The following is a 72089-nucleotide window of genomic DNA, read 5'->3' as shown; positions in this document are numbered from 1 at the left end:
GATGGGAACTTTGAGTGTGAGGCCTTTGGGGGTAATGCCAAATGTCAGACAAGCCTGAGAAAATAAAATATGCGAGCGTAATCTGGCTAGGGCGAAGGCATGTTTGCGGAGGGAATGTAAATAAAACTTAATGGGGTCTATCAACTATCACCTGCCACCCTACCTAAAACCTCTTTCCTCATCACCTTAGCCAGCTTCATCCTGACCCACAACTTCTTCACTTTTGAGGGCCAGACATACCAACAATTAAAGGGAACAGCCATGGGCACCAGGATGGCCCCCTCGTACGCCAACCTATTCATGGGTCGCTTAGAGGAAGCCTTCTTGGTTACCCAAGTCTGCCAACCCAAAGTTTGGTACAGATTTATTGATGACATCTTCATGATCTGGACTCACAGTGAAGAAGAACTCCAGAATTTCCTCTCCAACCTCAACTCCTTTGGTTCCATCAGTTTCACCTGGTCCTACTCCAAATCCCATGCCACTTTCCTTGACGTTGACCTCCACCTGTCCAATGGCCAACTTCACACGTCCGTCCACATCAAACCCACCAACAAGCAACAGTACCTCCATTATGACAGCTGCCACCCATTCCACATCAAACGGTCCCTTCCCTACAGCCTCGGTCTTCGTGGCAAACGAATCTGCTCCAGTCCGGAATCCCTGAATCATTACACCAACAACCTGAAAACAGCTTTCGCATCCCGCAACTACCCTCCCGACCTGGTACAAAAGCAAATAACCAGAGCCACTTCCTCGTCTCCTCAAACCCAGAATCCCCCACAGAAGAACCACAAAAGTGCCCCACTTGTGACAGGATACTTTCCGGGACTGGACCAGACTCCGAATGTGGCTCTCCAGCAGGGATACGACTTCCTCAAATCCTGCCCTGAAATGAGATCCATCCTTCATGAAATCCTCCCCACTCCGCCAAGAGTGTCTTTCCGCCGTCCACCTAACCTTCGTAACCTGTTAGTTCATCCCTATGAAATCCCCAAACCACCTTCCCTACCCTCTGGCTCCTATCCTTGTAACCGCCCCCGATGCAAAACCTGTCCCATGCACCCTCCCACCACCACCTACTCCAGTCCTGTAACCCGGAAGGTGTACACGATCAGAGGCAGAGCCACGTGTGAAAGCACCCACGTGATTTACCAACTGACCTGCCTACACTGTGATGCATTCTATGTGGGAATGACCAGCAACAAACTGTCCATTCGCATGAATGGACACAGGCAGACAGTGTTTGTTGGTAATGAGGATCACCCTGTGGCTAAACATGCCTTGGTGCACAGCCAGCACATCTTGGCACAGTGTTACACCGTCCGGGTTATCTGGATACTTCCCACCAACACCAACCTATCCGAACTCCGGAGATGGGAACTTGCCCTTCAGTATATCCTCTCTTCTCGTCATCCGCCAGGCCTCAATCTCCGCTAATTTCAAGTTGCCGCCACTCATACCTCACCTGTCTTTCAACAACTTCTTTGCCTCTACACTTCTGCCTCGACTGACATCTCTGCCCAAACTCTTTGTCTTTAAATATGTCTGCTTGTGTCTGTATGTGTGGATGGATATGTGCGTGTGTGCGAGTGTATACCTGTCCTTTTTTCCCCCTAAGGTAAGTCTTTCCGCTCCCGGGATTGGAATGACTCCTTACCCTCTCCCTTAAAACCCACTTCCTTTCGTCTTCCCCTCTCCTTCCCTCTTTCCTGATGAGGCAACAGTTTGTTGCGAAAGCTTGAATTTTGTGTGTATGTTTGTGTTTGTTTGTGTGTCTATCGACCTGCCAGCACTTTTGTTCGGTAAGTCACCTCATCTTTGTTTTTATATATTATTTTATATTTTAACACATTTAAACAATCAAAGCTTGGCCACTTTCATGTTCTAAATAAAATAACAATAATATCCATTACATAATAAATGTTAATTTTTTTTTACATAAAACCAATACAATTTCCTTCTTAATTTTGAATGTCACCGCCAGTAGCCTTACATCAATGTGCTTTCTGATAAATAAATGAAGATCAAATGTAACTATTATGCACTAAACTTTACAACAAACATTCTGTTACCTAATGATTCAATAAGGTGTCATGCTGTCATCATTCAGTGTGTTTTGTGTGGAGGAAATGATGGACTGATACTTAACTGAAAATACTGATAATTTAAATTTACTATATCTTTTAAACAAATAAAGTTACAGATTTGTTATTTACAACATTTAACATTTTAATGATGCGCTTTTATATGAAATGTCGATCATTAAGGCCGCCGAAAGCTTTCAGATTTTAGCATTCAGGTCTTTGTTACAAAACTTGTTAATTTCACTTTAACACTAAATACTAAACTATTATAAATATGATCAATATTCAAGTTTTATTGGGATCCACCATGAAAATGTAAGGAAGATGGTAGAGTAAAATTACTGTAGCTTCATTCCCTGAATTACTACAGACTTAAATAATGTCCATAAATGTTTTCGTTTTTGGCTGATCTTAGTTCCTCCATATTTAACACTGTTATGCTTCTCTGGTCACATACAGGTCCTACAGGGTTTCCCTATGACGCAGGTTCTCGTCTGTCTCACTCGCACACTGCTGCGCTTGGGCCTGATCAGCGTGGCCTCATTCAGCATAACAGACACCTGTGGACTTTCCCCATCTCGTGGCGAATCTGCGCTCTTTGTGGCACACAGTCATGGACGACAGGATTCGTTTCACAATTCCTGGAAGGCTGTCTCTTTTGGCCATATAATTAAGTGAGAGCGAAATGCTCGGTAACTCACAGAGCCCACGAGTGTGACCTTTGAAAAGTTGAAACAGGCCTATGGGGAACTTTGCTTATCAAGAGCACAACTTTTTCGCTGGCACAAATCATTTTTGGAAGGCCAAGAACACTTTTAAGATGAAACTCACTCGTGGAGACATTCAGCTTTAAAAACAACAGAAACATTAAATGTGTGCATGATCTTCTGAGCTCAGGCAGATGTTTAAGAATAAGGAGAGTGGGTGACCTGTTAAACTTAAACAGTTTCATCCTACATCAGATTTAGACTGAAGTTTTGCATATGCAGATGGTTTGTACCAAAATGATGCTGAAAAACCTCAAAACAGACAAGAAGGACAATGAAAGAAATGTGTGTTAATCTTCTTGAGAGGATTGCCAGTGACCGCGAATGGTTCAGTTGTGTGATTACTGTTCATGAATCCTGGATTTTTGAATACTATCCCTAAACAAAGTGGATAATTGAGGAGTGGCGCACTGAGACATCTCCAAGATTGAAAAAAGTTCAAATGAGCAAATCAAAGATCAAAACAATACAAATTTGCTTTTTTGACAGAAGGGGTGTTGTGCATAAAGAATTTGTTCCTCCAGGACAAACTGGCAGCCAGGTATACTGCAAAGATGTCCTTGAAAGGCTCAGGAAAAGGATGACTCGAGTGAGACTGGACGTTGCAGACAAATGGATGCTGCATCATGACAACGCCCTGTGTCACACCACCACTTCCATCTTGGAATTTTTTACCTCAAGAAGAATTCCTGTTGTTCCACAGCCCCCATAGTCACCTAATCTGAGTCCTTGGCTTTTTTTACCAAAATATGAAAATATTTTAAAATGACGTCATTTTGGGACTCTGGGGAACATTAAAAAAAAATGTGACTGACATGTTAAAGGCCCCATCAGTTGAAGCCTTTCAGCACTGCTACCAAAAATGGGAACATCTCTGCCAGTGTATAGCTGTCAAAGGGAACTTCTTTGAAGGGTACAGTATTTGTGTTGTTCCACAGCCCCCATAGTCACCTAATCTGAGCCCTTGGCTTTTTTTACCAAAATATGAAAATATTTTAAAATGACGTCATTTTGGGACTCTGGGGAACATTAAAAAAAAAATGTGACTGACATGTTAAAGGCCCCATCAGTTGAAGCCTTTCAGCACTGCTACCAAAAATGGGAACATCTCTGCCAGTGTATAGCTGTCAAAGGGAACTTCTTTGAAGGGTACAGTATTTGTGTTTGAAAAAAATAAAAGCTTAAAAATCAGTGTCATTATTTTTCTCACACACCTTGTATAATTTCACTATCAAGAGTTTGTGATTCAAACATTGATCTATAAGAGATATGTATGTGGTTGTAATGCTTTTCAGTGTACAGGACTCAGATTCAGTAAATTTAAGTTAAATATGTAGGATTACAATATTAAATCTTTAAATATGGTCTGAGTGCATTGCTTGTTATGTCCACGTTCAGCAAAAGATGGTAGTGTCTGCCTAGAACAAAGAAGTGCTGTTTGATGGAGGCAGCTTAAGAAAAAAAGCACTAAATGTATGAACAAATTAGGATATCTGTTTTACACAACATATATAGTAGTTTTGGTTGCCTATGCTTTCTACATTTTCACCTTTGTTCCTGTTGTATTTCTTTTTGTTGTGGGCTTTATTTAATCAGTCAAGAGGTTGACTCTACAAACCAGAAGTAAATATATTGGGAATATATGGTAGGTGACTGAGTATGAAAACTAAATGTGGTGTCACCGCCAGACACCACACTTGCTTGGTGGTAGCCTTTAAATCGGCCGCGGTCCGTTAGTATACGTCGGACCCGCGTGTCGCCACTATCAGTGATTGCAGACCAAGCGCCGCCACACAGCAGGTCTAGAGACACTTCCTAGCACTCGCCCCAGTTGTACAGCCGACTTTGCTAGCGATGGTTCACTGACAAATTACGCTCTCATTTGCCGAGACGATAGTTGGCATAGCCTTCAGCTACGTCATTTGCTACGACCTAGCAAGGCGCCATTACCAGTTACTATTGATGCTGTAAAACACGTACCGTCAAGAGTGATGTTCACCAATTATGGATTAAAGTTAAGTATTCCAGCAGCTACGTACGTTTTTTTGTTAGTCTCATTTCCTTGATCTGTTCCAGACCTCACGCCAGCCTGCGTGAACTAAAACGCGTGCCTTTCGGCTTCCTCCTCTCATACGGGTTGGCTCTTCTGCCAATCCTCATCACTAAATATGCTCTCCAACATCATGTTGATATTCATTTGTGAAATGTAGCAGAGCTGTTAAAAGTTACAGTCAAATTTTCATCAATGTATTACAGACTTCAGTGAAAGTGAAGTGTCCTGTTTGTCATCAAAGTGAAACATGCAACTAAACTTCAAAATTCGAATGGTCAGTTTGCAGACTGGTGGATACAACTGAGATGTGCGAGGTTTCCCAGAGGTTGCCCGCTAACAACTGTTCCACAACAGCCAGCATCTCATCAGCATGCAGCACATCTTGAGATTGAAGGGTTTTTATAGAGATTTTTGCCATCCTTATGATCCAGGTAGTCAAGCAAAGATTCTCGTTCCCTGTGGCATACAAGATTCCATCGTTGCGCTGTATAGTAGTTACTGAAGTGTGCCCAGAATTTACGGTGACAGAGGACTTGTGGCGATTACTCTCCCCAGCTCAGGAATCCAAAGTCACCAAGTCTGTACCGAGCAAATGAATGCTGAACCCATGAGGACTCCTCAGTTTTGCTATACAGCTACTGTTTATTTGCTGTTAGCAGAAAAATATTTTCTAGGTGACAATGGTATTTTTCCAAAGACAATATTTTGTTGGATTTTTAAATACTAAGCCCTGTTTACAGTACATTTCTAATTTTATTCAGATTCAAAAGCTGCTGTTTCAGAGCCTTTTCCATTTCCTTTATAAAATTAGGTTGCCCTTTGCATTAAATTCTGATTTGAAAATACGGCTGTCCCCCTAGTGTTTATAATAAAAATTTGCAGAACAAACTGCTCAGGAGAAGGCCAGGGATATTTACTACTTGTATTTGATCCTTTCCTATCAAGTGCTCCATTATGCAGTGAAATTAACATTTAGGTCAGAAGCGAGTGTTACTTATAATTCTTTTAATTTGTTAGGGATTTAACATATGATACACTATCTTAAATGACAAAGAGCTGGTTTTTCATTGCTTACTACTGACACTACTAGTCATTTCATATGAACCAATAATCTTGGAAAATGTTCTATCTAAGTTCACCTTGATGCCTTATACCTGCGTCAAAAGCTGACATTTTGAGTCAAATGTGATGAGTGATGCTTGCTAAAACAGAAAACTGGAAATGCACTAGCAGGTGAGGTAGTTGTGGGAGATGAAAATTAGGGTGAACAACTCCTTTCAGACAACAGTGCTGTCTAGTGTATCAGCAGTTAACACAATCTGTCAGGAGAGAGCACTATTTGCATCAGAAATGCTGTTCATCCAGTAAAGTACTAGAAGATACAGGCTGCATCATGATGCTAAATAAAATATCATCAAATACTCATTAGACCATTACTGCTGCCAGTACTACTGTGCTGGATCTTGCCTGGAAACACACTGTTATTAGTACCCATGTTGCTACTGGCACCCATGTACACTTTCTCGATGTCTGTGGAAGCGAATCTTTGCACACAGTGTGTTGAACTGGTGATACTGATGAAACATGGAAGCAAACTATCCCACGTCTACAGTAAATGCAGTAATGCACACACACAAAAGTGATTTTCTGGTTTATTGACACCATATCCTTCACTTTCATCTGGAACACTGTTTCCACATGTGACTTGACTCAAGGCACTAATGGCTTGTACAAGTAGGTACACGGGGCTCTGTCTAGGTGGACTTTTATTTCCCTAGCTGCTTGTGGGACTGTGCTTGTTAGTGCACTTGTCAAACTGTTATTGTTTCAAAGCCTATAGCCCCCCCCCCTTCTCCTCCAAGAACTTCAGATAAAGCCACAGTTGTTCCCATGTGGCAGAGCTTCCAGTGCCTCTAAAGGCAGATTCTGGTAAAAAATCTAGCACTGCCTCTACTGCTCGTGTGGTAGTTCCTACAAATCCGTCCTAGGCCAAAGAGCAAAAGGGAAGCTTCCACCACAGGTAAAAATACGTGGTAGAAAGTCAGACCATGTTAATGTCATTCAACATGATGGTTCTGCTACTTCTGCTCCAGAGTCAATGGAATGTGGTGTCAGGCCAGGGAAACCATCTTGCCCCAATGCTGAACATCCACCCACTGCAGGCTCCTCACCCGGGTGAAAGCACAACCTCCAAGTTAAATGGCTCCTATTCTAGAGTGGAACATGAATGGGCTCAGCACTCTTGTGGAGGAACTGAAACTCCTGGCACCAGCACAACCTCTGTCCTTGGGTTTACAGGAAACACTTTTCAAAGCCATTGATGGCACTGTCCTACTGGTCTATACCCTTCACCAAAAGGAAAAAGAGCCTAGAGATGGGTGCTGTGTTTGTCGATAACACACACCACTCCCTTGCTCTCTCCTTAGTTACTGATCTACAAACAATAGGTGGTGCAGTTCATGTGGGTCAGAAGATTGCTATCTGTTCCCTGTACTTGTTGTTGTTGTTGTGGTCTTCAGTCCTGAGACTGGTTTGATGCAGCTCTCCATGCTACACTATCCTGTGGAAGCTTCTTCATCTCCCAGTACTTACTGCAACCTACATCCTTCTGAATCTGCTTAGTGTATTCATCTCTTGGTCTCCCTCTACGATTTTTACCCTCCACACTGCCCTCCAACGCTAAATTTGTGATCCCTTGATGCCTCAGAACATGTCCTACCAACTGGTCCCTTCTTCTTGTCAAGTTGTGCCACAAACTTCACTTCTCCCCAATTCTATTCAATACCTCCTCATTAGTAATGTGATCTACCCATCTAATCTTCAGCATTCTTCTGTAGCACCACATTTCGAAAGCTTCTATTCTCTTCTTGTCCAAACTATTTGTCATCCGTGTTTCACTTCCATACATGGCTACACTCCATACAAATACTTTCAGAAACGACTTCCTGACACTTAAATCTATACTCAATGTTAACAAATTTCTCTTCTTCAGAAATGCTTTCCTTGCCATTGTCAGTCTACATTTTATATCCTCTCTACTTTGACCATCATCAGTTATTTTGCTCCCCAAATAGCAAAACTCCTTTACTACTTCAAGTGTCTCATTTCCTAATCTAATCCCTCAGCATCACCCGACTTAATTCGACTACATTCCATTATTCTCGTTTTGCTTTTGCTTTTTTCAAGACACTGTCCATTCCGTTCAACTGCTCTTCCAAGTCCTTTGCTGTCTCTGACAGAACTACAATGTCATCGGTGAACCTCAAAGTTTTTATTTCTTCTCTGTGGATTTTAATGCCTACTGCGAACTTCTATTTGGTTTCCTTTACTGCTTGCTCAATATATAGATTGAATAACATCAGGGAGAGGCTACAACCCTGTCAAACTCCCTTCCCAACCACTGCTTCCCTTTCATGCCCCTCGACTCTTATAACTGCCATCTGGTTTCTGTACAAATTGTAAACAGCCTTTTGCTCCCTGTATTTCACCCCTGCCACCTTTAGAATTTGGAAGAGAGTATTCCAGTCAACAGTGTCAAAAGCTTTCTCTAAGTTTACAAATGCTAGAAATGTAGGTTTGCCTTTCCTTAATCTTTCTTCTAAGATAAGTCGTAAGGTCAGTATTGCCTCACGTGTTCCTATATTTTTTACAGAATCCAAACTGATCTTCCCTGAGGTCGGCTTCTACCAGTTTTTCCATTTGTCTGTAAAGAATGCACATTAGTATTTTGCAGCTGTGACTTATTAAACTGATAGTTTGGTAATTTTTGCATCTGTCAACACCTGCTTTCTTTGGGATTGGAATTATTATATTCTTCTTCAAGTCTGAGGGTATTTCACCTGTCTCATACATCTTGCTCACCAGATGGTAGAGTTTTGTCAGGACTGGCTCTCCCAAGGCCATCAGTAGTTCTAATGGAATGTTGTCTACTCCCGGGGCCTTATTTCGACTCAGGTCTTTCAGTGCTCTGTCAAGCTCTTCACACAGTATCGTATCTCCCATTTCATCTTCATCTACATCCTCTTCCATTTCGATAATATTGTCCTCAAGTACATCGCCCTTGTATAGACCCTCTATATACTCCTTCCACCTTTCTGCTTTCCCTTCTTTGCTTAAAACTGGGTTTCCATCTGAGCTCTTGATATTCATACAAGTGGCTCTCTTTTCTCCAAAGGTCTCTTTAATTTTCCTGTAGGCAGTATCTATCTTGCCCCTAGTGAGGTAAGCCTCTACATCCATACATTTATCCTCTGGCCATCCCTGCTTAGCCATTTTGCACTTCCTATTGACCTCATTTTTGAGACGTTTGTATTCCTCTTTGCCTGTTTCATTTACTGCATTTTTATATTTTCTCCTTTCATCAATTAAATTCAATACTTCTTCTGTTACCCAAGGATTTCTATTAGCCCTCATCTTTTTACCTACTTGATCCTCTGCTGCCTTCACTACTTCATCCGTCAGAGCTACCCATTCTTCTTCTACTGTATTTCTTTCCCCCATTCCTGTCAATTGTTCCCTTATGCTCTCCCTGAAACTCTGTAAAACCTCTGGTTTAGTCAGTTTATCCAGGTCCCATCTCCTTAAATTCCCACCTTTTTGTAGTTTCTTCAGTTTTAATCTACAGTTCATAACCAATAGATTGTGGTCAGAGTCCACATCTGCCCCTGGAAATGTCTTACAATTTAAAACCTGGTTCCTAAATCTCTCTCATACCATTATATAATCTACCTGATACCTACTAGTATCTCCAGGATTCTTCCATGTATACAACCTTCTTTTATGATTCTTGAACCAAGTGTTAGCTATGATTAAGTTATGCTCCCCGTACTTAACCCCACAGAATGCAATAGACTCTGAGGCTCTCTCAGGTCTTGTTGAACAACTCCCCCCATCCATTTTACGTACTGGGTGAGTTCAATGCCCATAATGTATTATGAGGCTTGAACTATAGTTGCCTCAGAGGACAAGTCTTGGAGAACATCATGATGTCTCAAGAGCCATGCATCCTCAACACAGGTGGCCCACTCATTATTTCTCAGTAGCACACGTGTTGTCCTCAGCTATTGACCTCTCTTTGCTTTCTTTAGCCATTGCAAACTCAACACAGTGGAAGCAACTGATGATCTTCATTCCAGTGACCAATTTGCACTGTGGATCCACCTAATGGATGAAGTACTACGTGAACAGAAGCCACCAAAATGGGTGGTCAGCAGGTCTAACTGGGTGCTGTTCAGCCAGCTGGCTGTTTGAAGACTGTGACAGCATCTAGGAATGGGTTTACCACATCACATGAGCGATGATGCATCATAGCACTGACTTATCTGTGCCAAAGTCATCAGGTCAGCTTAGGAGGCAATCTGTTTGGTAGACCAATGAATACTGCTCAGTAAATGACACGTGTGATGCACTTTGACGTTTTAAATACTGCCCAACAGCAAACAAGCTCACAGCATTTTGAGTCGTGAGAGACAAGGTTCAGCAAGCCATGAAGGAGAGCAAGAAAAGTTCATGTCAACTATTTCATTTGTTCTACAAAAGTATGGGAAGCCATCAGGAGGATTTCCAGTAAACAAAGTTGTTAACCAATAGCAGCAGTGGTGAAACAGAGGTGTTTCCGTGCAACACTCAGATGATGGCAGAGCATTTTGCAGATTTGTAGTGTGAGGAGGGCTATGTGAGAGGCGTTCAACGAATTCGAAAGTAAAGTTCTATGTACTGACTTGGCAGAAAATCCTAAGAAATTTTGGTCTTATGTCAAAGCGGTAGGTGAATCAAAACAAAATGTCCAGACACTCTGTGACCAAAATGGTACTGAAACAGAGGATGACAGACTAAAGGCCAAAATACTAAATGTCTTTTTCCAAAGCTGTTTCACAGAGGAAGACTGCACTGTAGTTCCTTCTCTAGATTGTCGCACAGATGACAAAATGGTAGATATCGAAATAGACAACAAAGGGATAGAGAAACAATTAAAAACGCTCAAAAGAGGAAAGGCTGCTGGACCTGATGGGATACCAGTTCGATTTTACACAGAGTACGCGAAGGAACTTGCCCCCCTTCTTGCAGCAGTGTAACGTAGGTCTCTAGAAGAGCGTAGCGTTCCAAAGGATTGGAAAAGGGCACAGGTCATCCACGTTTTCAAGAAGGGACGTCGAACAGATGTGCAGAACTATAGACCTAGACATATATATCTAACGTCGATCAGTTGTTGAATTTTGGAACACGTATTATGTTCGAGTATAATGACTTTTCTGGAGACTAAAAATCTACTCTGTAGGAATCAGCATGGGTTTTGAAAAAGACCGTCGTGTGAAACCCAGCTCGCGCTATTCATCCACGAGACTCAGAGGGCCATAGACATGGGTTCACAGGTAGATGCCGTGTTTCTTGACTTCCGCAAGGCATTCGATACAGTTCCTCGCCGTTGTTTAATGAACAAAGTAAGAGCATATGGACTATCAGACCAATTGTGTGATTGGATTGAAGAGCTCCTAGCTAACAGAACACAGCATGTCATTCTCAATGGAGAGAAGTCTTATGAAGTAAGAGTGATTTCAGGTGTGCCGCAGGGGTGTGTCGTAGGACCGTTGCTATTCAAAATGTACATAAATGACCCTGTAGATGACATCAGAAGTTCACTGAGGCTTTTTGCGGATGATGCTGTGGTATATTGAGAGGTTGTAACAATGGAAAATTGTAGTGAAATGCAGGAGGATCTGCAGCGAATTGATGCATGGTGCAGGGAATGGCAATTGAATCTCAATGTAGACAAGTGTAATGTGCTGCGAGTACATAGAAAGATAGATCCCTTATCATTTAGCTACAAAATAGCATGTCAGCAACTGGAAGCAGTTAAATCCATAAATTATCTGGGAGTACGCATTAGGAGTGATTTAAAATGGAATGATCATATGAAGTTGATCATTGGTAAAGCATATGCCAGACTGAGATTCATTGGAAGAATCCTAAGGAAATGCAATCCGAAAACAAAGGAAGTAGGTTACAGTACGCTTGTTCGCCCACTGCTCGAATACTGCTCACCAGTGTGGGATCCATACCAGATAGGGTTGATAGAAGAGAGAGAGAAGATCCAACGGAGAGCAGCGCGCTTCGTTACAGGATCATTTAGTAATCGCGAAAGCGTTACGGAGATGATAGATAAACTCCAGTGGAAGACTCTGCAGGAGAGACGCTCAGTAGCTCGGTATGGGCTTTTGTTGAAGTTTCGAGAACATACCTTCACTGAAGAGTCAAGCAGTATATTGCTCCCTCCTACGTATATCTTGCAAAGAGACCATGGGGGTAAAATCAGAGAGATTAGATCCCACACAGAAGCATACCGACAATCCTTCTTTCCACAAACAATACGAGACTGGAATAGAAGGGAGAACCGATAGAGGTACTCAAGGTGCTCTCCGCCACACACCGTCAGGTGGCTTGCGGAGTATGGATGTAGATGTAGACTAGTGCCAATGCCAGTGAGGATCTGACGTTTCGCCACTACTGTGTGGCTTCAGGAGGGCCTAGTTGGACTTCAGATCCCACGATTCTGAGTCTTACGAGGGCAGTTCAATAAGTAATGCAACACATTTTTTTTTCTGGTACAGGGGTTGTTTTATTCAGCATTGAAATACACCAGGTTATTCCCCAATCTTTTAGCTACACAACACTATTTTTCAACGTAATCTCCATTCAATGCTACGGCCTTACGCCACCTTGAAATGAGGGCCTGTATGCCTGCACGGTACCATTCCACTGGTCGATGTCGGAGCCAACGTCGTACTGCATCAATAACTTCTTCATCATCCGCGTAGTGCCTCCCACGGATTGCGTCCTTCATTGGGCCAAACATATGGAAATCCGACGGTGCAAGATCGGGGCTGTAGGGTGCATGAGGAAGAACAGTCCACTGAAGTTTTGTGAGCTCCTCTCGGGTGCGAAGACTTGTGTGAGGTCTTGCGTTGTCATGAAGAAGGAGAAGTTCGTTCAGATTTTTGTGCCTACGAACACGCTGAAGTCGTTTGTTCAATTTCTGAAGAGTAGCACAATACACTTCAAAGTTGATCGTTTGACCATGGGGAAGGACATCGAACAGAATAACCCCTTCAGCGTCCCAGAAGACTGTAACCATGACTTTGCCGGTTGAGGGTATGGCTTTAAACTTTTTCTTGGTAGGGGAGTGGGTGTGGCGCCACTCCATTGATTGCCGTTTTGTTTCAGGTTCGAAGTGATGAACCCATGTTTCATCGCCTGTAACAATCTTTGACAAGAAATTGTCACCCTCAGCCACATGACGAGCAAGCAATTCCGCACAGATGGTTCTCCTTTGCTCTTTATGGTGTTCGGTTAGACAACGAGGGACCCAGCGGGAACAAACCGTTGAATATCCCAACTGGTGAACAATTGTGACAGCACTACCAACAGAGATGTCAAGTTGAGCACTGAGTTGTTTGATGGTGATCCGTCGATCATCTCGAACGAGTGTGTTCGCACGCTCCGCCATTGCAGGAGTCACAGCTGTGCACGGCCGGCCCGCACGCGGGAGATCAGACAGTCTTGCTTGACCTTGCGGCGATGATGACACACGCTTTGCCCAACGACTCACCGTGCTTTTGTCCACTGCCAGATCACCGTAGACATTCTGCAAGCGCCTATGAATATCTGAGATGCCCTGGTTTTCCGCCAAAAGAAACTCGATCACTGCCCGTTGTTTGCAACGCACATCCGTTACAGATGCCATTTTAACAGCTCCGTACAGCGCTGCCACCTGTCGGAAGTCAATGAAACTATACGAGACGAAGCGGGAATGTTTGAAAATATTCCACAAGAAATTTCCGGTTTTTTCAACCAAAATTGGCCGAGAAAAAAAAAGTGTTGCATTACTTATTGAACTGCCCTCGTACAATTGCCATTTCTACATGTGGGAGATGGAATCATCACTGTCTAAGACTCGTGACACTGCACCCACAACTAAATCCAGTACTGCATCTTCGACATTTGCCAGCCAACTCAATGGAAATCCTCCTTGAATGTTTTAATTTGATGTAGCAAACTGGTCACTTTACTCATGGAGAGAGGCAATTTTGATCCCTCTCCTCAAATCAGGAAAGGACCGCACATGTCCCAGTAGTTACCGAAGTGTCACCTTAACAAGGTGTGTAGAATAGATCCTGGAGCAGATGGTTAACTGTCATCTGGTCTCATCATTAGAGACCACGCAACTCCATAGCCACTCTCAGTGTGGATTTCAGAGATTTCATTTCATGTGTTCATGTGTAAACAACACTGTCTCTGGTTATTCTGTGATATCAGTAAGGTATACAGCACTATTTGGAGCCACAGTATTCGTGTGCAGCTCCCTCAGTGGGACTTTTGTGGCCACCTCCCCATCTTCATACGGTCTTTCCTGTCTGGGTAATTTTTTAGGTCCCACATTGGTGACACACTGTCAGACCATTTTGGGCAGGAGAATGGTGTCCGTGAGGGCAGTATTTTAAATGTTACCGTCTTTGCCATAACCATGAACAATATCATGTCTACGGTAAGGAGTCCCATATACTCCACTTTACCTGTGGACGATTTTGTTGTTTTATGTCCCTCCTCCACTGTTGCAACAATGACTCGTCAGTTCCAACTTACAGTGCAGAGGTTAAAGGAGAGGGTTGGAAAGATGGTTTGTGGGTTTTTTGAAGATAAGAGTATGTGTTTTCATTTTTATCATCCTTGTTGTAGTTTTAATTTCCCTAACTTACATATGAAGAATACCACTCTGTATTTTAAAGACCCAGTGAGGTTTCTGCACCTCATTTTTTACTCCAAACTGTCATATTTACCACACATGAGAGGCCTGAAAGCCAGAACCTGGAAGGCACCGAATATCATAAAGTGCCTTAGCCACAGGTCTTGGGGAGCAGACAGGATGCATCAGCTCCAGTTTTACAGGGCTTTTGTGTGTTCGCGGCTCGACTATGGGTGCACAGTGTACTGGTCAGTGAGGCGTTCTTACCTGAAGATTATTGACACTATGCAGCATGAGGCTGGCCACAGATTCTTACATGACCAGTCCACACCCAGTCTCTGTGCTGATGCTGGTTAACCACCACTCAGCATCTGGCAAGAGCTCATCGTAGTGCATTATGCATTAAGTTCCTTGCAGCTCCAACTTCACCTGCATAACATACTATTGCTTGTCGACCACTGGAACACATTTTCTCCAAACATTCACAAACAACAATGCCATTTGGGATTCACGAGCAGTGTGTGCCAGAGTCACTTGGTGTGAAGCAATTACAGCCCCAAATTCAGGGTTTTAATTGCATGTCACCATGGTTACTGCAGAGGCCCAGAGTAATTTTAGTTTTGGTGCAGTACAGGAGAGATTGCACTCCTGCACCACACCTCTACGACTGTCTTTACAGATGTTTCAAAATGGGGACTCCATTGGTTCCTTTGTTGTCTTCCCTGATTGTGTCCTCAGAGTCCGTCTGCCTTGAGACTTTACTATTTATGGTGTGGAATTATATATGACCTTGTGGGCACCGGAACAGATAAGGTGTGCTTCAAGTACTACATTCCTTGTTTGTTCTGATTCTCTGAGTACCCTCCACTCTCTACAACACTTGTACCCAGCCAATAAAGTAATCTAGAATATCCAGGACACCATCCTCCAACAAGGATGGCTGGGAAAGGAGGTGTTTTTCTGTTGAGTATCAGGACACATAGTTATTCCAGAGAGTGAAAGAGTGGGTGTAACAGCCAAGGAGATGTGTTATTTTGGTGTGACATCCTGCTGTGTACTATCACCTCATTGTGGAGGTACAGAGTCATGCATCAATGGGAAGATGAGAGGCTGCAAATGACATCTAGTAAAACCCACTACACAGCCTTGGCATACCTCTGTTTGGCCATGAAAATGGATGAGGTCCTTCTTACCCATCTTTGCATAGCCCACAGTCTACTGGTGCATGGCTTCTTCCTCCAGTGAGAGGACCATCCAACAATGAGTGCTACTTGTGGTGCAGAGACCACTGCACACCACATTTTACTAAACTGTGTTTTATTTTGTGACCAGATGGCAGTGGCCGATTTGCCCTCTATTTTAAGTGACATTGAAATGAATGTGGTTAGAGCATTAAGATTTTGTGATCTATCCAACTTATTTCCAAAAATTTTAAGAGGACGTTCTTGATTTGTTAACAATATGATGGCTTACCTAACTTGCCATTGAGTACCTGTACACCCCAAAAATAACAACAACAAAACCAAGTAATCAGCAGTTTCTTTTTTTCTAGAGTAGAAGCTTGCTTTCTAATTTCCTCAATTACATTTACATACATAAGCACGAATATCACTAATCAGTATAGTGACTGATGTTTGTAGAGGTCAAATTTCTATGATTTTTTGTCTTTTGTTATTGTATACCAAAATTCATTCAACATCCATGATAGTTCTCCTTCTTGATGGAATGGAACAGGATGAATGAACAACGTATCTTATTGCAACTCTATGCAGAGTCCTTGATAGAGATTGTGAAGGTCAGCTGTTTCAAACCGATTGTCAAGTATCTTAGGACTGACAAAAAAGAAAAATAAATCTGGTGGCTTTTTAACAATGATATATTAAGCCCTCAAATTACATGACAGAGTTCCAGTTTAATCTCCGTTGTAAACACCAATAAGAATCTCTAGTAATATTAAATCTACATTAGACCAGATTTTTATGCAAGAAATTTACTCATTGTTCAGTACTGATGTACTAAATATGGGCTACACTTTTCATGAGGCTCTGTTCTGAACAACGGAACTAAGGCCAGAATCTGTATCCATATACGTACCCTGCTAAACACCGTGAAGTGCTTGGCAGCACAAATAGTCACAGGTTTATTGACTCATGAGAAAGTATCGTGGAAGGAAGGAGGGGGAGTGGAGGGAGCACAGAATACGGGCAATCAAACAAAATAACTCACTAATAGTGATATTACAGACTTCTACTTCTTATCAAGCAAGGAAACATGGGATGAAGTGTTCAGTAAGACAGATATTTATATCACATTCAGCAACTTTCATAATCAATTTTTAAAAATATAGTGTAACTGGATAGATAATAAAGTCTATTCACCAAGTGGCAGCAAAAGAAAACACATATATAGTTTAATTAAATTAGTGAACTTCCAGATCCAGTGCGTCTTCCTGGTTTTTGTGGAAAAATTAATTTCTTTTAACAAATTATAACAGTTTTTTGTTTAATTGACAATAGCATGTGATGAGAATATTTCATAAAGCAGTTTTCAAAACTGTGAAATATATGCCAGTTATGGTCAAATGAAACAAATAGAATTTATAGGATAATAAACGTCTTTAAAATTAAAGATATAAAGTGCATTTGAAAGTATTACAAAAAATTTGGAAAAGAGTAAACTTTAAATAAACATTTCCATACAATACATCAATCTCATGGGCTCCACTTTTGAATAACAGACTTTCAGTTTAAGGTAAAACATAGCTGAAAAAAGAATGGAATCACAAATGTCATCAATCAGGTTAGTATCGTAATCTACTATCGATCAAAGATACCTGTGATTCTGGTTCATTATTAAATGCTACCCCCCCTCCCCCCAACCACCATCCTCCACAACCATCACCCACCACATGCAGTTTCATGCATTTAATATGAATGGGGCTATGTGTAGTAGTGGAGCATAAGATGTTTATAAGGAAATGAATGGTTCTAAACACTTAAAAAAATGTCATTGTGAAATTTCTGAATTTTAGGTATATTTTTACTTTATATTGAAATACTCTTGTAAAATATAGTGGTATAATAAAACCAACCTTTGGTACAAACAAATACAAGTTATTATTTTCAAAAGTGTAATTTTTTTTTATAATTTCACATAACATAACATAAACATAATATAAAAAGTAAATATCAAAGCAAAATTTTGGCAATAATGTTTGTAATATACGTGGACTATTTTTATTACATAGAAAACTTTCAGTGCATTTACAAACGCACTTTGTGATTTGACAGAAAACTTCTTTGCGAAACCTAATTAAGACTCTTTTTAGTTCAGCTTGAAGGTTAGAAATATTCACAAAACATTTACAAACATTCTTGAATCATATTTTGTTTTTATGTCAATTTCCATGTGATATGTACACATATACATTTATGCTTGAAAATACAAATGTATGATGTATTACAAAGAAAAAAACCAGTACAAATTGTCTTCATGAGTTCCTTTCCCATTAGCGTCTTTTTCTGGTAATCTCAAGAACAAATTCTGAAACTGCATTAGTTTGGAAGACTGACATGCTTTTGGAAAAAAAGTTCATTTGCGTAAAAAGAGTATGGATTTCAGAGAACCTTACATCTACATGTAAGAAAATGGCAAAAATTAAAAAAAAAATTACATAGTACCATTGGTGAAGCTCTTCTGAGGCTTTTGAGGGTTACCCTACCCAAAAATTAGAAGAAAACTTACATTTGGTGTTAGAATATAACAATGTGTTGCAAACAGTGTAAGTTCGTTTGGTATGTTACTTCAGTTTTATTCTATCCATCCCTGAGTTGAGAGCTCACTGCCTTACGCATGCTATCCACTTCACCAGTTCACTGGAGGCTTAGAAAACAGCCTCTTGTTTCCATGCAGCAGCTGGCAGGATGGCAAGCAGTGGTGTGTCACAGGAGTATGGTATTGAAGCTTCCCTCAACTGTGACATTGTGTATTATTTTATGTGCTGTCCAGTCTTGGTTTAACAAAACTTGTTTTATCAGTATAATTTGCATTGCATGTGATGAACTGATTATATTATGGTTTGTGCAAAGGCAGCACTTGAGTCTTCATCCCTTGAATTAGATGATAACCCATTTTCAAGCTGGGCTTACACGATAAAAGTGTGCTTATAAAGATAAGTAGTTCACTCCACACTTAGACATTAAAACAGTTGAAGGGAAATAAAACAGAAAATTTTTATTTTCTTGGCATAAAAAGTGTCTGAGACTTACAGGTTGCTCTGTAAAAAATAATTGTATTGTTACAAATATATCATGTTTGGTGAGTCTGGGATTGAAAAGGGGTGGACAGCAGCTTCTTTTGGAGCATGCATGACAAAAAATTTTGACAGAAAAGCCAAGAAACACTAGAATTCAAGCAGGTACCTTCAGAATCAGTAAAGTTTTTAGTTGTTGAATCATGGACAAACTGAACATTCAGTTTATGAGCGAGCTGAACTGTTAGCCATACAACATAATGTGATTGTGAAACAAAACACATTCATAACCAAGAGACTTTTGATGTTTTTTTGTTTCTTGGGCAAACAAGAGCTTGCATTCAGAGGACACTTTGAAGATGAAAGCTTCGACAACAAAGGGAATTACCTTGCATTACTAGAACTTTTGTCTACACCAAAACAGTTTATTTGTGATCACTTGCAGAGCACTTTTAGATTCAAAGGAACATCAACCACTGTTCAGAAGGAATTAATTGAATCAGTTACTGAAATCATTAATGATCATGTTGAAGAAGAGTTACAGTCATGTGAGTCTGTTAGAGTGCAAGCAGATGAAATCTTGGATGTTTCCTGAGTATCATTCTCATGTTTTGTACACAAGAGAATCACAGAGAAATATTTATTGGTTTTCATTGTGTTTTTAGTGACAAAACAGCTCAGTGTTTGTCAGAAGTTGTACTCCATCCACTTGAGGTGTGAAGAGTTACTGACAAAACAGTGAATCAAATATTTGATAGAGCCTCAGTAATGGCAGGTAAACGTGGAGGTGCCCAAAATTTTGTTAAACAAATATTTCTGCAAGCTATATTTTTGCACTCTTATGTTCATAAACCTAATCTAGTGCTGTTACCTTGCTCCAAAAATATCAAAGAAGTTAGGCTTTTCATTTGCAGTCTTGTAGTGTTCCATATATCTTTCAGCAAGTCCTCAAAGAGAACACTACTCTTAGAAAATAAAGGATTCAGATTGCATCAAACATGTACTACACACTGGAATTTCAATTATATGAGCTGTTCACACAATATATCTTAAGTACCATGGTGCTACAGAAGATTTGGACAAGATCAAATCCCATGCTTCCTCCTTCATAATTGCAGTAACTTTATCAGTAAACCCCTAGCCCACATAATAAACTTCTCATTCCTGAATGGTACATTTCCTGGTATGCTCAAAATTGCAAAAATTATACCTGTCCACAAAAAAGGAAGCAAAGAGGATCCCAGTAATTATCGATCCATTGCACTGCTTTCAACTTTTAGTAAAGTATTTGAATATATAATGGCCACCAGAATCATGTCCTTTCTAGACAAAGAAAATATCCTGTCACCTGCTCAGTTCAGCTTCCAAAGTAAGAAAGCTACAACTGGTGCAATACAAGAATTTCTAGATCATGCACTGAAGCTTGTGGACAAAAAACTCCCAGCCATAGGTATCTTCCTAGATCTCACAAAGGCATTCGACATGGTTAATCGTAGTATACTTCTGCAAAAGAGGCATTCCTATGGAATAAGAGGAAATGCATAGGACTGGTTTAAAAGCTATCTGGAAGATCGACAGCAGTATGTCGAATTAAATGAAACTAAGCTCTCAGGTTCAGCTAGCACTGTACATTCCTCCATACATACCATAAAGCAAGGCGTTCCCCAAGTCTCCGTCCTGGGCCCCTTGCTGTTGTTACTTTACATAAATGACCTTCCTCACAGCCTACCAAATACAAAAACCCTTTTATTTGCTGACGACACCTCTATACTCATATCTGCGCCCGAAAAAATTCTCCAATCTAATATAGATAGGACCACAGATCAAATAAGTCAATGGCTTCAGAGTAACAGGCTGCTGCTTAATGCAAAAAGGACAATTGGAATAACCTTTCACACTGCCCAAAACAGAAATCCATTACTACCAACTATATCACTGGAAAAAAAAAATGTTAAACTTGAAAATGAAATAAAATTTTTGGGGGTCACTATTACTGATACGCTCACATGGAAAAGGCACATTAATGTTACCAGCACAAAACTTAGTAAAGTATGCTTCATGATTAGATCAATAAGGAATATCACTAACACAAGTACCCGAACCACAATGTACCATGCACTCTTTCACTCTGTACTTAACTACAGAATCATCTTCTGGGGCCAAAATTCTGAATCAATTAAGATATTCGAACTGCAAAAGAAGATAGTCAGAACAATTATGTTCAAAAAACAAAGAGACACTAGTAAACCATTATTTAAGAAACTAAATATTTTGCCCCTCCCATGCCAATACATACTAGAATTATTATTCTTTACCAAAAAAAGTATCAATAAAATTAGCAAAAATATTGATTACCCCGATTATGACACAAGATCAAAAACCTCTCTAAGAATACTTCCCCACTCAACAAAACTGTACAGTGATGGTGTCAAGCGCATGGGAATAAAATTATATAATCATCTTCCAACTTTTATACAAGAAATCCAAGAAATAAATAAAGAAATAAATAAATTCAAACGGACAGTGAAATCTCTTTTAATAAAAGACTACTTTCATACCATCCAGGAATATTTGGAATCAAAATTGTCTTAGTGCATGATAATGTATCAAAGCTGAATGTTGTTAAGTCAATTTTGTCACAACATGTAACAATTCTCTGTAAAGCTGTAACTTTAAGTAACATAATTTTGTAGGTAATGTAAAATAATCTTTCTTCTGTGTTCTTGTTTACTATTTTAGACTCCTGTAAACTGTATATTTGTATTGACTTATCCCATATCAGTTGTACAAGCCATTGTACTGATTTGATCTATGGGACAAATAATAAATAAATAAATTAGATGGGTAGATCACATAACTAATGAGGAGGTATTGAATAGAACTGGGGAGAAGAGGAGTTTGTAGCACAACTTGACCAGAAGAAGGGATCAGTTGGTAGGACATGTTCTAAGGCATCAAGGGATCACCAATTTAGTATTGGAGGGCAGCGTAGAGGGTAAAAATCGTAGAGGGAGACCAAGAGATGAATACACCAAGCAGATTCAGAAGGATGTAGGTTGCAGTAGGTACTGGGAGATGAAGAAGCTTGCACAGGATAGAGTAGCATGGAGAGCTGCATCAAACCAGTCTCAGGACTGAAGACCACAACAACAACAACCACCATGAGTTGAAAGACATTTTCAAAAATATTACACAGATAATGAAGATTGGGATGTAGCATCAGTCAGCAACACTTTTGCCTTGCTTAACGTTCTCAACATCCTTTCCCTGCTTTGTCTGTACAAAGCAATATTTCTATATGTTGAGCACCTATATGCACTTATTCTACACAACACTGAATGCAATATTAATATGTTTACTGCTGAAATCAAGAAAGGCCATTAGTTTTTTAAAGGACATGAAATCAGAAAAAAACTGTGACCTCAAGTATTGAAAGCTGTAACAGGAAACTTCACAATGAAATAAGTGTGACTTCTAGGTAGTCCATTAGAATGTTATCTTATGAGATTTTAGATAACATGATAGTGCAGATGGAAATGTGGGTTGGAAGTCTTCAGATAATTCAGTTTATAAAGTTGCTAGATAAGAATCAGTTTGGAAATTATTTATCAACAATGAAATCGAATGGCTATCTCACAACTTACCCATTCCTCAACAAAGAACAACTAGAAAATGAGTTTCGAAACATTTATATTGACAAACATAAATATTTATCACCTGCAAACCTTCTTCAGTTCACAAAGGACAGTCAGCTTCAAAATATTTATAATGTAGCAACAGAGCTTACCAAACTGATTCTTACATTCCAAGTCACTGCAGCATCTTCTGAAAGAAGTATGAGCACCTTCAAAACAATAAAAAAAAATGCCCCTGCAATTCAGTGACAAATGATACGTTAAGTTCTCTCTGCACAGATGGTTAAATAACTTACAAGTGACCAGAAATTTAAAGATAATGTGACTGATAATTTTGCTACCAACAGGAATCAATGCATGGATCTCCTGTTTAAAAAGATTTAAGGCAAGCCTACCTACAGTTAATTCATCTGCTTTATCACTGTGTAGTACAAACATAATTTTTACACATAGAACAGAAACATAATATTTTCAAATGATAAATATTTGACTAATTGTAAGACAAATTACTTGATTGATAAAATTATTTTGTCCCTTCTGAACAAAACCATCAAAACAGCATATACTTCTCACAAATGAATTATCATCATGCAACACCAATGCAATGTAGTATGTAGTTTCACAAAACCCACATTTACTTGCATTTCAAAATATTCATTTTACAAGATAATTAATTAATACTTAAAAGAGGTGCTAAAAGAAAACTGATTACTATAACGGTGTGCTCAAATACATTTTTGTTGCAAAACAAGTATTTTCATAACTTTTGAAATTGGAAACTTTTGGTAAGTTCGTATGGGACCAAACTGCTAAGGTCATCAGTCCCTAGGCTTACACAATACTTAATCTAACTTAAACTAACTTACGCTAAGGACAACACCCACACCAATGTCTCAGGGAGGACATGAACCTCCAACAGGGGGAGCCACACGAACTGTGGCAAGGTGCCTCAGACCATGTGGCTACCCCACGCGGCCATAACTTTTGAGAACTGGCAAATGACTCAAAGAGTATTTATAAGGGACATAAAGAATAATACCATGAACACATCCTTTCCTTTTCATCCCTTAACGAGAGATATATGAACACCTTCACCATTCTTTAACTTCCTGATTACTGACCAGTGAACCAGGAAGTTCTTACAAAAAAACAATAAAAGTTTTTGACATGAGGTTAACCCTCTCCTTCTCCTCCTCTCAAGACATGCCTAAATATTCATTTTATTTCTTACCTTCCCAAAATCTTGACAAATGACGTCTGAATGTTTTATATGTTTATTTATTAGGTGTTCGACATGTTTACCACGCAATTGAGTTCGTCAAAATACATTTTACATATCAATAAAAGTAAAGTTGTTACTTATTTTTACATTATACATTACATTATACATATAGATCTTTTTAGTAGTTAGTAATTTTTACATTTTATATACATCGTCATTTTACACATACACATAAATACATAAACTTCTTACTAATCAGGAGATTTCAGTGACAATGATTATATAGTTTGTATTCAAGAATTAATTATATAGTTTTTTAGTTAATGATAGTTACACTGTTTCTTTGTTTATTTCATTCAAGAATTAATTACACAGTTTTACACATTTAGTTAATGATAGTTACATTACTTCATTGTTCATACATTCCTTCCAAATTACTTCCAAGATTTTCTTCAATTGAGTAGTATGCTTTATTTTTAAACCATGTGTCTAATACCTCCTTATATTGAAAGAGGGTGAGGGTGTGACTGATTGTGCCAGTTTGGACTTAGGTGTTTGTCACTTGTGTGTCAGTGACAGCCTAGAATAGGTGCTGTAGTCTGGAACTGAGTGACCACTACGGTCGCCGGTTCGAATCCTGCCTTGGGCATGGATGTGTGTGATATCCTTAGGTTAGTTAGGTTTAATTAGTTCTAAGTTCTAGGCGACTGATGACCTCAGAAATTAAGTTGCATAGTGCTCAGAGCCATTTGAACAGCCTAGAATATGGTACATCAAGCATGTAATTGTTTCTAGTGCTGTGCAAAAGTAAATTCATTCTCTGTGTAAATTGTTGTATATTTTATTTTATGTATATTAAGCAGCTATACATACAAAGACATGGGAGGATCATTATGTTTAATAGGCTGAAGGGTTTTTTCCTGATCCTCTCAAACTATCCAAGGTAACTCCAGTCTTTAAGAAGGGTGTCAAATCAGATCCTGCAAACTACAGACCAACTTCACTAATTCCAGTACTAGGAAAAGTCTTTGAAGGCATAATATATAAGCAGATGTATGAGTACCTGGAACTAAATGGTATGTTAAGTGCATCACAGTTTGGTTACAGAAAAGGAAGGTCAGCTATACATGCCATAGAGCTCTTAGTCAGAGACATTCTAGCGGCATTTGAGGACCATGCGCACTCACAGGTAACCTTATGTGATCTGAGCAAAGCTTTTGACTGTGTTGACCACTCACTTCTGCTCTCTAAACTTGAGTACTATGGAATATGTGATAAAAGTTTAAAACTCATCAAATCATACCTCAATAAAAGGAACCAGGTGGTGAGTTCAGGAAGTCATCTGTCAAACATACTTGAGGTTCAACATGGAGTGCCACAGGGATCTAAATTGGGACCACTTCTTTTCCTTGTACACATAAATGACTAACCAGGAAATATAGATGTAAAGACATATATGTATGCAGATGACACAACTTTTCTATCTGTAAACCATGTACTTGATAACCTTGTAAGTGATATGAAATTGGCAAAAGAAAATGCAACATCATGGTTTAATGCCAATGGTCTGCTATTAAATGAGGAAAAGACCCAGAATATGTGGTTCAGTCTATCAAAGACTACAAAAATAGAAAAACAAAAGGCAAAGTTTTTAGGTATTGTACTTGACAACAGTCTAACATGGAACTCTCATGTTGATCACATAGTGGTTAGGTTGTCAAGAGTTATATATTTGTTGAAGAGACTGATGTGTTGTGTGACATTTGAGTACGTAAGGACAGCGTACTTTGCCTTTTTTCAATCTGTTTTAAGGTATGGGTTAATACTCTGGGGAAACAGCAGAAAAATAAATGAAATTATGGTGATCCACAAGAAAGCAATCAGTAATGGCTAAGGTAGATAATAGAACACATTGTAAACCACTGTTCACTAAATATAGAATTTTAACAGTAATTAATTTATATATTCTTGACAGTGTTAACTACATACTTGCTGAACTACCTAATTTAAGTGTAACAAATGAAAGACATGGCTACTATACAAGAACGTGTACTTCTCTGCTGTTGCCACAAAATAGATTAGCTAAAACTAACAATAGTCATACGTATATGGCAATTAAAATATATAACAAATTGTCTAAAAATGGGTCAATCAATCCTGACAAATTATTTAAAGACAATGTTCATAACCTCTTGTTAACCAATCCATTCTATTCATTAGAAGAATTTTTAGAAATGCCTAATATCAACTTAAATGTGTAAAAATTTTTTTTTGTAAAATTAATAGGTTAAGTGAACTGACGAAGTCTATTGCATGTAACAATGCTGAATGACTAATAAAGAATCTGAATCTGAATCTGCTCCTTGCAGGTTTCTTTTGGAACCAATCCTTGTATATATCCTTTTCCTTTTGCCATTTGAATACACAGTTTGTGCCTTTTGAATTACCCCAGTGTATAAAGACTCCCATATTGTAGCTGTGACTGAAAGAATGCATAGTAGCAAAGCATCAATAAACTTTTACTGACAAAATATCTCAGTTTATACAGCAGGAACAACATGCATGCAAGTTTGCCTGTCAGATAGCTTATATAGTCATCCCATGAGAGCCTTTTGTCTATTTTTAGACCCAATAGTTTGGCACTGTGATTCTCTTCTTTCCCTACCTTCAGATTAAAATACATTTCCTCTGTTTTTGTGTTGTTTATGCATAATTGGTTAGCAATACTTCATACTATACATTTTTCAAAAAGTTCATTATTTTTGTTTACCATCTCTTGCATACTCTCACCCTTGTAGATCATGGTCACATCATCAGTATATAGGATGTCTTTGCAGGTTATACAGTTTGACAGTAAAGAGGAAGGGTCCAAGAATGGAGCCCTGTGGAATTCCTCTCTTAATTTTCATTAGTTCTGACCTTTCGTTGTCCACATAAACTGACTGTAGCCCATTACTTAGGTATGATTCAATCAAATTAAGTGGTCTGTCATCAATATCATAATATTCTAATTTTTTAACAATTATGTGATACCGAACCAAATGCTTTGCTTAAGTCTAAGAGTGTGGCACAAGTGGTCAGTTTCCTTTTAAAAGCACTGTGGATTTCTGTTATCAGGCTTGCAATAGTGTTTATGGTTGAGTGATTAGTTCTAAATCCAAACTGGCTGTCATTAAGTAATTTATTGCTCTCATAATACATGTAAATATGTGTGTGAACATCTCTCTATGATTTTGGCCAATATTGGAACAACTGATATTGGTCTGTAGCAGTTATTCTACTTCAGTTAAATCTTTTATCTGTTTTATTCTGTGATTGAAAAAGAAAAGCTTCTGCATCAGTTAAATAGTCACTTTTTGGTATGTAGGCATTTACTGAATTTATAAGACAGCAAGAAAAAATATTGGAATATTATGGATAGTATTGCAGAATGAAGTGAATTGGTGCAGATTATCAGCTTGTCTTCAAATTTCCCTATCAATTTTACTTTTGTATTTCATAAAGTTTATGTATTACCAGAAGTGCGAAATATAACAGTCAGGATCACTCTGTTTATTTCAGTTACATTGAAGCATGAAATATTCTTAATATTTTTCTGACAGTGACCATCACCTACTCTGTTTAGTGTTCAATAATCCCCCATTTTTTTATCTATGTTCAGTTATGCACTTAATGTGTCAATCAGTTTCCAAAGTTTATTCTCAGGTGTCATCTTTTTGTAGCAAGTTACAACACTATAATCTTTTCTTCATGACATATTTATCATCAAGCAATATAATTCACAAACCGATGCACAAGATGCAATGCTGGTCCCAGAAGAAGTAAATAATTACTTCCTAACCTCAGTGAGTGAGCTAAAAAACAAAATCAAGCAAAATGGCACTTGTGCAATAGATCATCTTGGTGCTGTGCCCCATAGGAGGTATACTTTCCACTGGAATGTTGCCACCCCAGAGGATAATGTAAAAGCTGTGGCAAGGTTCACCAACTCCAAAAGTATGGACTGTTACTAATTTTCTAACTATGTAATGAAAAAAATAATACACCTTATCTGTCAACCTCTTTCTTTCATTTTGAATATGTGTTTAGAATCTGGAGTTTTCCCAGATGCACTCAAAACTGCTAAAGTGATACCAGTCTTTAAAAAGGGAGATAAGCATCTGCCCCAAAACTATCAACCAGTTTCTATTGTCCCAACTTTCTCTAAAGTTTTTGAATATCTAATGTACAGTCAACTAAATAACTATTTTGAAAAGCATAATCTCCTCTCCAACAGACAGTTTGCATATCAACGTGGTAAAAGTACCACTACTGCTGTCACTGAAGTTGTTAACCAGGTGTTGACTGCATTAGAAAATAAGGATCTAGTATCAGCTGTACTTTGTGATTTTAGCAAAGCCTTTGACTGCATACCATCTAACACCCTACTTGCAAAACTGGAATTTTATGGCATACACAAACCATCTTTAGATGTAATCGAATCATATTTAAGTAACAGGAGACAGTTTGTATCAATTAAAAATAGATGCTCCTCGCTGAAGGAAGTTTGGACTGGAGTGCCTCAGGGCTTGGTCCTAGGTCCTTTTCTGTACATCATTGCAGTTAATGACTTACCTTACCATGTAGGAGCGAATTCAATTGTGTGTTATGCAGATGACACAACATTGCTCAATACACACCACGACACTACAGAACTGCACCAGGCAACACAGGAAAAACTAGAACTAGTAATCAATTGGTTTTCTTCTAATGAACTCCTACGTAATCCTGATAAAACACAAGAACTAATTCTGGGTTTAATTACAGCTGTTGAAAGCAAATCAGTAAAACTATTAGGATTCCACATTGATTCAAAATTAAACTGGGAGGAACACATTAGCCATATCTGCAAGAGAATAGCAAGAGAGTGTTATCTCATCTGGAGACTGACAGATGTAGACACTGATGAGTATCTAAAGGTGGTATATTTTGGCCTCTTTCAATCACACATTTCCTACGGCATATTGTCGAAACAAGGCCCCAGGAGTAGACAACATTCCATTAGAACTACTGACGGCCTTAGGAGAGCCAGTCCTGACAAAACTCTACCATTTGGTGAGCAAGATGTATGAGACAGGCGAAATACCCTCAGACTTCAAGAAGAATATAATAATTCCAATCCCAAAGAAAGCAGGTGTTGACAGATGTGATAATTACCAAACTATCAGTTTAATAAGTCACGGCTGCAAAATACTAACGCGAATTCTTTACAGACGAATAGAAAAACTACTAGAAGTCGACCTAGGGGAAGATCAGTTTGGATTCCATAGAATTATTGGAACACGTGAGGCAATGCTGACCCTACGACTTATCTTAGAAGCTAGATTAAGGAAAGGCAAACCTACGTTTCTAGCATTTGTAGACTCAGAGAAAGCTTTTGACAATGTTGACTAGAATACTTTCTTTCAAATTCTGAAGGTGGCAGGGGTAAAATACAGGGAGCGAAAGGCTATTTACAATTTGTATAGAAACCAAATGTCAGTTATAAGAGTTGAGGGGCATGAAAGGGAAGCAGTGGTTGGGAAGGGAGTGAAACAGGGTTGTAGCCTCTCTCCGATGTTATTCAATCTGTATATTGAGCAAGCAGTGAAGGAAACTAAAGAAAAATTTGGAGTAGGTATTAAAATCCATGGAGAAGAAATAAAAACTTTGAGGTTCGCCGATGACATTGTAATTCTGTCAAAGACAGCAAAGGACTTGGAAGAGCAGTTGAACGGAATGGATAGTGTCTTGAAAGGAGGATATAAGATGAACATCAACAAAAGCAAAACGAGGATAATGGAATGTAGTCAAATTAAGTCAGGTGATGCTGAGGGAATTAGATTAGGAAATGAGACACTTAAAGTAGTAAACGAGTTTTGCTATTTGGGGAGCAAAATAACTGATGATGGTCGAAGTAGAGAGGATATAAAATGTAGACTGGCAATGGGAAGGAAAGTGTTTCTGAAGAAGAGAAATTTGTTAACATCGAGTATAGATTTAAGTGTCATGAAGTCGTTTCTGCAAGTATTTGTATGGAGTGTAGCCATGTATGGATGTGAAACATGGGCGATAAATAGTTTAGACAAGAAGAGAATAGAAGCTTTCGAAATGTGGTGCTACAGAAGAATGCTGAAGATTAGATGGGTAGATCACATAACTAATGAGGAGGTGTTGAATAGGCTTGGGGAGAAGAGAAGTTTGTGGCACAACTTGACTAGAAGAAGGGATCGGTTGGTAGGACATGTTCTGAGGCATCAAGGGATCACCAATTTAGTATTGGAGGGCAGCGTAGAGGGTAAAAATCGTAGAGGGAGACCAAGAGATGAATACACCAAGCAGATTCAGGAGGATGTAGGTTGCAGTAGGTACTGGGAGATGAAGAAGCTTGCACAGGGTAGAGTAGCATGGAGAGCTGCATCAAACCAGTCTCAGGACTGAAGACCACAACAACAACATTGTTATGGGGACATTCTTGCTTTGTCAGCGAAATTCTGAAAATTAAAAAAAAAAGTAATCAGAATAATGAGCAAAGTTAAGCCCAAGGAACACTACTGCCCCCTCTTTATCAAGCACATGATATTAACTGTTGTGAATCTATACATCTACACAGCACTGCTTTATGTCAAAAGCAACTTAAATGAGAACACCAGAGGCAAACTGGACTTCAACATACCAAGACACAGATTCACAAAGACTGCAAACTCACAAAAAATAATGAGTTTAAAACTCTTCACTAAACTTCCAGCATCTGCTCTGTCACTGACCAGTAATATTTTCAAACGTAAGATTTATGACTGGTTACTCAAACACCCATTTTATAAGATAACAGAATATTTTGAAATAATCATTGACATTAGTATGTAAGAATATTCCTAAAAGAAAAGGAATTAAATTGTAAAAACTTTACTGTAAAGTTATTGTTAATTGTATATTTAATGTTCAGACGTATTCCGTTGTAAGTGGTCAATGGTGAATAAACTGAAAACATGTACGCTTATGACTGGTAAGATTGTGTCAAAACAAGTTTCTTGCTCAACAACAACATTACTGGTTGCCTCAACCGATTGTTCTTCTTTAACAACAAGACTGACTTTACAAGTGATTTATTTTACCCTGTTATCCACAAAGATATTTATTTATGTAAATTGGTTACTTAGTTGATAACTATTCTTTTGTATTTCAGATTTTAAAAAGTCTATGTTAGATTTCATTGTAGATGCCAATTCAGATGCCAGTTCATCAATTCATCTTGTTCTTTGAATGCAGCCATGACATCTTTCATGTACATATTCTTACATATTAAGGCTGCAGCCAGGGAAATTGTGACTTGTAAGTGCCTGCCAGTTCCCTGAGAGTGGCCAGTAACGGGAAGGGGCAGGATATAAGAAGAAAGGGAGGTGTCTGAAGCAACAAACAGTTGTCTCTCTTGTCTAAATTTACTGTTAATTTTCATTGAAAAAGACATAATAACACATGGATCTCATCAGATCTTGGTCATCATACTGAAGAGCAAGCTGAAGGAAGGCTTAAGTGACATCAGTTATAATGGCAAAATGCCACACGTGGAATTGTAGAAGCAGAGCCAGTACTTCTGGTAGAATATTAGCAATGGTGCATCTTCTTCATGAGCAGTTCCATCAAAAACAGCTCACTATTACATAGTTCACAGACTCTCTCTTTTGACTATGTGATGTGGCATATAAAAGATATTATATGTGTCTCAGAAGGAGCTAACGCTACATGATATGAGCAGAGTGTCTTAGCTCATTGTTTTTTGTAGATGACATCTTTCATTGTTTCAAAAGTATTAGGAAGAATGAATGTGGACATATGTTGAAGACAAACTACCCATCACCCAGCTTTGATAAGGTAAGAGTCACAGAACTCTTCCAAAATTGTGGAGTGTGTTGGGCTCATTGAAGGTTCCTGTTCATATTTAATATCTATCAGTTCCAAATATCAAAAACACCTAATGTCATCTGTTGGATCTTGTAGAATAAAGTTAATAAGATTAACAGCAGTGTGGACTGCTGAAACTCATGGTCAATTTCTGCTAAGTATCTAGCTGAACTTTAATGACATTAAGGCTAGAGAAGGAGATACTCATGTGGGCAAGGTGTCATGAACAATTTGTCAGTAATGATTGTCTCCTATAAGTAAATAATAGGGAAGGTACATATGTTTGTCAGTAGGATTGGCCCATGATAGGTTACACTTCTGTTGCATTATTATGACATCTTGTGATACTGATGAAGGAATGTGAATTCTCAAAAGCATTGATACTAATGTGCTCATTATTCTATATACTTCTCATATGGACAAGTCTGCAATTCGGATGTGGTAACTTTGGATTTAAATACATCAACCATCACGAACTGAGTGTCAATTATTTGTACATTGAGAATGGCAATCAAAGATCTGTTAAAAGTTAATGGGCTGTCAGTGTCCAGAATGCGACTTGTACATTTAGCCTCACCTTTGTGTCCTGTAATACAAATACATGCTGTCTGCAGGTGTGTGAAGCTCGGGCAACTTGAGTTTATGTTATCCACTGAACTAGAACTCATTTGTGCTCTAGAAGGTGTAGATGTTTTGCAGTCACAAATTGATTTGCGATGGACACCTTTACAGAATGAGCAGAAAGTCCGCGTTTCCTAAAGCTGGTTTCAGAAATATGGCCTTTCTAGAGTTGAAGGAAACAGTGGTTACATAACTTCAGTGTCTTGAGAAACACCTATACCTCTAGTAAGATTTGACAATCCAGAACCCAATGGCTGTGTTGTGTACAGAAAATGCAATATGGTTCTGGCATCTGCTTATTATTGTGTTTATAGAGAGTTTTGTATAGACTGTACATTGAGAGCTGACGCCAAAGGCAGCAGATCTTCTGGGCAATGAGCGCTCCATTTACTTCTTCCGCTAAAAGCTCAATTAAATTTAAAATCTGCTTTGGAGAAGCTATGTCTTTTTACTGTGACCATCCAGCAATGACAGATTTATTCTGTGAAGCCGCACAATGTCTTCAGAGCTAAGACTCTTTTATAGGTACTATTGTCTTCCCCCAGTGATTTTAATGCTTGCAGTCCTTGATTACATTCTATCAGTGTTAACCTGAGGTTTCCAGAGATAGGAACTAAATAGCCACAATCATTTCCAAATAATCTAAGTGTGTCTGAATGATTCTCTTACTATTTATCTACTGTGGCTGAGTGGATAGCGTGGCTAACTGCCATTTGGGGGACCTTGGTTTGATTCTCTACTGGGTTGGAGATTTTATCTGCTCAAGGAACAAATGTTATGTTTCTCCATCATCATTTCATCATCACTGATGCACAAGTCGCCAAATTGGCATAAAAAAAACTTGCACTAGGCAGCCAAATAGCCCCAAATGGGGTCTCCTGACCAATAATGCCATACGAGCATTTCATTTTTCCATACTTTTCCCAAAGAATGTTCTTTTTATTCTTGTAAGTGGATGTGGATACAGCAATATCATCAATGAGCATCTGACCTTTCTATATCCACAGAGATATTCTACAAGCCACCATATGGTGCATGGTGGAGGATACCTTGTACTAATACTAGTCATTTCCTTTCCAGTTTCACTTATCTTCTCTTTGTGATCCTTACACAAAATGTGCTTTGGTGGCAGAGGCTTCAAATGCTGGTTCTCTAAATTTCTCTTGGTAATGTTTCTCGAAAACAACATAGTCTTCGCTTCAGCAGTTTCCATCTGAATTCCCGAAGCATCTCTGTAATTTTTGTGTGTTGATAAAATCTACCAGTAACAAATCTAACATCGTCTTTGAATTGCTTCAATGTCTTCCTTTAATCTGACTTGGTGGGGATCCCAAACACTCAAGCAGTACTCAAGAATGAGTCACACTAGGGTTCTCTAATCATATGGTCTCCTTTACAGATGAACCACACTTTCCTACAATTCTCCTGATAAATCAAAGCTGACCATTCAGCTCCCCTAGTACTGTCCTTAGATGCCCATTCCATTTTATATCACTTTGTAACATTATGCCAAGATATTTAATCAGCAAAACTGTGTCAACCAGCATACTAATGTTTTGCTCGAATGTTACAGGATTGTTTTTTCTAATCCCTTGTATTTTCTTATACAGGGTGTATCCTATTTTCAAAAATCATAACTATTATGTTATCTGAGATCTGTGTGTGAACTATGTGCTGTTGGAAAGAGCAAACTCTTGAGTTTTACATTGTTCCGCTAGGTAGTAGCAGTGTGCGCTCACTTCAGTTCTAGTAAAAATGGTGTCAGGACAACAGAAAGGATTTTGTGTTCTACATTTTGCGCAGTGCAGGTCAGCAATAACTGTTCAGCATGACTTTAGTACTAGGTATGGTGTGCATCCTCATACAGCGCAGAGTACTGGATGATGGCATGAACAATTCTGAGAAACAGGTTGTTTGTCTAAAGGCAAATCACTGGGCCATCTCCAAGTGTCTGACACAGACATCAAATGCATCTGCCACAGTTTCACAAGCAGTCCGCAGACATCCGTTTTCCACGCAGCTCGGCAGCTCAACATTCCCCCGATGTCCACCTGGCATGTGTTGCGTTGACATTTACACATTAAACCATACAAAATTCAGATACTGCAAGCTCTTCTTGAAGGTGACAAACAACAATATGAGGAGTTCTGTAATTTCGTTCTTGGCAAGATGGAGGCTGGCAGTTTCCTTCCATGCTTCGTGTTTAGTGATGAGGCACCATTCCATTTAAATGGAAAGGTGAACCATCATAATGTGAGAATATGGGGTACAGAAGAACCACATGAAGTTGTACTACATGAGATGGACTCTCCAAAATTTAATGTGTTTTGTACACTTTCACAGGAAAAGGAGTATGGTCCATTTTTCTTTCCCAAGAACACTGTTACAGGAAGCACATATCTCGATATGCTTGACAACTTTCTTTTCCCACAGTTGGAGACTGATCTGAATGAATTCATTTACCAACAGCATGGAGCACCCCCATGCTGGCATCTGGAAGTGCAGGAAATTTTAAATCAAAGGATTAGTGATTGATAGATTGGTTGTAATGGACCAAATGATTCAGCCGTACATTACTGTTCTCTGAGGTTACTGTATGAGATTACTTCTTGTGGGGGTTTGTAAAAGACTCTGTGTATGTGCCTCCATTACCAGCAATAATGAATGAACTGATACATCTATGCAGCTGTGGAAGCTGTAACTCAAGACATCCTCACTGCAGTGTGAGAACAATTTAAATACCACATTAACATATGCATATTGAACTTCTATGAAAAGGTATGAAAAAAAACCTTTCTGAGTTTCCCATTCATCAGAAAACAAAATTCATTGTAAATGTTTATTAGTTTTAGAAATATAAACATGCCAAACAGGTGATTCTTTTTGATACACTATGTATTTTTCTTTTAGAGCAAGCTGTCATTCATCACATCAACTATAAGTTCTGTCTAAGTTACCTTGTATCCTCATATAGAAGTTCAACAATGACACCTTACCATATACCACAGTGTATGGCAAACAGCTTCAGATTTCCACACACCCAATCTGTCAGGTTACTTATATAGGTTCCCTGGGGCACTCCTGATGACATCCTTGTCTCTGACAAACACTCACCATTGAAGACAAGCCTGAAAGAAAGATACACTTATTAACAATCGACACAGAGCTTTCAGGTTGTTCCAAAAATCTGGACCAGGTCTCCACATCTCCTGAGGAGCAATCTTCAAGTTGATGCACGGTAATTTGACTGTTTTAGTAACTGCACTGGCGAGAGGGACCACATCCTTCATGCGTAAAGTTCATAAGGATTGAGAGAATTTCCTTTCAGTGCTGTTGAAAGCAATGGAAAGGGTACACTTCACTTTATCAATTCTCACAAACTGTTACATCAGTATTTTAATACTTTTCTGACAAAAGGGTGTGTAGTTGGTCATCCAGCAGTACAACAATTGACAATGTGTCCCCCAAATGAGCCCTGTAGTGTATAAATTTGGAGATCACTGTCTCAGCTGGAAATTCCCTGATTGCAGCACTGAATCAAGTAATGTTTGATCTCTGATTACGTCACTTTCTCCTTAGAATATGTAGTTTTCCTTCTAAAATGTCTAGAGTACTGTCAGAACTAGATAATCTTCTCCCATAAAAAATTATGCTAGCAGCAAGTAAAAAGAAGGTGAAAGCTGCTGATGAGAAAAGTGCTGCACAAATCCATCAGACATGAACATGAGCTATGCTGATCTTCAATACACCAAGTTCTGCCATGAATATCCCATAAAAGTATTAACTGCAGAAATAGAAGGGCTTGTAATGTTACTCGTAAAACAGATCAAGGCAATGCACACAAGCATGAAAGAGCCCCTTTCCGTGAGCATAAGTCCTACAGTGTAGTGCTGATCATCTTATTGTGACGCCGCTCCAGCTTTTTAGCGACAGTGAAAGTATTACTCACAGAAATTCATCCATGTGTCAGCCGCAGCAATTCTTCCCAGGTTCTGCACCAGATTGTTCTCTGTAGCTCCAAGTATGTAAGTAAGATGTGCTGCTAGTTCTCACATCAACAAGAATGGGTCTCACAGTTTCAGCTTGACTTGTTATGTAAACGGACAGAATACGGTGCTGTGGTTGGCGATCCCTATAAAAGACAGCAAGTGTCTGGTGCAGTTGGTAGATGGTTTACTGCTGCTACAATGGCAGGGTATCAAGATTTAAGTGAGTTTGATCGTAGTGTTGTAAATAGCAGATGGGCAATGAGACACAGCACCTCCGAGGTATCGATGAAGTGCGGATTTTCCCGTACGACCACTTCACAAGTGTACTGTGAATATCAAATCAAATCTCTAACATAGTTGTGGCTGGAAATAGATCCTGCAAGAGTGGGACCAATGACAACTGAAGGGAATCGTTCAGCATGACAGAAGGGCAATCCTTCCACAAATTGCTGCAGATTTCAATGCTGGACCATCAACAAGTGTCAGCATGCAAACCATTCAATAAAACATCATCAATATGGGCTTTTGGAGCCAAAGGCCCACACATGTACCCTTGATGACTGCACGGCACAAAACTTTACACCCCACTGGGCCTGTTAACACTGACATTGGACTGTTGATGACTGGAAACATGTTGCCTGATTGTGCGAGTCTTGTTTCAAATTGTATTGAGCGGATGGATGTGTACAGGTATGAAGACAGCCTCATGAATCCATTGACCCTGCATGTCAGCAGGGGAGTGTTCAAGCTGGTGGAGGCTCTGTAATGGTGTGGTGTGTGCAGTAGGAGTGATATGGGACCCCTTATACATCTACATACGACTCTGACAGGTGACATATATATATAAGCGTCCTGTCTGATCATCTGCATCCTATAATGTCCACTGTGCAGTCCAACAGACTTGGGAAATTCCAGCAGGACAATGTGACACCCCACACATTCAGAATTGCTACAAAGTGACTCCAGAAACACTCTTCTGAGTTTAAACACTTCCGCTGGCCGAAAAGCTACCCAGACATGAACATTATTGAGTATATCTGGGATGCCTTGCAACATGCCGTTCAGAAGAGATGTCTACCCTCACGTACTGTTATGGATTTACGGACAGCCCTGCTGGATTCATCCTGTCAATTCTCTCCAGCACTACTTCAGACATTAGTAAGGTCCATGCCACATCATGTTGTGGCACTTCTGCCCTACATGATGTCAGGCAGGTGTACTAGTTTCTTTGGCTCTTCAGTGTATCTTTCTTTGTGATTCAACATTTGAATTATATAAACATCTACGTAAGTCTTGGAATGTTTATAAATTTTCTCTCTGGTATTACACTGCCAGCTTAGTTGATAAAATGTGGTGCCTACGTTTCCATTTTATTTCCTCATCTTTTTCACTTATAACTTACAATTTTTTATGGCATCTTCTCACATAATCTTAAAATCTATGATAAATAATTGCTGCTTTCATGTGAATCTGTATAATCTTCATTATCTAAGACTCAGAAATTGGTTAACTTAATCTGGCATGTCTCCCTGTTTTCAATTAAATTTTTATAATCTACATATCTGAGTCCCTACTTGATAGTTTGTTTTTTAGAGTTCTGTGTGTTCCACATTATGATTTATTGTTTGATAAAATACAGTCAGATCCATTTTTATTCCATCTGGTCTTTGCCAAATCCACTTTCTAACTGCATTCTTCTGGAAGAACGCGCTGTGGAAAAAGATGTTTTTCTGCTCAGCAGACTCTACTAATGTATTACTATATGACATCATTCATTCCTGGTATCAAACACACAGCTTCCCACTGGAGAGTCATTCTTTAATTTTTATCCTGTTTTTGTATTAAAATCACATTTCGACAATTTTATAGTGGAATTTATCAGTTTCTAGATCTCTTTATAATGGAATTCTACCTCCTTATCAGAATGTGAGCACACTGGCTCATATGCATAAATGACATCTGCAGAATTTCATTTTGTTGTTCTTTAAACCAAGTTCTGCTGCTTCTGCCGTCTGAAAATCCTTCACTATCTGCACTACTGTATTTAATTTTCTTGTTTATACTAATGCCTAAATCTGCATTTCCACCCAGCTCTGTTCCTGGTTTTAATTCTGTTTGGTCTTCACTTTTTGCCAGCCTGTGATATCTCATTTCATATCAACAAAGAATGGAAACTCCATGTAGGAATATCAACAAAGTGGGAAAAGGTAGATTCGACTTACCATAAAGATAAAACATTTAAGTGGCAGACAGGCACAATTAAAATATACTTACACATAAGCTTTCAGCCACAGCCTTTGTCGGAAGAAGAGAAACCCACAACATTCATTCACACAAGCAAACAGACCTCACACACACAACTCCCAACTAGGGCAGCTTGGGCCTGAATGCAATATCATTTGACATCATTTAACTTCTACACTCCTGGAAATGGAAAAAAGAACACATTGACACCGGTGTGTCAGACCCACCATACTTGCTCCGGACACTGCGAGAGGGCTGTACAAGCAATGATCACACGCACGGCACAGCGGACACACCAGGAACCGCGGTGTTGGCCATCGAATGGCGCTAGCGGCGCAGCATTTGTGCACCGCCGTCGTCAGTGTCAGCCAGTTTGCCGTGGCATACGGAGCTCCATCGCAGTCTTTAACACTGGTAGCATGCCGCAACAGCGTGGACGTGAACCGTATGTGCAGTTGACGGACTTTGAGCGAGGGCGTATAGTGGGCATGCGGGAGGCCGGGTGGACGTACCGCCGAATTGCTCAACACGTGGGGCGTGAGGTCTCCACAGTACATCGATGTTGTCGCCAGTGGTCGGCGGAAGGTGCACGTGCCCGTCGACCTGGGACCGGACCGCAGTGACGCACGGATGCACGCCAAGACCGTGGGATCCTAAGCAGTGCCGTAGGGGACCGCACCGCCACTTCCCAGCAAATTAGGGACACTGTTGCTCCTGGGGTATCGGCGAGGACCATTCGCAACCGTCTCCATGAAGCTGGGCTACGGTCCCGCACACCGTTAGGCCGTCTTCCACTCACGCCCCAACATCGTGCAGCCCGCCTCCAGTGGTGTCGCGACAGGCGTGAATGGAGGGACGAATGGAGACGTGTCGTCTTCAGCGATGAGAGTCGCTTCTGCCTTGGTGCCAATGATGGTCGTATGCGTGTTTGGCGCCGTGCAGGCGAGCGCCACAATCAGGACTGCATACGACCGAGGCACACAGGGCCAACACCCGGCATCATGGTGTCGGGAGCGATCTCCTTCGCTGGCCGTACACCACTGGTGATCATCGAGGGGACACTGAATAGTGCACGGTACATCCAAACAGTCATCGAACCCATCGTTCTACCATTCCTAGACCGGCAAGGGAACTTGCTGTTCCAACAGGACAATGCACGTCCGCATGTATCCCGTGCCACCCAACGTGCTCTAGAAGGTGTAAGTCAACTACCCTGGCCAGCAAGATCTCCGGATCTGTCCCCCATTGAGCATGTTTGGGACTGGATGAGGCGTCGTCTCACGCGGTCTGCACGTCCAGCACGAACGCTGGTCCAACTGAGGCGCCAGGTGGAAATGGCATGGCAAGTCGTTCCACAGGACTACATCCAGCATCTCTACGATCGTCTCCATGGGAGAATAGCAGCCTGCATTGCTGCGAAAGGTGGATATACACTGTACTAGTGCCGACATTGTGCATGCTCCGTTGCCTGTGTCTATGTGCCTGTGGTTCTGTCAGTGTGATCATGTGATGTATCTGACCCCAGGAATGTGTCAATAAAGTTTCTCCTTCCTGGGACAATGAATTCACGGTGTTCTTATTTCAATTTCCAGGAGTGTATTTCAATTTCACTAATATCGTAAACAAAATATGTAAAATGTAGTAAAACAACAACTAGACAGATGGGAAAAAGTAAGTATATTATTTAAAGTAATTGCCATACCTGTCAATACATTTATCCCATTATGAGACAAGATGGTCAGTGCCTCCATGGACAAATGTTTGCAGCTGCCTATGAAACCATGATTGAACCCACGCAAGAGCCTCTTCATCTAGAGCAAACCAACAGCCAAGAATGTCTTTCTTCAGGGCTCCAAGAATATGGAAATCATATCAGCAGTGATTGAGACTGTATGGAGGATGTGCAAGGGCTTCCCAATGACATGTCTGCAGCGTAGTCAAAAAAACTTCGGTAACACGTAGGTGGGCATTATAATGCAACAAAATGATGCCATCCGTTAACCCACTGGTTATTTAATTCCTGGAATTTAGCATCACAATTAGCACACAGCAGTACATGGACGCTTTGCAAAAACTGACGTGCAAGTCAAGTCTAAATGCCTAGTAATGTTGATTTAGGGCTCATTTTGTTACAGGATAATGCCTGCCCACATGTTCCCAAAGTTTTTTTAAAAAAATTGTGCTGACTTTCGCTAGGAAGCCCTCACATGTCCTCCATACAGTTCCGATCCCTCCCCATGTGATTTCCATACTTTTGGAGCCCTGAAGAAAGAAATTAATGGCCATAAATTTGCTTTGGACAAAGGGTGCACACCTGGATAAAACTATGGTTCTGTAAGTAACCAAAAACATTGTCCCATGAAGGAAATGATCAGCTTGTATTACAATGGGATAAATGTATTAACAATTATGGTACACTTTTGAAACAACACATAGTTTACTTACTTTTCCCCCATTTGTCTCATTTTCATTTGACTGCCGCTTGTAATTAAGAGGTATCTATACAGTTCTTGTTAATATAAGAGCCAGTCAAATCCAAATGAAACACTTGCCACAAAAGCACCATGAAGTGAATCTATTCAAAAATAATCACCACACGCAAGACATTTATCCTACTGGAAGGCAAGACAATCTATTCTCATTTTGTGGAACTCTCAGCTGCTAATGGATCCACAACTCCACCTGCTTTTGCACTTCCTTGTCTGACAAACTGACATCCACAAGTCTTTCTTCAGGTTACCAAAGCTGTGAAAATCACATGCATATGTGAAAGATCCAAGGTATATGGAGGATGCTGCAGTGTTTCCCAACAAAATCACTGAAGCTTAGCCTTCAGCTGATGGGCAGTGTGAGGGCAGGCATTATCATGCAGCAGGATGATTCCATCCAACAGCACTCCTGAGCTTCTTAACTTTATGCCATGTTGCATTTTCTGTAAAGTGTCTTCTTAGCACCATACACTTATTGTAGTTCTACAACCAAGGAACTTGATGAGCAGAAGGCCCCTGCAGTTGAAGGAGAACTTACCAGAACTGATGTGAACAGCTTTGGATTCCTTTGGCAGGCAAGATATTGGATGTTTTTACTGTCAGCTTTGTCATTTGCACTTGGGCTCTGGGAATGCTGTTGGACCGAACCATACTGTTGCACAATAATACCCACCTCCACAGTGCTAATCGGATGAAGGTTACACTCCAGCAATTGGTTGGGAAACACTGCAATGTCCTCTAGATCTTTCATCACGTGATTTTCACATCTATAGTGGCCTGAAGAGAAACATGCATGGTCCTTGTTTTCCATCAGATGAGGAAGTGCAAGAATGAGTGTAGTTGTGGATCCGCCAGCGGCGAACAGTTCCCAGAACTCCTGAAGATAGATGTTGACTGTGGATATATACATATATAAATAAGGCTGTAAGCACTATGGGACTTAACATCTGAGGTCATCAGTCCCTAGAATTAGAACTACTTAAACCCACCTAACCTAAGGACACCACAAACATCCATGCCCGAGGCAGGATTCGAACCTGCAACCATAGCAGCAGCGTGATATTGTATCAGTCTTTGACTGTTCAGTGATGTCATTAAACCCACCTAAAGGCATAAACAACCATTATTCGGAGGGGGGGGGGGGGGGGCCAACAGCTGAACAGTTCTAGTCATTCCAACAGGGAGGAGGTACACGGCTCATGTTGTCTATAGTTCAATCACACCTAGATGGTCAATACCGTGGTTCAGTTGTTACTTTGGGCCAGGAAGGGCTCTCAACAAGGGAAGTGTCCAGGCATCTCAGAGTGAACCAAAGCAATGGTGTTCGGACATGGATGAGATAGAGAGAGACAGGAACTGTCGAAGACATGCCTCACTCAGACTACAATTGCAGTGGATGACCGCTACCAACGGATTATGGCTCAGAGGAACCCTGACAGCAATGCCACCATGTTGAATAGTGCTTTTCGTGCAGCCACAGGAAGTCATGTTATGATTCAAACTGTGCGCAATAGGCTGCATGATGCGCAACTTCACTCTCAACGTCCACGGTGAGGCTACCTTTCCACCCACGACACCATGCAGCGCGGTACAGATGGGCCTAACAACATGCCAAATGGACCGCCCAGGATTGGCATCACGTTCTCTTCACCGATGAGTGTCGCATATGCCTTCAACCAGACAATCGTCGGGGACATGTTTGGAGGCAACGCCTTAGACACACTGTCCAGAGTGTGCAGCAAGGTAGAAGTTCCATGCTGTTTTGTAATGGTATTATGTGGGGCCAACGTACGCTGCTGGTTGCCATGGAAAGCGCCGTAACGGCTGTACGATACGTGAATGCCACTCTCGGACCGATAGTGGAACCATATCCGCAGTATATTGGTGAGGCATTCGTCTTCATGGACAACAATTCGCACCCCTATCGTGTACATCTTGTGAATGACTTTCTTCCGGATAATGACATCACTTGACTAGAGTGGCCAGCATGTTCTCCAGACATGAGCCCTTTCGCACATGCCTGGGATGGATTGAAAAGGGCAGTTTATGGAGGACGTGATCCACCAGCCATTCTAAGGGATCTACACCCGCCATTGAGGAGTGGGAAAATCTGGACCAACAGTGCCTTGTTGAACTTGTGGACAGTATGCCACGACGAATACAGGCATGCATCAATGTAAGAGGACGTGCTACTGGGTATTAGAGGTACTGGTGTGTACAGCAATCTGCGCCACCTGTGAAGGTCTTGCTGTATGGTGGTACAACATGCAATGTGTGGTTTTCATGAGCAATAAAAAGGGCAGAAATGATGTATATGTTTATCTCTATTACAATTTTCTATACAGGTACTGGAACTCTGAGAACCAAGGTGATGCAAAACTTTTTTTGATGTGTGTATGAAACAGGACTTTATCATCTTGTCTCCCAGTGGGATATATGTGTTAACACATGTGGTGATTACTTTTGAATGGAACCATTCCATGGTCCAAAAGTTGTGGCAGGTCTTTGATTTCCATTTGAATGCTGTCATAGATATGGCTTTTGCATAAAAGTTAATTTTGGAAATTTGGTTTAATAGGATATTAATGTTGACCCAAGAAAACTAGTTCTTCCTTAGTTACTGTGAAGTTAGAACAACATCTTGGAGACCCCCTTATCACTACATGAAAGAAGGAAGATTAGGAATTGTTAATCAGCTCATTATTGGTACACTCACTTCAGACTGATTCTTGAGGAAATATTCATTTTAAAAGATAAGAAATAACTCTAATGAGGAAAGCAAAAAAAGGTGAAAAGAGCAACTTCCTCGCTCAAAAAAACGTTTTATTTGACATGTGACATGTTTATAAAAACACAGAAATGACTATTCATTTCCATAAATACAATTTTTACAATTAAAACTTTTACACATCTAACTGTAAGTGAAGAGGTGAAAAACAAAAAAAAAAAAAAAAATATATGCTAGGGCAAGTATAGTTATAAAAGCTTGTTCCAGAATTAAGTATTGCAGTTATGTTGAAAATAGTCCTACAGATGTGTGAGGATCTGCTGCTTTTAGAATTGAAACAGAGAAAATAATGAAGGACAGTGTGAAATTCAAAAGCAGATGTTAAAAAGTATACTAGGAGATGCCAAAAAGTATGTTCGGAGATCTGATAAATACAATAAACCGATTGCAATAGTTTGATTTATAATGGAAACAAATGATGACTATTAGCAAAGAGGTGATGGCCCTTTCAGTAAATGGCTGATCCTTCTCATCAATAGGACAACTATTTTACTTATATCCCACACATGCATTTCATTGCTTCCACATTTTTGCTTGCCTGTATATATGGCTCCTCAAATCATCTTTTTTATGTTCTAAAGAAACTGTCACTTTCTGTATGCATTTCCTAAAATACTCTCTATATCACTAAGATTTTAAATTCTTCAAAAACTATTGTTTCTGCATTAGAAAGCTTTAGATTTAACAAACAAAGTTCTCACCAGTGATTTACAAGAGCTTAAAAAATAACCACATTGCACAAAGTTTTAAAAACATGGTTCATCTTATTGTCTTCTTATGATTACAAAATTCATGCAATTTGATAAAAAGACTGATCTGCTCTGTAAACAGATAACAGCTGTTCACACACTGTGGTTCACTGAACTTTTGTGGAAGCTCCACACCTTCCATCAAAAGACTGATCATATTATATCAGAATAATTTCAACAAAACACATGAAAGTAATAGTATCTAGTTTCACACTACCATGTTCATGCACTGAAAATACATTAACACTCATTGTTGTGGACTTGTGGTAATGTAGCTGCTGGTATTTAGTTTGCTGGCATTTTCTTCTCGGGGAAATGGAGAGAATTAAATGAAAAACATTTTACTGTCTGGATACTAGTTACAAATATCCCTATCATTTGTTGAAATTCAACAGTTCAAAGGCAACACTTATGCCTGTGAGAAACATGAAACAGATAGGAATATTATGGCCAATGTGACAAAATCTGATACGTTCTACTTAAACATCTTTTTCACAACTGCTGCATATCGGTCATTCATTTCTTTTGTAACTTCTCTCACTTCTTGCAACCTTCCTTTTGCTGCAGTGTTGTTAGGCTCAATTTTCAAAACTGCTTTCAAATTGTCTTCAGCTGTTTCATAATTATGGAGCTCTTTACACGCTACAGCATTCCTATATAGGGCTTTCACATTATTCTCATCAATTTTTAACACTTTCTGACATAGTACAATAACATAATGAAAATTCTTCTGATGAAGCTGACATGATGCCATATTATTTAACAAGTTAACTCGCAGTGATAGAATGTCTTTGTCTAGAGGCGACTTTCTGGATAAAGATTCTAGAGAACCTATAGTAACAATAATTTTGAAAGCTTTACTAAATTTTATGAAGGAGTCTATAATACGACCAGCACGAAAAAGATTCACACCTTGCTCCTTATATAGTGTTGCTATAGAAAATTTCTTCTCTTTGCTCCAATCAAACAACAATTCATCATTATGTAACTCCTCAAGTTCTAGAATACATTTTATGTTACCCTTAATGCTAGGTCTAGTTTCATATTTTGACTGGCAAAGAGGTTTTGTTGGTACTTCTATCACAAAATGACTGGTTTCTCTCAAGAACATACACTGAACACACAATTCTAGCAATCGATCCAGGTCGTTATCTGCCTCTCCGATTTTTATTATTCCATTAAAGGAATTACTGAAGTAGCAACTAGTTGGATCTACATCTACTCCTTCAAATGAAACATCTGTTATTTTCACTTTACACTCTGCAAACTCTTGAGGTTTAGTTCCCCACTCCCCGGGCTTAACAATAGTTTTGGAAATATGCCGTAAATGGTTTAGTAATTTGTCTTCTTCTTGTCTTTGAGATCTCTTTTTGTGTGCTCCTTCTTCATCTTGACACTCCATGCCATCTTCTCCGACATTCTGTCCTTCGGAAGTTTTCTTCTCTTCTTCTACCTGTTCTTGAACATCAGTATTCTTATCTGTCTCTTCATTCAATGTAATATCACCTTTTCTATTCATCTTTATAAGTGGGACTGAAATTTTGGAGCTCTTCAAACAGACAAATATATCTCTGAAAATATTCTGCTAGCAGCGTTACAGACATTGACTTTTTAAAAGGGTAACTTGTTTCCTCAATCTTCCTGAAACAAGAAACCAAAAACTGCAACGGTTATACGATTAAAATACACATCAATTTTTGTAATATGCTAACATGAGGATTTTTTAGTAATAACAAATAAAACATATAAGGTTTCCCAGCACAATTGAAAAAAGAAGTTTCCAGGCGTTAAACTAGGTTATTAGTTCCATTTTTCCGCATGCTATTTCGCCAATTCTCTTCTTATGCTGCAACAAAGAATAACATTTTCTGATCAAGATAATGAACAGGTACTGTAATAGAAATGAATAGAATGAATAAAAAGCTCTAATGTTTAAACAAATATGGGACAAACAATGGGATAGCTTTCTATGGCTGATTTATGAATTGATCTTTTGATTCAGCTTTTAATAAATAAGGATAGAGTCTTCAATTTGAACAATGCTTTTATTCTGACACCCAATTTTTAAGACACTTACAACTGTTTCAGTAATCAGTCAAAAAGCTCTAAGGGAGCAGATGTAATATAAGACGCAGTGCCAGCTCCAAAATGTACCTCCTGTATGATAAAAGGGGCATGACTAGTTTCATGAATTAAATACTATTACACATAATGACTCATAGCTAACCATTAACAGTGAACAACTCTGATGTTGTCACTTTTAGACTAATATGACTACGGCAGTCACTAAAAAACTATGGAAAGCTGAACTAATGCACAGTTAGAACTTGGAAATATACTCAAAATCATGTCGTGGACACACCTCTTATGGAAACTGTGTGTGTGTTTGTTTGCATGTGTGGTGGAGGGAGGGGGGGGGGGGGGGGTGTTTGCCTGTACGAAATTTAATAGAAACAAATGTCGTATAATTACAATCACTCACTCTCAGGCTCGCTCATGGTTACCCACACCATCACACTATCAATATATTTTAAGAACCATGAGATTGGACAGATGTTCATAAATACACGAAGAATACTAAAATAATGAAAAAGGGAAACATGACTGGTTGATCAATAACAAAAAAACATGGTTGAGCCAGCCTTCCTGATAACACATTACAAAATTCTCCATAAATTTTAGGGAACAAGCCACATGTCACAGAACCTTAACAGGCATACCACATCTGTTTGATTGCCAGTTAAAATAGACAGCTGGTAATCAGATGATGCCCTCTTTCTGAATATAAAACACAGTCTACCAAAATGTGACCACTGTGAGCCACATCAAAAGCATCACACACTTGCTCTCCGTAGCAAGACGCCATCCATCATAGGGCTATGTATGATGTGACTGCATCACGGGGCTACATATGATGTGACGACAAGTGAGAAGGACCTCATACGATCTGCATGGCTAGAAGGAGGTATGCCAAGGCTGAATTTCTGATTGTCAGACATAGTTACTGTCACTTCAGTCACTGTTCTTCCCACCTGAACATGGAAATTTTGGCTGTAAGGGTATCAGCATGAGTAAACTAAATGCTACAAAATATACCCTTCCACCACCCATTTATATTTATTACAAGAGATCCTAAAGAGGTCTTACAGTTGAACTCTGACACTTTAGTGAATAATAATACTTTTGTATCACAACACAGTGAAACTTTGTAGCATAACACAGTACAATTTATTTCTAGAAGCAGAGTTGACTTTTATTCTCCAGACTATTAAGTAACATTTAGCAAGTTCCCCATGCCACACATTCGGGAGGACGACGGTTCAATCCCGCGTCCGGCCATCCTGATTTAGGTTTTCCGTGATTTCCCTAAATCACTCTAGGCAAATGCCGGGATGGTTCCTCCGAAAGGGCACGGCCGACTTCCTACCCCCTCCTTCCCTAATCCGATGAGACCGATGACCACGCTGTCTGGTCTCCTTCCCCAAAACCAACCAACCAACCATGCCACACAAAACCACAACTATTGAAAAGGCTATTTACATAAATGACCTACCATTGTTCACACTACTGATAATCGTATTGCATGTATATCATCCTTCAGTAGGTTCTTAAATGATAATATAAAAATTTACTATTAAATGATACCAGCCTCAGTACAAATATCATGTAAAAAGCTTTAAAGTGATATGACCTTCTTGTGACATCTCAAGTGGCTTTTTCACTCTGATTGCTTGCATTCACTCTGTTACTTAAGTTACTCTTTCAAACAAACAAAAATCCCAAGTCCACCTAAGAACTCATTTTATTACTATGTATAGTCCAGTGGTCTCAACTGATATGAAATTCTAAACTGGTTCTCATGAGGGGGAATGGATATGATTTAAATATCAGACATGGTGAAACCAGCTCTACCAATTTTGATAATGAGAATGGCAAAGCTGTCATGAACGCTAAGACTGATATGAACACTGTTTAATTTCACATTTTTCAAATATACGCATCATTGTCAGAGAAAAAAGAAGCAATAATAAAAAAATCTTAGGACTAGCTGTGGATTGAGCTCCAGATCTTTGAATTTGTTCACACTCCACTTGTTCTGTGACATCAACCTAGTGGCTATCAGTATTTAATACACTGAATAGTATGTAATCTTTCTTCTAAGCAAGTACTTGCGACAGCCTTGATTTCATGGCATCTCACAAGCAGGCCAACGATGGAGACTGGTGACTCCAGAAATGATTGTGTTTGAATATGTGATCACCAAGAACCTAACTGTTAACTGGAGATAAATTTTGAGGATAAACAGACTGAGCTGTTTCAGTCCTTCCTTCAATTTGGAGTCTGATATAATACCTACCCATTAAGCCACAAGCTACACCTTGACATCACTAGAATGCTAAAATTAAACCTCCTTCCCTACAAAGCAAAAAATTTGAAAATTTCTTATCGAGCTACCCATATATTACATAGCTGTTACAGTAGGTTTGGAACCCTTCCAGCAAGTCACCCACACCACATATGAACATAACTATCGAAAAAGGCTATTTACTTACATAACCTACCATTGTTTGCACTACTGATAATAGTATTGCATGTACATCATCTTTCAATAGGTTGTTAAATGCTAAGACATTATTTCTGCATAACCTTCATGTCAGCACAGAAGTTGCATAACTGTTAATGACCATCATGCCACTTCCTTTTTATCACTAACCACATATATGGTCTCTGGCCTTACAATCTCCCTATACTCAAGTAAAAATTACTTTGCACTTGATGTTTCAGTGAGTTGAAGAGATGAGAGCCTGGCACCATCCAATTGTAGTTCTTTTTCAATTGCCACGTGCTCCCTGTGTTGCCTGTTTTGTAGGTATATGCAGTGTCTTGTGGTGTGCAGCTGGCTGCAACACTGTCCTCTCGTGTATCCAATCTGTCAATCACAAAGTAATTTTAATCAGAGCATAGCTGAGAAATTTTCAGTTGATGAGACAACTAAATATGTTCCACAGGTGCTGACTGTTGCTGCTACAAACCAGTTTCATTAGTGTTTTTCCAGCTACAGTACTATTAGCATACTTAAACTTAAGATGTTGTGAGTAATAAAACAGCCAACTTAATTCCTTTCCACCAAAGCCAGCAGTAGGTTGATGAGTTATTGTGCAACACATTCAGATGAGTGAAGTTGTGTGTACAAGTTAATCTGATTTTATAATTCAGTTCCCTACTATTTTGCTACCCTCTCCCCTTTATCTTTATTTTAAATACACCACTTAATGATGACTTGCTAAGAAGTAAGCCAGTTGTGATACAATTCATGAGACCCAAGGTTGACAGATAAAATAAAATAAAATAATGTTGTTTACAATGTGGTCGCTGTGTTGACCTAAGGCAATATTCTTAATCTGAGTAAATATGCCACTTTAGTCCTTTATTCACTCAGAAACGCTCTAAGCAGTTGAGAAAGCATCACTAACTAGCCATCAGCATTGAAGCCATTACAAAAACAGAATTACAAGTACTGAAGAAAATACTTTAGTTCATTGTTATAGCTTGTTGCATAATCAAACAAAGATTTACTGTGATATTTATTGAATTTTAAAAGATCTAACTTCCCTCTCCTGTACCAAATAACTACGTTTTATATTACACATGAGGTGTGCTCAAAAAGGAAAGTGACATTATATTTTTTTGAACAAAATATTTATTTATTCATCAATATTCATGTTGTCCCCTTCAAAGTAATCCCCCCTAAGATACAATACAACACTTCTTCCAATCCTCGAAGAACTTCTCATAAGCACTTTTTGGGACAGCCTTGAGTATTTCCAGCAATGCAGTTTTTATTTCCTCAATTGTTGAAAATCTTCATCCTTTCATAGGTCTCTTCAGTTTTGGCAACAGGCAAAAGTCGCAGGGGCCAAATCCGGTGAATTGGTGGCTGAGGCATGATTGTCAAGTTTTCAGCCAAAAAATCTCTCACAAGCAACGATGAATGAGCAGTTGCATTGTCGCAATGCAAAAGCCATGAACTGTTTTTGCACAATTTCAGACGTTTTTTGTGTATTGCTTCTTGCAAACAGTGCATACATCAAGGTAATACTCCTTATTGACCATAAGATCTCGAGGCAAAAATTCATGTTGCCCTACACCATGGTAATTTTTTTCGGTCTTGGCTCTCTGGGATGTTTCCATTGGGACGATTGGGCTTTGGTTTTGATGTCATAACCATAAACCCATGTTTTGTCACCAGTTATGATCCTTTTGAGAAAATCAGGATCATCACTGATGTTCAAGAGCTCCTGAGCGATGCTCATGTGAAGGCTCTTCTGATCAAAATAGAGATAACAAACTTCGCTGACACGTATCTCATGCCCAAAACATCTGAAAAAATTGCATGACCTGAGCCAACCAATATGCCAACATCGTCAGCAACTTCTCTTATGGTAATTTGATGGTTTTCCAAAACAATTTTCTTCACAGCTTCAATCGTATCTTCTGCTGTTGTGCTGGGGCGTCCTGAGCAAGGTTTGTCATTGCCACCTTCTCGGCCATCTTGGAAGAACTTGTACTACTTGTAATTTTTTTTTTTTTTAAACTTAGAGCAGATGCAGCATATGCCACAGTCAACATTCAAGTGTTTTAGAGCACTTGATTCCATTTTTCACACAAAATTTGATGCAAATTCGTTGCTCCATTTTTTATAATTGAAAATAGCTGAGTACAAAAACACGCCTAACCTTTCTATCTGTCAAAAACAAATGAAGTAGGCTGTACACTTAGAACTGGGAACATATGTTCGTGACAAGTGTATCAACAAAAAAAGGATTGATAAAAGAATGTATGTTGCCCGCGCAATTTGAAAAGTCACCTAACTTTTAGAACAGCCCTCATATATAACCACTAGATCGATTCCAACCAAATGTGACACAGAAACAGCATACCTCAAGACTATCCATCACTGTGTGGTTTATAATCTCCTAGTTCCAATAGGAGTTGAGATACAGGCTTATAGGCTGCCTTGCATGACAGGCATGTTGTGTGGGAACAGTACCGGCCAGTCAAATCAAGTTGCTTTGCAGTGCAGCCTACCTGTTAGGGGCAAGAGACGGTTTTCTGGGCCCCAACGTGTAGGTCACCCTGCTTGATAGGCGTGATATGTTGGAGTAGTATCAGTCTGCTTTATCAACCTCCTTTGCATGACGGCCTGCACGTCAGGAAGAAATTAATGATTTTTCAAGCCCTTGATGTGTAGCCTGGCCTGTATGGCAAGTATATTGTGCAAGTAGTATTGGCCTGCTTTATTGAACTGTATTGCAGGGCTTAAACATGGCGAACATGGCTGGGGACAGGTTGAGATGGGTAGTAGAGGGGATGGTCAGAGCGACGAGAAGAAGGAAATAGACAGAGAGAGAGGAGGAGGAGGAGGAGATGCATGAGGCAGGCAGGCAGAAGGTTTAGAGAGGAGATCATAAGCGGATGTATGACACTAGCAAATACAGAATACACCAGAAGACATGACAATGTAGTAAAAATAATACATCAACAACTTGCCATACAACATAAACTAATAAAACAACACATTCCCACATACAAGTATGCGCCACAAAATGTACTGGAGAATGATGAATACAAATTATACCGGAACAGAACCATTATAACAGATAAAACAACACCACATAACAAACTTGACATCATACTCACCAATAAAAAGAAGAAATCAACACAACTAATCGAAATATCCATACCCAATACAACAAATATACAGAAGAAAACAGGAGAAAAAATTGAAAAATACATCAAACTGGCCGAGGAAGTCAAGGACATATGGCATCAGGATAAAGTTGACATTATACCAATTATACTATCAACTACAGGAGTCATAACACACAATATCCACCAGTACATCAACACAATACAGCTACACCCAAACGTATATATACAACTAAGAAATCTGTAATTATTGATAAATGTTCAATTACTCGAAAGTTCCTAAATGTAATGTAACATATACTGTACAGTTAAAAAGAAGTCACGCTTGATCAAGGTCCGTGTCACTTTCCATTTTTAACCAGACATAATGTCTGAGAAAGGAAAGAAACAATAATATTAATACTGTGTACAGCACTATATAGCCCTTATGTAATTACTGCTGTGCCGTACTGTCAATTAATTCATTTATCAATTTTGAAATGAGTTACTAAACAATTTCTGGACAACTGCAGGTACTGTTTACAGCTTTTAGAGTACATTTTCTTGAGATATTTAGCATTTGTTGTTATATGTTTACTTTTTATCATCAGTAATATATAGGACAAAGCACATCATACAGGGTGAGTTACTAACAATTGCCACCCAGAATAACTTCGAATGTATGACAGTAGCTGAAAAGTTTGTGGGACAAACGTTGCACAGGACAACGAGGGCCATAATATGACGGTTTTTTGTTGCTATGTGAGGTCACTTCAAAGATATGAAAGTCAACTTCGTTTTCTTAAATGGGATGCTATAGTTTGGTACTTATTTTCTGATAGCGGCTATCGAGACAAATAGAATAATGTGTACCAGCAAGGTCTTTGAAGGTCAACAAATATCAGAAAGGTGACATGAACGTCCATTTACAGAAGGTGTTCAAAGTGATGACCATTGGTATCAATGCAATGCTGCAATCTTCTTATCATGGATTGAGTGGTATTCTTTACCACTTCGGCACTTATCGAAGCACATGCTTTGACAATTCTCTCTCGTATATTGTGCAAATAGTAAATATTCGCCGAATACAGCGTATCCATCTAACGTGTCACTAGTTGCTTGCAGCTCCACTACTAGAGGTCAACAATGAGGGAGTAAATACAACACATACTGCAAATGACCTGGCCCCAGTTGTGGCAAAAGTTGATATCAATTAGAATGGATAGAAACAATCATATTTTTTCCGAGCCTCAAAATATGAGAGACAATCTGTAACCTCCAGTTCCTGGATTTTGTGTTCCTTTGCATACTTCAGGAATTGGGGAGAGTCATTCCAGCAATTGATACAGACAGCTGGTAGCACGTATGGTGAAATTTCAAATTTGTGCACTGGGAAGACATATGCTTAAAGTGCTGGAATCTAAGTACATCAGGAGTGGAAAATATGGCTTGATACTGCAGTGGTAAAACATGATTTTGATCTCCACTGAAAGCAAATCCCCCTCAAAAGTGAGAACGAATGCTCTGGTGTCAACCTTGTTGTCTGGTCTCAATGTACACAACACACAAAGCAAATCCCTTGCCTTTCCAAATGTTCAACTATATACAACATTATGTCCAAGTGAAAAATTGATCCTTGTACCATGCTTGGGTTCTTAAGAGGTGTTGCAGTATGTCACCAAGTTGTTTACAAAAGAGTAACGCCTGAAACAGGGGAGGATATGCTGTCTTAAGATGGAACTGCTTCAGAATTTACAAAGGGAAGAAAGTTCACCAAACTCCACTAAGAACATTGGCTTAGTAGAGAGGAAGTGCACTCAATCTGTTTGGGTACAAACCAACAACTGATGGTGGTGTCTGCAACTCACTTGGCTCTGTTTTCCTCCCATGGTATGGCCAAGGAGGGAAAGTTCCTAGGGGCATAATGATCTAAAGTGAATTGAGGTTTGCTGGAAGAGACTGTCAGAGACTTGAGGCCACCAGCTGATAACTGTGCTCATTTCTTGCTGTCAAATATTCACCACGATGCTGCCTACTTCAAATGAGGGGTTTGCCAATTGGTGTCACTCAGCCAGAGCAAAGCCCACTTTGCGTGATGGCCTGTGCTTTGAGTCCGAGGGTACCCAACTGGAAAGACACTTTCTCCTTGGCATGTGAGAGAGGTGACAGCTCAGGGATCACTAGTGCATTACCTGCATGGTCAAGGGGCTACTGCCATGTAGGTTCCTGAAGAATTCCAAATGCACTGGTAACACACTGTAAAAGGAGTTTAAAAAGATAAAACTCAAATGTGGGGATTGACCATAAGTTAACCAAAATATATGGTATAAAATAAAGTGATCAAAGTGGGGAAAACCATAATCAGCATCCTACAAGTGAGCTGGGTTGCCAACAGGGAATCTGTCCTAGAGAGTAAGTCAGAGAAAAATATATAGTCAAACAGCAAAACTGCAGCACACAAAAGGAAAAAGCACTGCAACAGCTTGTGGCTCATGCTTGCCATGCACATTCTCCCAAAAAGAGTTGTGGTCCCACCAGGGTGGCCCTGCAATGGGATTGTTCATGGCTATTCATCTCTCGGTACGTTCTACAGCCCACACACAAGCAGCTCAATGTGAAGTAGTTGACGACTTGTACATTACTGATCAGTTACTAAACTGGTTTCAACTGCCAGACACAGCAGTGCCTGAAAAGGTGGCTGCCATTATGGGTGCTCAGAAAGGTAGACTTGACACAGCAATGCCAGCTTGAACACAGAGACAGCATCCAGAAACCGGTGGATCATTTTACCAATAGGATGCAACATACAGCTGAAAAATCCAAATCACAGTCCGCTAGTCAACTACAAATGCCGCCTACCCTGTGATATAGTGGTGAATGCCACTCTGTATTCTGACACAAGTGGGTTGCTCTACGAGAGTCCAAAAGCAAGCCAACTGCAGAGAACTTAGCAGTCTTTCAAGTAGTGAGGAAGCCTACAAGACATAGTCGACACAGTGGTAGAACATATCAGCAAAGTTACTGCCACTGTCACACAGGATCCAGATTTTCAACACCGGTGGGTGTGTGTGTGTGTGTGTGTGTGTGTGTGTGTGTGTGTGTGTGTGTGTGAGCACGCGCGCGCGTGCGGGCGGGCCTGCCTGCTCAGGGTTTTTAAGATACTGCTATAAATTTATTTCTTGTTGAATTTTTACTGTTTGTTACAGACAATGAACTTCTTTTCTTCACTACTTGCATAATTTTGATGTAATTAAATCTTTATACATGCAAAAGTCAAACAATGGAAAATCCAGGATGGAATGTAACAATAATGTGAGAAGGAAAGTTGCTACTCAGCATAGCAGATAGGCACAACAAAAAGACTGCCATAAATATAGCTTTTGGCCAGTAAGGCCTTCGTCAAAGTTAGACATCAAACACGCATACACACACTCACACAAATGCAACTCAATACACACGACTGCAGTCTCCGGCACATGAGGCCACACTCAGTGTGGTCTCAGGTGCCTGAGACTGCAGTTTGTGTGTGTGTGTGTGTGTGTGTGTGTGTGTGTGTGTGTGTGTGTGTGTGTGAGAGAGAGAGAGAGAGAGAGAGAGAGAGAGAGAGAGAGAGAGCGAATTGCGTTTGTGTGAGTGTGTATGTGTGTGTTCATCGTCTAATTTTGCCAAAGACCTCACTGGCCAAAAGCTGTATTTGTGCCAGTCTTTTTGTTGTGCCTATCCGTGACTCAACATCTCCACTATATGGTGAGCAGCAACTTTCCTTTTCATAATATTATTATATGCAAAAATAATGTGCTTGGAATATGTTGCCTTATCACTGTGCACAAATTGATCTAGTTCCCCAGGGATTACTTGTGAATTGATTTTTTATAAAAAGGCAACAATATTCCCATCACATGTTCTTTGTCAGTTTTTTTTATACTTGCTGTATAGTGTTGTCCAAGCAGCTTGAAGGACCCTTGCTCAAGTTACAGAAGTTCAATTATTCCACTATCAAGGAATAGATCTCAGCTAAGCTGCACACAACTGGATGCTTGTTGTTTCAGTCAGTAGCTACAGAAAACACAATCTACCTGGAGACAGCTTAATGTCAAGCTGAAAAAGCTCCTTCAACAAAAAACATATTATAGGGATACAGCAAGTTAAAAGTAAACTGTGTGTGTGTGTGTGTGTGTGTGTGTGTGTGTGTGTGTGTGTGTGAGAGAGAGAGAGAGAGAGAGAGAGAGAGAGAGAGAGAGAGAGAGAGGGGGGGGGGGGGGGAGAGACACCTATTGATAGTTTTGTTTTTCACACTACAAAATATAAAAACGAATAACAAATTAATTATTATCATTGACTATTTTTCAGACAATATTTTTTATCATTTGGCATATGTTTACTTTAGCATACCCTGTGGACCACAGCTTTGGATTTTTCTAATATCTAATACAAAACAAAGTTTATTCTTCCAAGAATGTGGGTGATAATTGATGCACTATCATTTGGAAAATACTAAGATGATTGAATTGTACAGACTGTTACCACAGTTAGTTCTCTTCTAGATCTAGTTCACAATTACACACCATGAAATGCGTATCATGCTGAGAGAAAGGAAGAAAATCATGATACTGGTCTGCAGTATATGAAACTATAGACTGAACACTGTAAGTGGTATACATGAGATGCTACACACAACACACAAAAAACAGCCAGAAGAGATCTGAAGGTTTGTAATATTGATACATACAAACATACATCTCGTACAGCATGTGACAATACTGACTGTAAAAATGTTTTTTCAATATATGATGACAAGTTTGATGGGACTTGAACACAATAATGCAAGCAAAATCATGACTGTCTGCAGATATTTCAAACTCACATTTTTTACATTCGGTCACTTTATTTCTTACATATTTTAATATTCAAAGCCATGTTAAATGTAGCTTTGATCACCATGTAAAAATGCTTAGAACCAGCAAAAATATCAATGATATGACAAATAAACATGGTGTATTAGATTTCAGTGGATAATGAGGTACCCCTATTATGTCATATATAGTGCCTCATTGTGAAAAAATATTTACAAAGTTCAAGAGTGCTCTTCCAAGTTCAAGAACACATTATTTTCGTAGCCAATCATTTATCAGCGCAATGTTTCCTGATTGGCTGCAATATGCTCAAGTCACTAGACAAGAAAGGGGATAATGAAATACCAACAAACTTATGGTCAATATCACTTTTGCCAGCACTACGAAACATTTAGGAAAGTTAATACATAACTGTTGTTTAACCATGCGACTACAAATAACATGACATTCAAACCACAGGTGGGATTTATAAAGTCTAATGATATTGATAAGGCTCTCTACAGACACAGATAGACTTGGACAGGATTTGTGATTGGTGTAAAGAATGGCAGCTAAATCTAAATATAGATAAATGTAAATTAATGCAGATGAATAGGAAAAAGAATCCTGTAATGTTTGAATACTCCATTAGTAGTGTAGCACTTGACACAGTCACATCGATTAAATATTTGGGCGTAACATTGCAGAGCGATATGAAGAGGGACAAGCATGTAATGGCAGTTGTGGGGAAGGAGGATAGTCGTCTTCGGTTCATTGGTAAAATTTTGGGAAGATGTGGTTCATCTGTAAAGGACACCGCTTATAAAACACTAATACGACCTATTCTTGAGTACTGCTCGAGCGTTTGGGATCCCTATCAGGTTGGATTGAGGCAGGACATAGAAGCAATTCAGAGGCAGGCTGCTAGATTTGCTACTGGTAGGTTTGATCATCACGCGAGTGTTGCGGATATGCTTCAGGAACTCGGGTGGGAGTCTCTAGAGGAAAGGAGGTGTTCTTTTCATGAATCACTACTGAGGAAATCTAGAGAACCAGCATTTGAAGCTGACTGCAGTACAATTTTACTGCCACCAACTTACATTTCACGGAAAGACCACAAAGATAAGATAAGAGAGATTAGGGCTCGTACAGAGGCATATAGGCAGTCATTTTTCTCTCGTTCTGTTTGGAAGTGGAACAGGGAGAGAAGATGCTAGTTGTGGTACGAGGTACCCTTTGCCACGCACCGTATGGTGGATTGCGGAGTATGTATGTATGTAGATGTAGAATTTACTTACCATAACTCCTTAGGAGATAAATCACAGTCTACTGGTTTATTGTGTGACCAGTCAAAAGCCTATGCCTTTTGCCTTGTAAGTAAATTAGAATAGTATGATGTCAGGAAGTTATAACTATCTACCAGGAAATAAAGCTGGTAATATGAAAGAGTCCTCCATTAAGATATTAGCTGAATTTTGATTAGGAACTAATTACATGTAGAGACAGATAGTATTCCATCTTAGGTCCTTCCTTTCCTCTGTGTATACAAAATTACACCTTAAAAACAGTAACATTACTATATGTTGAGACTGTTTTTGTTTGGAGATGACACAATCAGTGCAACAAATAGCAAAACAAATGTAGGTTTTTTTAAAGACTTGATAATGAAACTTTTGTGGACATTAATATCTACATTTACACCCACACTATGGAAACAGCTGTCAAGTGTATAGCTGAAGGTTCTTTCCACTGTTGTTGTGATCCTCAGTCCAAATCTGTTTTGATGTAGCTCTCAACAATACTCCATCCTATGAAAGTCTGTTCTTCTCCAAATAACTGCAAACTACAGCCGTATGAACTTTCCAACAGTATTCAGTTCTTGTCTCCCTGTACAGCTTTTAGAAACCCTCCCCCCACACAAAACCTTCCATCCAATGCTAATTTGATGATTCCTTGATGTTACAGAAAGTGCCCAACAGTCAATCCCTTCTTTTAGTCAAGTTATGCCACAAATTTCTTTTTTCCCCAATTCAATTCAGTATTTCGTCATTGGCTTTGTGATCTACCCATCTAATCATCACTATTCTTTCGTAGCAACACACATTTCACACACTTCTATTCTCTTCTTACCTGCAGTCTTTGTTATCCATGTTTAAGTTCTGGACAAGGATATACTTTAAACAAAAACTGTCAGAAGAGACTTCCTGACACTTAAAACTTATGGTTGATATTAACAAATTTCTCTTATTCACAAACGCTTTGTTGCTACTGCCAATCTATATTTCTTATCCTCTCTACTTCAGCCATATTCAATTATTTAACTGTCCAAATAGCAACACTCACCTACTGCTTTTAGTGTTTGATTTCCTAATGTAATTCCCTCTGTATCACCTGATTTTATTCGACTACATTCCATTTTTCTTGTTTTGATTTTGTTGGTTCTCATCTTATATCCCCTTTACTGTCCATTCTGTTCAACTTCTGTTTGAAGTCCTATGCTGTCTGACAGAATTACAAACTCATCAGCAAACCGGCACTTTTTTTATTCCTTGTCCATGAACCTTTCTTTAAATCTACAAATGTTATAAAGGTAGGTTTGTCTTTCTTTACCCTATCTTCTAAGGTAAGTCATACGGTCAGAATTGGCTTGTGTGTTCCTACATTTCTCCATAACTCAAACTAATGTTCCCCTAGATTAGCTTCCACCAGTTTTCTATTCTCCTGTAAATAATTCATTTCAATAGTTAGCATACTGAATTCATAGCTCAGTAATATTCACATCAAACAGTGCCTGCTTTCTTTTGAATTATTACATTCTTTTTTAAATCTGAAGTTATTTCCCCTACGTCACACATCTAGCACACTAGATTGAATAGTTTTGTCATGGCTGACTCTCCCAAACATACCAGTAGTTCTGAGGAAATGTGTGAACTCTAGGGGGGGCTTGTTTTTTTCTTAGGTCCTTCAGCATTCTTCAAATTCTTCTTTCAATATCATATCTCACCTTAATCTACTTCTTCTCCTCTTTCTATAATGTCACCTTCCAAGTCCATTTCCCACGTATAGCCCTCAATACGTTCCTTTCACCTTTCTCTTCTTTTCAAATAGGCTATCAGGGGCAGGCCTTTACAAATGTCTGCTTGTGTCTGTGTATGTGCGGATGGATATGGGTGTGTATGCGAGTGTATACCTGTCCTTTTTTCCCCCTGGGTAAGTCTTTCCGCTCCCGGGATTGGAATAACTCCTTACCCTCTCCCTTAAAACCCACATCCTTTCGTCTTTCCCTCTCCTTCCCTCTTTCCTGATGAAGCAACAGTTGGTTGTGAAAGCTTGAATTTTGTGTGTATGTTTGTGTTTGTTTGTGTGTCTATCAACCTGCCAGTGCTTTCATTTGGTAAGTCACATCTTCTTTGTGTGACATGACATGAAGATATAAAAAAGTTGAAAGCATTAAGTTATTGCGATTGAAACTTGACAGCAAATTCATTTGGGAGAAGCATACCACAGAACTTCTGAAATACCTAAACAAATCTTTGTTGGCAATGCAAATGATGTTATATATAGGTGAGGTAAAAATAAAAACCAGTGGCATATGTTGCTTACTTTTGTTCCATGGTATCACCAACCAAGCTAAAGTTTTCCAGATCTAAAAGCATGTAACATATGTTATTTGTGGTTTAAATTCAATAATGCCTTGTAGAAGGCTGTTCAAAGAAACAGGCATACTACTGTTTCTAATATATTCATTCCTTCATAAAATTTGTCACAAGTAATATATCTCTCTTTCCAAAAAGCACCTCCATCTGCAGTACCAATGCCAGGAATAAGAGCAATGTTCATAAGGAGTTAAAGTTGCCCACTTTGATCCAATAAGGAGCCCATCATTTACCACTATTCAATAGTTTGTCAGCAACAAATACAGGAGACCAAATTACTCCTACTATACTAACAAGAGTCTTAGCATGCCTAATCGATGTACTTATTATAAATTAAATAACCTAGCATGAATGCTACAAAATATTTGACACTGGCATAGCTTCAGTGCAGTGACTGTAGTAACTGCGGTTATCACCTCAATTGCACCAACAGTTCACTGTCCGTCAAAGTTCGGCAGGATGTGAGGTGCCTGAGGTGCCAGCCCATCCTGTCTTATTTAATGAGCCTGTGCTGGGGCACGTCATACAATTTAGCCCAAAGTGGCATCTGTGTCATTCTGTAACGGTTTATGCTCTTGTTAACTTCACTCCACTCGCGGATCCTAGTACATTAAACAGGTACCGACCCAGCTATGTACAAGAACGATCTATAACACATTTATGACAATTATGGTTTCAGGATTAAAGTCATTGTATTTTTATTGGCGTTCTCAACTGTATGTGTTACTACACAAATGGCAACGAAAGTTTGTTCCTTCATGTGTTTTATGGAAAAATGTGGTAATGTCAACAGGCACATCCTTGGAGGTTGATCTGCAAAGTTTACTACAGCTGCAATTGGAAAACCAACAGTGCATAGAAATGTAGCAACAGGAACACACACCCAGCTGAATAGGGTGTTGATGAGTCTGTTAATGAGGCCTCAAACATTGCTAGCCTACCCACCTCCATTCCTCACCTATGACTAAGCTGCTGAAGACTGGGAATCATGTGAAAAGTGACTCCAGGTACACTTTGTGGCCTTCAAGGTAACAGACGTCAACTCCATTAAATCTCCTGTCCAGTCAGGGATCTCCTTGCAAATTTATCACTTGTTAGGGAAGCTGGCCTCCCTTCAGGACCCCTACATCTCTGCTGCTTGACAAAATATGTCGTTTGCTGTATTCCTATTACCACAAGCACTCATATAATTTCCAGAGTTTTACAAGTGCAGAAAACAACCCCATCAAACCTATCACACTAGGGCTGTGGAACTGCAGGTGTTAAGACGCAAGTGTCATATCATTACTGCTAAATCTCGGTACTCTTTATGAGGCTACTACAGTTGGAGATTATACGGGCAGTCCATAATAAGGAAGTTCGCCAAAGTGCCTCGCAGTTTGAAGATCCCTCATCAGAAGTCTAGAAAGAGACAAAGACAGATTAACTACAGAAATTATCATCAACAGATTAGAATTAGAAGAGAAGCGTCTGGAACCAGATTTCAAGTCCACTAAGTGCCAAGAAGAAGCCAAAGCATATGCCGCAGTAGACAACAGTCAGAAAAACAAGTTTTTCCGAAGCCAGGACAGATACAAGCAAAACCAAAGAGGTGAGAAGAAGACATCCAACAGAAACAGACTCTGTTTGTCCTGTGGTGAAGCTGACCACATCGCCAGAGAGTGTCTACATTTCCAAGGAAAACAAGCGGGGGCTCCACCAAGCAAACAGAATTATACCAAGAAATCAGCATACAAGGCAAATGGATGCAAGCTCAACAGTTTTAAAACCGTTCCAAACAGTGAAGGTCCATCAAGTGCAACTCAAAAAGAAGATGAAGAAATAGTGGCTATGACAGTGACCAAATGTGGAGAAGGTGCTGATGAAAAGGTGTGGGTTTTGGATTCAGGAGCATCACATCATATGACTAGTCACCAAGAGATACTACAGGACTTAGAGATGGGTATCTTTGGAGAAGTGAAACTGGTTGATGGGAAAGTTACTGAAGTGACTGGTAAGGGAACAGAAGTGCTTTTGGTGAAGGAACTGGATGGGAACTTGTTGTCTGTCAAACAGATGGACAAAAATCAGATTCAGAAATGGTGATGTTAGTGTGTCTGTTGATGAGAAGGAAGTGTTGAGAGGAAGATCATCAAACAATAATGTCTATTTAGTGCAATATGAATATTATAAGGTAAACAACAGTACAGTGATGCCACACGGTGACAAAACACATCAACAAATTGAAAATGAAGCAACAGCCAGAAGTTTTGTGGCACCAAAGACTTGGACACAGAGAAGCCTTACCCGAAGTATGTGGAGCCACAAACTACAAGGAAAAATGTGAAATTTGTGTGCAAGGAAAAATGAAAAGACAGCCTTTCAAACCAAGCCAAACTACTACTGATAATATTCTAGAACTAGTACATAGTGACATAGGTTATATTACACAGACCTCCCTGGGTGGAGCACATTATTATGTTACTTACCTGATTGATCACTCAAGGTATTCGGTAGTGAAAATGCTAAAGCAGAAAAGTGGTGTGTTTGAGTCTTTTGTGGAATTTAAGGGACGTGCCGAATGCGAGTCAGGGAGGAAACTGCAAAGCTTCCAATCAGACAATGGGACTGAGTACATCAACAACAAATTTGAAGAGTTGTTCAAGGAAGAAGGCATACTACATCGGAAAAGCACAGTTTACTCTCCTCCATCCAATGGAAAAGCAGAGCGCCTGAATCAAATACTTTTATCCATTGTGAGGTGTCTACTATTTCAGAGTGGTTTGCCCAATACCTTTTGGGGGGAAGCTCTACTGTTGTCCTGCTGTATCCGAAATAGATGCCCAACAAGATCCCTTCTTGGGAAAATCCCGTATTAAGTATGGAAGAAGAAAAAACTAACTAAAGATGATTTGGAAACACTCAGAGTGTTTGGCTGCAGAGCTTGGACAAGCACATTGACATCTGACAAACTCTGAGAACGGGCAGATGAATGAGTTTACCTTGGAGTGGAGCCTTGGACAGAGAAAAATACTTTTGAGAAGAGATGTCATCTTTGATAAGAGAATATTCCCACTGAAGGCTACAGTAAACAAAGAACTGTCTCTTTCAGGGGAAGTAAACCTGAGGCAGATGACAACAGCTGAGCCACAAAGCAATGCAGTGACAGCAGACGATACCAGTATTGTGCGATTGGGTTTCCCAGATCCATCAACAGATGATGACAACACACTGCTGAGGAATACAGGGCCAGTAACAGGAGATCCAGTCAAATCAATAGCTGTTCGAGGAGATGGGGGCCAATCCAGTGGTAGAGAAGAAGAGAGGTACGGCACAGAAGATGATGTAGTTCCTGGCAGTGAAGATAGTGATGTGTGTGATGAATGTGATACAGTGTTGCAAAGTCGAATCTCAAGTGCGCATAGTGAAGTAGGGTTATGAAGGTCTTCACGCCTAGTGAAACCAAAAATTTGTGGTTCGTGTCTCTCTGCAAGTTTTTTTGCTGCTTTGTGTCAGGTGAATCCATCTGATCCAGCTTTAGCTTCAATTCACGGGGATGAGTGGTATAAAGCCATGGAGTCAGAGGTGAGTAGCCTAAAACTTCACAACACATGGCAACTTGTTGACCAATCAAAAGCTGACCATGTTATAGGAAGTAAGTGGTTATTCTCAACGAAGAGAAACAGAGAGGGTGATATTATTAAATTCAAATTCAAAGCGAGGTTAGTAGCTCTGGGTTATAGTCAGATATTTGGAGTTGATTATTGGGAAAGCTATAGCTCAGTGATGAGACGATGTAGCCTGAGGACCCTGTTAGCAATAGCAGTATTAAGGGGATGGAAAATAAAACATATTGATGTGGAAACTGCTTTTCTGAATAGCCCCATAAGTGGCACTGTTTACACGGAGCAACCAAGATTGTTTCGTGTGGGGAATAAAGTGTGTTTATTAAATAAGAGTTTGTATGGGCTTCACCAGGCAGGTAAAGATTCGAATGATTTCTTCTGCTCTGTGATGAAAAAAGTAGGTTTTGAACAATGTGAAAAGGCTCCCTGTGTATTCTTCTCCAGAAATTTGATTATTGGAGTTCATGTTGACATGGTAGTTGCAATTGGTGAAGAAGAAATGATTATGACATTCATTAAGTGTTTGAAATCTCATATTATCATTAAAGAAATGAGTGACAGCTTGTTGATTTTGGGTCTTGAAATAGAACAGTCTCAAGGGCAGGTGAAATTAAATCAGACGGGTTACATTCAACAGATGCTAAAAGAATTTAAAATGCATGACTTGCAAGGGCATATCTACACCACGTAATGACAACCGTTTTAGTGAAGATGATAATGACAGTCCAATTGACCAGAAATTGTACCAAAAGGCAGTAGGTTGCTTGCTGCACATATCTACGTGTAGTCGACATGATATTGCTTTTATTGCAGGGAGATTGAGTCAGTTCAGTTCTAAACCTTGTATTTCTCATTGGGCCAGGGTAAAAAGAGTATTTCGCAAACTAAAGAATTGAGTTTGTGTTTCCGTGCTGATTGCTGTGAAACCATTGCATTCAGTGATGCTGATTGGGCAAATGACCCAGGTGACAGTAAATCTGCGTCAGGCTACACAATTTTGTTAGCTGGAGCAGCAATCAGCTGGAAAAGTAAAAAACAACTTCTACAGTTGAAGCTGAGTATATTGCTATGTTTCAGACATGTAAGGAGGTGGAATGGTTTATTGATTTTTTAAAGGAGCTTAAGTGTTCTGACTTTGTTAGACTGCCCCTGCAGGTCAATGCAGACAACACAGGTGCAATTGAAATCACCAGAAAGAAGTGGTGTATCAGAAAGAACCAAGCATTTCAGGGTCCGCTACCATAAAGTCAGACACACTGTCTTGGATGGTTTTCTTAAGTTTAAGCATGTGTCAACTAATGATAATGCAGCTGACATTTTAACTAAAGGGCTACGCAGCATTAAAACTGGGAAATTCAGAGACATGTTAGGATTAAAATGAGTATTGTTTACTATTGGAATTTGTGGTGTATTATTGTCTCATTTGTGATCTTAACTTCAGTGTCTCATTTGTGTTCCTATGTTTGGTACTAGAATTTGTGATGGTTTTATTGTCGCATTTGTGATCTTAATTTCAGTGTCTCATTTGTGTTCCTATGTTTGGTACTGGAATTTGTGATGGTTTTACTGTCTCAATTGTGATCTTAATTTCAATGTATCATCTGTGTTCCTATGTTTGGTACTGGAATTTGTGATGATTTTACTGTCTCAATTGTGATCTTAATTTCAATGTCTCATCTGTGTTCCTGTGTGCAATATTGGAAGTTGTATTCTTATGTTCAATATCAGAAAGGTGAATTTTTGATACTGGAGTGTAACAGGATGAGACTACTTACTAAACTGCGCTCTTTGATGCTCACCGAGGGGAAGTGTTGTAATTCAGTTGATCTAATTCAGTGAGACATCAGTTCGAATACAGCACCATTTCCAGAGGGCCTGTACCTTCTGTTTTGTCTTCTTGTACAGGTGCTCTTTGGAGGAGAGTTCGCGCCAAGTTGAGGTATTAAGCGGAACAAAAATGTGATGGCTTTTTGTATTATGTAGACTGTGTGTTGTGTAGAATAAAATAGAACATGTGGTTTAATACATGAGTAAACAGTGACGACGCGTACTTTATCTTCTTAGTCAAATAATTATCCTCATCCTCATTTAAAGGAGACAAGCGCTAAAGAAAAGTTAACGTTTACTATTTTCAGTAATGTAGTAACAATTTTAGTGCAGTGCCCCATGATCTTAGAAAGAGACACTAAGTCTATGACTGAAGCTTATGATGAAATGTGCTTACTGAAGAGAAACCAGATTAGAGTAAAGATTTTGTTCTGAATTGGAGTTAAGAACGCCTTCAGAAAGAACCAAACTGGAGAGAAGTTTTTTGCAGTTCTATCACGAACTCTTACACTAACTTCAGAAATCGTACAGTTCCTCGGAGGAGAAAGTTGTAGTGAAGCTCCAATTTTTTTTATTCAAACAGACACATAGGTTTTTCTTCCCTGGAAGCTGGCATGAAATCCCTCCAATTAACTGAAATAATTGAAATGGAGAAACTATATGAAAATTTTGCCTTGCTTGGTACAGTCCTACCTGCATTTTGGAGAGTAAAGACAATGCCTCAAACAAGTAGTTGTCAGTGTTTCAGTTGCAAATAACAACAGAAATTAATAATTACAAAACTTCTGCCTTTTGTAATGAGCATTCCTGGGCCAAATACATTTGTTGGATGCATTTTCTCCTCAATGTCTAACAAGTGGTCAGACAGTAGAAACAGTTGTTTAGTAGATCTGATTCCATGTGAGCTACTAAAAACTACAGACATAAGCATGTCTTTTAGAGACTCCCATCGCATGATAAAAGTTAGACAGCACAATTTTAAAGTCAGCTAGGTCAAATGTGAAATACAGGTGGAGAAAATAAGGTAGTTCTATTAATGTTTTTTCTGCAAGTTTTTCATACCTAATACATTGTACTATGTGCACTGCTAAGAGGGTGTAGTTTAGTTTCCTTAAAGAATTTTACAATTGTCTTATTCTCAAACTAATTATAATTTAATTGAAATTGGTAATAACATTTGATTTCCAAGTATTTATGAACTATGCTCTATTTTTGTGGAACGTCTCGCATATTTTCAGGTAAATGTCGCTCAATTCCTATATCAACCCTAGAAGCACCAACATATGTCTGATACAGACTCCGACTACTGTGATGTTTTTCCTAGTCTTCTTATATGGGAAAAACAAAGGAATTCAATTGAATGCTTAGAGAAAACTGCTGCAACAGTAAAATATCTGTATTTCTTCACTGCTGAGAGATTAACCTCATTACAAGTCGTCACATGACAACAGTTTGATATCAAGTAAGATTTACAAAAGAACTTTGAAATATACTGAACTGGAATGGAGTGTAGATTACAGGGATAGTTCATAATGATATAATGACGAACTGCCTTTTGATGGTGAGGTACAGAACTGGAATAACAGAAGTATCTGATTCCATCCATCTGCTTTGACACGTGACGTAATAGTGTTGTGGCGTGCGACGTCACTACAGCACGGAATTTTTGAGTTGATTGTGTTTGTAGACATCCTGTTGTTACATTTGATGGTGCTCTTTAGTGAGGGATGTGGACGTGCTGAGTATATTGTGTGGTATTGGGTTCATTTTAGTATCCGCTGGCAAAGTGCTAACATGGTTTTGAGTTAAGGTAGTTGGTGGGATAACTTGGGCTATGGATGTGTTTTCAGTGAGTTATTAAGTTTTTTTTATGTGTCTGACATTTTTGTTAGGTCCGATTAGTTTGGTGTTTGCTGTATGGAGAAAAGTCTAATTTCTTTGGTCACATATGGATATGACAGTGAAATTCACAAGTGTATCACTATGTTTGGAGATGGGTGGGTACTGACAGCTGCAGTTAAGCTATACAGGTCAAGGAAAATGTCCGATTCCTGTGGTTTGTTCATGTGGCAGAATTCTGTAATTCAAATTTTTTTTTTTAATATTATTTGTTTTGGGATGGTGTGCCTGTTAGTTTCGTTTCATTTTTATTTTTGTTCACATTTGTTAGCATGTGTATGCAGTGATGTCATTGTCGTCATTCTGTATATGCTGGAAGTAGCCATTTCCGCCGTATTGATGATTTCATCGGTCAAAGCAGAATGGTGGAATTGGACGCTTCCGTAATGCCCAAAATTTTTAAAATGATGAAATCAGACAGATCTACCCTTGGAATGGATGTTGACAAATGAAAAGATATGAAGCTGGGTCCAATGACTATATTAACAACAGCATTGTGAAGGAAGTATGATTTCTTAACATAAAGATAACAAAGAACATAATGAACTACATATAACAGAAAGATACCAACATGATCTTTTCTATAACTGGAATGATACCAAAAATCATTATACCAATTAACATTACTACATACCACACAGAATACAACGAAATACGAAAAAGTATATTCAGGGGAAAAAAACTGTTGTCAAGGATGCTGAATAGCTAAAGAACCTGTGCAAACAGCAATGAAACTTTACCAGCAAAAGAAAACTTGAATTCTGCATTCAGAGAATAAAAAGCTAATGGGACCACCAATAAGAAGACATGAAATGAAAGAAGGGTTCTTGTATATATGGCATGACAATTTCAATCCAAAAAAGTCCTTTCTGCAACTGAATTGTTGCTATGTTTTGCAAGTCATACAGCTTCTGTTGGTATCCTGAAGTTTTATAATTTGGTTCTATACACACGAGCAGTAACAAATATTGTCTGTGAGGATGTGGTTAATGAAACATAAATAAACAAACTCATTTTTCCAAACACCTTGGCAGTCTCACATAAAATGGTACACACAAAACCAGTAATTACAAGGTGACAAGTAATCAATGACATAATATGGGTAAGATGTTTATCACCACTTAGCGAAGTTCCATGCTTTCGTGACATGACAGCTAGCTATAATAATTAAATAATCCTTCATAGCATCTGACAGGAGAAAATCTCCTGATTCATATCAACCAAATGTGTTGCATGCTGCCATATTAATGGCAAAATAACGCAAGTATACTAGGGAAACGTCAATAAATCTGATAAATATATATTTCAAGCATGTGATTAATAATGTCGATAATGATGGCAGAGCAAGACATAACTAGCCAAAGTGTCAAGTATATAATTTGTGGGCATCATACACTATCTGCAGAATTTGTTCTCAGTAGATCAATAGTTTTCTTAGCAGAGGGTTAAGTTCCTCGTCGATGACGATGCCATTAAGTGACAGAGCACAAGGCAGACTTTGGAAGGAAGTCAAGACATTACCCTCTAGGAGAACCTTCCATACGTTTGGCGTATTGGAATGATTTTGACAATCACAGAAAACCTAATCCTCGACTGATGGCCGGCAAACAGAACTCCGATTTCGACAATCACAGAAAACCTAATCCTCGACTGATGGCCGGCAAACAGAACTCCGGTCCTGCTGAATGTGCCTTCAGCACTGCACGATTGTGATCAGAATTAAAATTGAACGGCAACCATCTCAAGTTAGAACATACTGACGGTACATACCCAAAGAAACCAATTTTCCGCTTTGTGGAGTTGTGTCCTAATGTCGACAATCAAGGAGTGTTGTAAACACTTTAAGACAATCCTCTATTTTATACAGCGGCTCATTAATTCAATCTGCATTTCAAACATTTGACATGCACTGCTGCTCAGACAGAGCTTTCTAAGGATGTAACAAGTAATTAGTCAAGAGACATTAGTGTCAACGTAAAATAACGGACAGCACCAATACCTAAACAAATGTAAACATAAATTGTTTCTCAGTTGCCAATTTGTCATCTCCAAGAATGTATATATGAATATCTTTGGTTTCAGAATAACATTGATATATTATTATACGTCCATGCTAAAGGTAGTGGAATGCGAAAGATGTTGTCGCCGTGTTTTTCCTAAGAAGAAGATTGGAACAGAGCTGCTGCGTACTCTGCTGCTAACTGTCTTTTTAACAAAAGTACATAAAAACCCATGTTTTTGAAGTTGGCGCCTTCTGCTAGTATCGGAGGTCGAATCCTCGCCGCGATCACTAGTGTTACAAACAAGATTTGGTGATCATCTGTCATCTTAATCTTTATGTCATCGCTTGCTTAGTTTTCTTGAAATTATACGAAGGTTGCAACCGGAATTAATTTTTTCTGTTGAATATTCTCCCACAAGTGAGATCCAATATCTGAAAGTGAAACATTATTAAGTTTTACAGTAACTATTCATTAGCAAGAAATAGAAGTTTTTGTCATCATTTGGTCATAAGAAAGAAAGAAAGGTGCAAAGGATAAAGAAAAAGAGATATCTGCCGTTTTTTCAATATGCATGTAGACATTTCTTCAAGCAAATAAGTGCATAAGTTAGTACAATACTTTTATTCCTTCCTGATTCGAGCAGAGGATAATAGTAGTAGTGCTAGTTTATTTGTTCATGGGTACCGTTTTACAAGGGTGCTAGACATCATTTGTTTTTTAGCATTTAGAAATCAGTTATTTCCGCTTAATTACATGTTTGAAATAGTTATGTTTTGAGAAATATTCTCTTCCAGCTTACATCTTGAATCGATACTTACCACAAGAAATGTATCATCTGCCTACATGAGGGCATACAATATACGTGTAGCATGAATAGGATAGGCCCCAGAATTGAGCCCTGTGGTCAACGGTATTTCACAAGTCTGAAATAGGATTACATGCTTTTATGAGGAATGAAATAGTGAAGGCAGCAGAGGATCAAGTAGGTAAAAAGACGAGGGCTAGTAGAAATCTTTGGGTAACAGAAGAGATACTGAATTTACTTGATGAAAGGAGGAAATACAAAAATGCAGTAAGTGAAGCAGGCAAAAAGGAATACAAACATCTCAAAAATGAGATCGACAGGAAGTGCAAAATGGCTAAGCAGGGATGGATAGAGGACAAATGTAAGGATGTAGAGGCTTATCTCACTAGGGGTATGATAGATACTGCCTACAGGAAAATTAAAGAGACCTTTGGAGAAAAGAGAACCACTTGTATGAATATCAAGAGCTCAGATGGAAACCCAGTTCTAACCAAAGAAGGGAAAGCAGAAAGGTGGAAGGAGTATATAGAGGATCTATACAAGGGCTATTTACTTGAGGACAATATTATGGAAATGGAAGAGAATGTAGATGAAGATGAAATGGAAGATACGATACTGCATGAAGAGTTTGATAGAGCACTGAAAGACCTAAGTCGAAACAAGGCCCCGGGAGTAGACAACATTCCATTAGAACTACTGACGGCCTTGGGAGAGCCAGTCCTGACAAAACTCTACCATTTGGTGAGTAAGATGTATGAGACAGGCGAAATTCCCTCAGACTTCAAGAAGAATGTAGTAATTCCAATCCCAGATAAAGCAGGTGTTGACAGATGTGAAAATTACCGAACTATCAGTTTAATAAGTCACAGCTGCAAAATACTAACACGAATTCTTTACAGACGAATGGAATAACTGGTAGAAGCTGGCCTCGGGGAAGATCAGTTTGGATTCTGTAGAAATGTTGGAACACGTGAGACAATACTGACCCTATGACTTATCTTAGAAGAAAGATTAAGGAAAGGCAAACCCACGTTTCTAGCATTTGTAGACTTAGAGAAAGCTTTTGACAATGTTGACTGGAACACTCACTTTCAAATTCTGAAGGTGGTAGGGGTAAAATTCAGGGAACGAAAGGCTATTTACAATTTGTACAGAAACCAGATGGCAGTTATAAGAGTCAAGGGGCATGAAAGGGAAGCAGTGATTGGGAAGGGAGTG

General features: G+C 39.2%; 1 protein-coding gene across 10 annotated transcripts; it reads right to left on the bottom strand.

Annotated features, from left to right (window-relative positions):
• Positions 1-43965: 43965 nt before the first annotated feature.
• Positions 43966-70112, bottom strand: LOC124599686 (peptidyl-prolyl cis-trans isomerase FKBP35-like). 10 transcript variants are annotated; one of them, XM_047136111.1, is made up of 4 exons: positions 69834-70112; positions 49118-49485; positions 46299-46401; positions 43966-46196 (listed from the first exon to the last, which is right to left on the bottom strand). In XM_047136111.1, exon 4 carries the CDS (start codon positions 46072-46074, stop codon positions 45031-45033), a length of 1044 nt encoding a protein of 347 aa, XP_046992067.1. In that variant the 5' UTR covers positions 46075-46196; positions 46299-46401; positions 49118-49485; positions 69834-70112; the 3' UTR covers positions 43966-45030. The 10 variants fall into 10 exon arrangements, with proteins under 10 accessions (XP_046992067.1, XP_046992058.1, XP_046992076.1 ...); XM_047136102.1 differs by having other exon boundaries at positions 49322-49485; XM_047136120.1 differs by having other exon boundaries at positions 43966-46192; positions 49322-49485.
• Between the last annotated feature and the right edge of the window lie 1977 nt (positions 70113-72089).

This window comes from Schistocerca americana, chromosome 1 (genome assembly GCF_021461395.2).
Source record: "Schistocerca americana isolate TAMUIC-IGC-003095 chromosome 1, iqSchAmer2.1, whole genome shotgun sequence".
NCBI classification, from domain to species: Eukaryota; Metazoa; Arthropoda; class Insecta; order Orthoptera; family Acrididae; genus Schistocerca; species Schistocerca americana.
Note: the sequence above shows the minus strand (reverse complement) of the source record. Positions and strands in the feature narration are given on the sequence as shown.

Excerpts from the sequence above, each read along its gene's own strand:
- LOC124599686 (XM_047136111.1), bottom strand. The coding sequence starts at position 46,074 with ATGAATAGAAAAGGTGATATTACATTGAATGAAGAGACAGATAAGAAT.